The sequence below is a fragment of the Castanea sativa genome, chromosome 6, assembly GCF_040712315.1.
Source record: "Castanea sativa cultivar Marrone di Chiusa Pesio chromosome 6, ASM4071231v1".
Lineage (NCBI taxonomy): Eukaryota > Viridiplantae > Streptophyta > Magnoliopsida > Fagales > Fagaceae > Castanea > Castanea sativa.
In genome coordinates this window covers 53,510,656-53,582,311 of record NC_134018.1, presented here as the reverse complement: position 1 = coordinate 53,582,311, position 71,656 = coordinate 53,510,656, and the positions used below count along the sequence as shown (strand labels likewise).

The following is a 71,656-nucleotide window of genomic DNA, read 5'->3' as shown; positions in this document are numbered from 1 at the left end:
CCACAAGCATCAGGTAGATGCTACAACTGTGGAAAGAAAGGTCATTTCAAGAGTGAGTGTAGAGCTAAGGCCAAATCCCTTATCAATACCCTCATTAGTGACCAACCCAGCAAAAATGAGATCTTCAAGTTACTAGAACTTGACCGCTCTGACAGCGAGTCATTTAGCAGTGCTAGTGACAGTGAGCTTAGGCAAATATACAGGTCATCCCCTGATTCCTCTAGTACCAGTACCTCTAGTGGCCCGGATGAACCTACACCATGCAAAGATGGTTGCTGCAGGAGCAAAACCATCAATGTGTTGAACAGACAAGAAGAACTTCTTTTAGACCTCATAGAGGCTATAGAAGACCCTATTATCAAAGCCCAGAAGCTTACCCTTTTCCACCAAGCCTTAGTAAAGGAGACCAGCAAGCCTGCTCTTAAAATCCAGCAACCTAAGATAGACTTAGAACAAATCTACAATAGGTTTACCCAGTCCAAGAAGGAAGTTACTATCAACGACCTTCTGAAAGAAATTAAGGAAACCAAATCGGAAGTCAGAACCCTAAAGCAAGAATTAACCATTCTTAGGGTCGATTATGATCTCCTTAATAGAAGAATCCAACTTTTAGAAAGCACTTCTCATCACAGCAATGAGGAAAGTCCCTCAGATGATGAAGTTGATCAAACAGTTAACCCTACAGCTGATCTCATCCAAGAACCCAGCAAAGATTTGTTCTTAGAAACCATCAGTAGGATTAACTTCCATAAATGGCATTCCAAAGTCAGGATTGTCATCGGCAAAGAATTTAAATTTGAGGTCATAGCCTTAATAGATTCAGGTGCTGATCTTAATTGCATTCAAGAAGGAATTATTCCCTCCAAATACTTTAAAAGGTCTAAGGAGAGATTAACTTCCGCAAGTGGCGGGAGAATGCAAATTGATTTCAATATCCCACAAGCTGAGGTTTGCCAAGACGGCATATCCTTTATGACAAAATTTGTCCTTGTCAAAAACATGACAGATAGAGTCATTCTAGGAAATCCTTTCTTGTGTTTGTTGTATCCTTTCATCACGGATACTGAAGGAATCACAGCCCATCCTTTTGGTCAGACTGTCAAATTTGAGTTTATGAGAAGCCCAGCACCTTGGGAAGTTTGTTCCCTCCAGAAAGCTTCTATATCAAAAACTCTCGGTACTATCACCATTATTCCATCCAGTAATCAAGCCCAGCAACTTGATTCAGCCAAAACAATTGATCATCCCTTTGACTCAAATCAATTGTCATCATGCATTCATAATGAATATATTTGCATCTCTGCATCCATCAGTTTTAAAAGCAAAAAGGGTTTTAGCAATTATTTGAAAGTTTCAAATAACCCAAACCTTTTACCACAGGATACAGAAAGAGCAATATTCAGTACCACTAGTAAGTGGAAGATGACTTCTTCAGCAAAGAAGAAGGGCAAGGGGAAAGAACCCGCAAGGGACTATCCTCAAGACAAAAGACTACCAGCGGGACAGTCTTTTGTAAAGCATGAAGGCGCTTCCTCTACCAGTCATAGAGGAGCAACATCCCTTCAGGAATTTGTCCTCTCAACGATGACATATTCCAGTAGTAAAATGGCTATCACACTACAGGAAAACCTAACCAGTCAACTCTTTGGCAAAGAGGATATCCATTCAATGGATAAAATGACTATCATGAGCACTGATTATGCTAAACTCAGTCTTAAGACTAGAGCAACTCTAAGAAGTGCCGTTGCCAACTTGCCATCAGATTTACAAACTCGTATTCTGAGAAGCAAGGCCATGAACGAAAGCCAGAATCTCTGGTATGAGCATTTCAAAATACTAGTTACAACTACTATTCCTAATCCAGATGATTCGGATGATATGGATAACATTCTAGTACAAGCTGCATGGGAAGAATACTTTGGAAGCAGCTCCAGGGTATATGAAAATAAGCATCCCTTCCCAGGACTTTTGGTCAATTATGAAGACGGGTCAGATGAAGAAGAAAGAGATCCAGAATGGCTCTCCCAGATGTTTGAATCCGGTTTTATTAGACTTATCAAACTCACAAGTCATGACCAAATTAGCCAGCTTCCTGAGATCATCCAAAAAGCCGTTAGGCAAGTCAACAGCCCCTTTGTTTCTATCAGATGTTGGAGTACTCTACCAGAATGGGACAAAAACAGTTGGATGGAAGTCCATCCCTCAAAGCACCTTGTCCTCGTTAATGGTTTCTCTTATCAGGGCCCATGGTATGAAGGAGACACCTATATCTCATACAAATACCCTAATGCTCTAGCAGAGCGCTGGAGGAATTACTTCAACAACCAAATCATCGATGTCAGCCAAGAGCTTTGGAAGGACTATCATTTTATAAGCTCCACAGACAGGATCTATGTTTTTGGGAGAAGACCATATGACTCCGCCATTAGAAATTTGAAGAAACTTGGTCCTGATAGTCCCAGAGAATTTCTTACAGGGAAAAAGCCTGTCCATGAACCACTTCTCTACTGTGGACTCTGCAACACCTATGCCAGATATCACGAGCACGATTGTGATAACGATTCCCCATGGGATCCTTATGATGGATATCCATCAGATGCTCCTGATACTGACTGAAACATCCTGTCAAAGCAACTCAGGATGAAAATCCCAGTCCGGTTACTATTCAAAATCAGCACCAGCCACTGATATGAACAGTACCCGCATCATGAACAGTACCCGCACCCAGCAGATTCCCCGACAGGTTACTATTTCAACAGTGACCGAATCTGAAAAGCAAGGGGACAAATCACTGTAGCATGAACAGTGAAAGTTTTACTGTTCACAGACACAATCATCAAAAGATACTGTTGCTTTCGGTGGAATTAACTTTCACCTCAGTAAAAGCAATTTACCTTCCGGATTTTCAGCAATCATCCAGCAGCATCCAAGGCCTCCTCCAGCCTATTTAAGGAAGCCATTCCTCCATTCTGAGGCAGGTCCAATTTTAGGAGAAACTTCAGCAACTCCAAAATTCCCTCCTCTTCCAGCCAAGAGTTTAATTTTCAGTTGTAAGCCAGTGACTCAGTCAGTCATTGTAATCAAGTAGCCTCAGTCGGCTTTCATTTTTATTTAAGCTTCCGCACACTAGCCTGTAACTTACCCCCTTATGGTATCAGAGCCAAGTTTGGCCTGGTCGGATTGTAAGTTACTGTTTATCATATAATCAAGTTGGTCGGCACTGCCGCCATAGTTATCCAGATTATTTTGGCATTATAATTATTTTGAATTATTTTGGATATATCTCCCATACTTTGTTTACATTCATTTCATGATAACTCTGTCGTTCCAATTAATTTCTTTCTTCGTTTGCTATTACTCCATTGTGTTCTATTACATTTGCAATTGGTAGGCTGAGCCTCCTTCTAACCACTTTATTCGTTATTCTGTGATTATTTGCTCAAATTAACCTTTGCTTCCCTGTTATCCCTATTCTTCCTATTGCTGTGTTTAGCCCTAAAGATTGTTGCAGATTTATATACCTGTGAGATTTGTTACCAAAGTCTGTGATGTTCTCTGTTCTTTAAAGAGGCCGAAAATCTTCCTAGGTTTGGTTTGGTCAGCCCGTTGAAGCCGAGAGAAGGCGTGTTAGGGTGGTCCCCATTATTGGAGGAGAGTCCGGCGGAAAGGAGTTCACAGATCAGGTGTCTATCCCATAGTTGTATACTTGTGCTTCAGATCTAAAGGTTAGATCCAGAAGTTGGAGGATAAAGGTGACTAGGTTGTAATCGTTGATTTAAACTTATAACCCCAGAATCATGAATAGGTTGTTTAGAAGTTACTCATCCACTAGTAGTAGATGTTCTCAACCCACATCTATACCAGACATCCCAGCAGACGTAGGAGCAATTAATTCGGAGACTTATGAGCTATCTGACTTAGATCTAGACATAGGAGATTGGAATATCCCTAAAGTTTCCACTAGCCAATTCTATAAGTCTTCATGGTCTTTTAAAACAGCTTTTAGAACAGACTACCATGTTAAGACCATAGAACAAGTCTTTGGAATCAACAAGGAGTACGAAACGTGCTACTTGTTATCACCCTCAGCTATCCAAAGACATAAAGATAATGGACATAACTTCCTACACATAGGATTAGTCCAAGTAGGAGTGAAACCACTCACCAGACGAGGTTTGAACAGCTCAATCCTCATGGCCCTTAGAGATGCTCGACATATTAGGTTCGATGACAGCCTCTTAGGAACCATAGAAACCAGTCTTAGTAACGGACCCATTCATTTTAACTGTTTCCCAGATTTTAGCATCTTTCTCCATGACAGTACAGTTATCAAAGCCCTCACACTCAATATCAAGACCCATGGAACCCTTATGACACGGGGAACTAGTCGAGATCGCCTTGATATACGAGTTTACTACAAGTGCATGAGAACGAACATGAATGTTGGAGCACTTGATAGGAGACGAAGGGTGAAACAACCCTCATCCGGACTGCGACCCCAGAGCTAAAATTAGGGTACCTAGAACCCTCAAATGGTCGAGATGTCACCTTCCCAGCCAATTGGATGTTAGAGAATGAGAATCATGCTCTACGGATCCAAAACCCGGCTCAATCCGGATCTAGAGTTTGTCCAACAACTAGCCGACGGCATGGTTAGGTTAAGTTTCGACGGATCTAGGCTTAGCACTCCTCTAGACTATGAGTGTAGGCAACCTCTGGACTTATCCCGGTATAGATCTCCATTAGATCTACGGCAGCCCCATAAACAGTCACTGTCTACATTAGAGACGGACCGGCATCCCGGTGTAGCTCAGCCAGACCCTTAGGATCACCATTTCCTAGGTCTAGAAGAGACATAGGTGTTCAGCTTCAGGGAGTTAGAACCAATTCCCAACTCACCACACCTTGCTACACAGCCAAACAGGATTCGATTGTCAATGAGGAAGACGATCAATCACCCCCATCCCCATCCGGAACTGATATGGAACAGCCTCCAGATCAGCAAGAAGAATCTCTGAATATCTTAGTGTTAAACAGAGAATTCGCCCCTGACCTAGAAGAATTAGGTAAGGAGTTTAGTTCTGAGGAAAACAGGACTAAAAGAGAAGCCTACAAAGCCAATTATACCAGAGATCAAAAAGAAAAAGTATTTGATTCATGGACGGCATTCATGAGGGAAATATCCCGTAATGTCCCCTTTTTCATATACTTCGAAAGGTATTTTGGCCAGCACAGGCAGTTTTGTGTCCTCACCAGAGCCTGGACCATAGAAGGACCCAATGCAACCAAAGAAATTATAAGGTCTAGTCATCCACCCCTAGAAGCCATAACCTTCAACCATCGAAGGACTGAGATAATAGCCTCTCCCTTCAAGGCCACCATAGATAGACATCAGCCTGTTGACAAGGTTATTGAGCAAAACAACTATACCAACCAGTGTCTAAATGTCATAGGAAAACAGCTTGACAGAATTGAAGATAGGATCGAAAACAAAGTTATCCTCCAACCAGGAAGCTCTAGTAAGCCGATCCAAACCTTAGAAAAGCCTTTAGTCAAGTTACCCACAACCAGACACACCAGCCTTAGTTATCCTAAGGATAAGACAGCCTTAGAGATAGTGGCCCAGAAGCTAGAAGAACTAGCAAAGAAAGAACCAGCCACCCCTTCATCAATGAATGTTCTGGACATCCAATCAGCCTCTAGCAGTTCTAGCCAAGCCTCTGATCAGGAGTTTGATCAATTAGAAAACCAGTTTCAGGATTTAGAGGTAAAACGGCTTTACCATCCTGATCCAACCAGCTCAACCAAGAATTGGTACCCTAGACCATCACCCCCTGACCTCCGGTATGAGGAAAGGAATGTTAGTGGCCAATTCTCTGTATCATCTGGTAGACTCTATGAATGGAACATAGATGGTTTATCAGAACAGGAAATCCTAAACAAAATCCAGCATATGACTATGGTAGCCAACAACTACCTGGACGAAGGCCGTCCCCATAAAGAAGTCATTGAATTAATGGCATTAGGATTTACAGGCAAACTCCAACAATGGTGGAACAATTGCCTTACTGAAGTGTCTAAAGAGGACATCAAGTACGCCATCCAGAAAGATGAGGAAGGAAACCCCATCATCAATGAAATAGAACAAGGAATTCCTGATGGTGTCAATACCCTGATTTATACAATCATGAAACACTTCATAGGAAAACCCAGCAATATCACAGCTAGGATTTATGAGCTTGGTGAGTAACCTTAGGTGTAAAACCCTAGGAGACTACAAGTGGTATAAAGATGTCTTTACCACTAGGGTCATGCACAGAAGAGATTGTAACTCTCCATTTTGGAAGGAGAAGTTTATCAATGGTTTACCAACCCTCTTCAGCCAGAAGGTCAAGGAAACCCTTTGCAGCCCCTTAGGTGTCATAGATTATGATAACCTAACCTATGGAGACATCTCTAGCACCATTCGAAGTGAAGGAATGAAGATGTGCAGAAGTCTCAAAATTCAAAGCCATATCAACAAGAACAAAGCCAAGTACGAAATAGGACATTTACGTACGCAGGATGGCTTACCTTCGGTCAAACCTTCCAAGAGGAAATCCAAGCACAAAGGAAAGGAATCCTTTGAGAAATCCTATAGGAAGAAAGCTACCAAGTATTATAGAAAACGAAGTACAAGACCGATGATTTCTATAAGAAAGGAAAATCCAAGGAACCCATTCCACAAGCATCCGGCAGATGCTACAACTGTGGAAAGAAAGGTCATTTCAGGAGTGAGTGTAGAGCTAAGGCCAAATCCCTTATCAATACCCTCATTAGTGACCAACCCAGCAAAAATGAGATCTTCAAGTTACTAGAACTTGACCGCTCGACGGCGAGTCATTTAGCAAGTGCTAGTGACAGTGAGCTTAGGCAAATATACAGGTCATCCCCTGATTCCTCTAGTACCAGTACCTCTAGTGGCCCGGATGAACCTACACCATGCAAAGATGGTTGCTGCAGGAGCAAAACCATCAATGTGTTGAACAGACAAGAAGAACTTCTTTTAGACCTCATAGAGGCTATAGAAGACCCTATTATCAAAGCCCAGAAGCTTACCCTTTTCCACCAAGCCTTAGTAAAGGAGACCAGCAAGCCTGCTCTTAAAATCCAGCAACCTAAGATAGACTTAGAACAAATCTACAATAGGTTTACCCAGTCCAAGAAGGAAGTTACTATCAACGACCTTCTGAAAGAAATTAAGGAAACCAAATCGGAAGTCAGAACCCTAAAGCAAGAATTAACCATTCTTAGGGTCGATTATGATCTCCTTAATAGAAGAATCCAACTTTTAGAAAGCACTTCTCATCACAGCAATGAGGAAAGTCCCTCAGATGATGAAGTTGATCAAACAGTTAACCCTACAGCTGATCTCATCCAAGAACCCAGCAAAGATTTGTTCTTAGAAACCATCAGTAGGATTAACTTCCATAAATGGCATTCCAAAGTCAGGATTGTCATCGGCAAAGAATTTAAATTTGAGGTCATAGCCTTAATAGATTCAGGTGCTGATCTTAATTGCATTCAAGAAGGAATTATTCCCTCCAAATACTTTAAAAGGTCTAAGGAGAGATTAACTTCCGCAAGTGGCGGAAGAATGCACATTGATTTCTATATCCCACAAGCTGAGGTTTGCCAAGGCGGCATATCCTTTATGACAAAATTTGTCCTTGTCAAAAACATGACAGATAGAGTCATTCTAGGAAATCCTTTCTTGTGTTTGTTGTATCCTTTTATCACAGATACTGAAGGAATCACAGCCCATCCTTTTGGTCAGTCTGTCAAATTTGAGTTTATGAGAAGCCCTGAACCTTGGGAAGTTTGCTCCCTCCAGAAAGCTTCCATATCAAAAACTCTCAGTACTATCACCATCCTTCCATCCAGTCATCAAGCCCAGCAACTTGATTCAGCTAAAACAATTGATCATCCCTTTGACCCAAATCAATTGCCATCATGCATTCATAATGAATATACTTGCATCTCTGCATCCATCAGTTTTGAAAGCAAAAAGGTTTTTAACAATTATTTGAAAGTTTCAAATAACCCAAACCTTTTACCACAGGATACAGAAAGAGCAATATTCAGTACCACTAGTAAGTGGAAGATGACTTCTTCAGCAAAGAAGAAGGGCAAGGGGAAAGAACCCGCAAGGGACTATCCTCAAGACAAAAGACTACCAGCGGGACAGTCTTTTGTAAAGCATGAAGGCGCTTCCTCTACCAGTCATAGAGGAGCAACATCCCTTCAGGAATTTGTCCTCTCAACGATGACATATTCCAGTAGTAAAATGGCTATCACACTACAGGAAAACCTAACCAGTCAACTCTTTGGCAAAGAGGATATCCATTCAATGGATAAAGTGACTATTATGGGTACTGATTATGCTAAGTTCAGTCTTAGGACTAGAACGACTCTAAAAAGTGCCACTGCCAACTTACCTTCAGATTTACAAAGTCATATTCTGACAAGCAAGATTATGAGTGAAAGCAGAGATCTTTGGTACGAACATTTCAAAATACTAGTCACATCCACTATTCCTAATCCAGATGATTCGGATGACATGGATAACATTCTAGTACAAGCCGAATGGGAAGAATACTTTGGAAGCAGCTCCAGAGTATATGAAAACAAGCATCCCTTTCCAGGACTTTCTGTCAATTATGATGATGGAATGAATGAAGATGAAGGAGACCCTGCATGGCTATCTCAAATGTTTGAATCAGGTTTCATCAGACTAATGAAGGTAACAAGTCATGATCAAATCAGCCAGCTACCCCAGATCATCCAAGATGCAGTCAAGAAAGACAAAGGCCCGGTAAATGATCCAGTTACTTCTATCAGGTGTTGGAGTACATTACCAAAATGGGGCAAAGAGAATTGCATGGAAGTACATCCCTCAAAGCATCTTGTTCTCGTTAATGGTTTTACTTACCAGGACCCTTGGTTTGAAGGGTACACGCATATATCATACAAATATCCTGATGCCCTAGCAGAACGATGGGGGAACTACTTCCACAGTCAAATTCTGGATATCAGCCAAGATCTATTAAAAGATTACCATTTTGTAGGTTCTACAGATAGGATCTATGTTTTTGGAAAAAGGCCATATGATCTTGCCATCAGAAATCTCGAGAAAATTGGTCCAGCCAAAGAAAGTGGACCCCTCCTCTACTGTAGTCTCTGCAATCATTATGACATCTGTCACGAGCACAATTGTGATGATTCCCCATGGGATCCTTATGATGAATATCCATCAGTTGCTCCTGATATTGACTAAAGCATCCTGACTCAGCAACTCAGGATAAGATAGCAATCCGGTTACTATTCGAATTCAGCACCAGCCACTGATTTGAACAGTACCCGCATTATCAACAGTACCAGCACCCAGCAGATTCCCCGACAGGTTACTATTTCAACAGTGACCGAATCAGGAAAAACAAGGGGACAAATCACTGTAGCAATCACCAGAGTTACTATTGCTTTCGGTGGAAACAGCTTTCACCCTAGTAAAAGCAATTTACTCTCCGGATTTTCAGCAATCATCCAGCAGCATCCAAGGCTCCCTCCAGTCTATATAAGGCAGCCTCATCTCCATTCATCAGCAGGTCCAATTTTAGGAGAAACTTCAGCAACTCCAAAATTCCCTCCTCTTCCAGCCAAGAGTTTAATTTTCAGTTGTAAGCCAGTGACTCAGTCAGTCATTGTAATCAAGTAGCCTCAGTCGGCTTTCATTTTTATTTAAGCTTCCGCACACTAGCCTGTAACTTACCCCATGCCATTGTGTACATCGACGATGTACTCATTTTCTCAGAATCTTTGGATAAACATTGGAAGCATTTAAGAGCATTCCTCAACACCATCAAGCTCAATGGTCTTGTTGTTTCAGCCCCCAAGACCAAACTTTTCCAAACTAGAGTTCGTTTCTTAGGTTTTGATATTCATCATGGTGTTATCAAACCCATAGACAGAGCTATACAGTTTGCAGATGAGTTTCCAGATGAAATCCTAGATAAAACCCAACTTCAGAGATTTCTAGGTTCTCTCAACTACATCTCAGATTTCTATCAAAATCTCAGGCAACAATGCAAACTCCTTTTTGATAGACTTCGAACCAATCCATCCCCATGGACTCCAGCCCATACCACAGTTGTCCAGCATATCAAATTTGAGTTTATGAGAAGCCCAGCACCTTGGGAAGTTTGTTCCCTCCAGAAAGCTTCTATATCAAAAACTCTCAGTACTATCACCATTATTCCATCCAGTAATCAAGCCCAGCAACTTGATTCAGCCAAAACAATTGATCATCCCTTTGACTCAAATCAATTGTCATCATGCATTCATAATGAATATATTTGCATCTCTGCATCCATCAGTTTTGAAAGCAAAAAGGGTTTTAGCAATTATTTGAAAGTTTCAAATAACCCAAACCTTTTACCACAGGATACAGAAAGAGCAATATTCAGTACCACTAGTAAGTGGAAGATGACTTCTTCAGCAGAGAAGAAGGGCAAGGGGAAAGCACCCGCAAGGGACTATCCTCAAGACAAAAGACTACCAGCGGGACAGTCTTTTGTAAAGCATGAAGGCGCATCCTCTACCAGCCATGGAGGATCGATATCCCTTCAGGAATTTATCGCTGCAAAGGTGACATATTCCAGTGGTAATATGGCTATTGTTTTACAGGAAGTCTTATCCAGGAAATACCATTTCAAAAATGGAGCCTATGCAAATTTGCCAGCCTCTATTAAATTCATCCTTGATAACCTTCAAATGGCCTTTACCCAAAACAGCAATAGACTTTTCCAAAAAACCCTCAAAGCAATGGAAATCCACCTAGTAAACCTTGAGGCGGAAAATCTATCCTTCCCTAGTCAACTCTTTGGCAAAGAGGATATCCATTCCATGGATAAAAAGACTATTATGGGCACCGATTATGCTAGACTCAGTCTTAAGACTCAGTCTATATTAAGAAGTGCTGTTGCCAACTTGCTTCCTGAGATACAAACCAGTATCCTAGGATCCAAGGCAATGTTCGAATCTTCTGATGATTGGTTTGAGCATTTCAAAGTGTTGATCACCACTCCCTATCCATATGCAAATTTAGGAGATACAGGTGATAACCCAATACAGAATGAGTGGGAGAAGCATTTCGGGAACAGTCTCAGAGTCTATGAGCAACATTCTCCTTTTCCAGGACTCCTCATAAACTTTGAAGTAGAACCTGACAAGGATCCCAGCTGGTTATCAAAAATGTTCGAATATGGCTTCATAAAAATGATCAAACTATCAAGCCATGACCAGATCAGCCAGTTTCCCCAAATCATCCAAAAGGTTGTAAAGAAAATCAAAAGTCCTTTTGTTTCTATCAGATGCTGGAGCACAATCCCACAATGGGAAAGAAACAACTGGATGACAGTCCAACCATCCACTCATCTAGTCCTCGTTAATGGCCATACCCATCAAGGGCCCTGGTATGAAGGAGATTCCCACTTATCTTATAGTTATCCCTACACTCTTGTAGAATGTTGGAAAGGACATTCCACCAATGAAATCCTTGATAGGGTGCAAGATTTATGGGAAGACTACCATCATGTTGGTAACACAGGAAGAATTTCTGTTTTCACCAACAAACCCTACTCTACTGCTATTCCAAAACTCCAGAGGGTTAATTACATGAATCTCAACCGGATCATCACAAAGGAACCAGTTTATGAGCCATTGATGTATTGTGGACTTTGCAACCATTATGCCAGTTATCACGAGCACAATTTTGATGACGATTCCCCATGGGATCCTTATGATGGATATCCATCAGATGCTCCTGATACTGACTAAAGCATCCTGACTCAACAACTCAGGATAAGATAGCAATCCGGTTACTATTCGAATTCAGCACCAGCCACTGATTTGAACAGTACCCGCATTATCAACAGTACCAGCACCCAGCAGATTCCCCAGCAGGTTACTATTTCAACAGTGACCGAATCAGGAAAAGCAAGGGGACAAATCACTGTAGCAATTATCAGAGTTACTATTGCTTTCGGTGGAAACAGCTTTCACCTCAGTAAAAGCAATTTACTCTCCGTAATTTCAGCAATCATGCAGCAGCATCCAAGGCTCCCTCCAGTCTATATAAGGCAGCCTCATCTCCATTCATCAGCAGGTCCAATTTTAGGAGAAACTTCAGCAACTCCAAAATTCCCTCCTCTTCCAGCCAAGAGTTTAATTTTCAGTTGTAAGCCAGTGACTCAGTCAGTCATTGTAATCAAGTAGCCTCAGTCGGCTTTCATTTTTATTTAAGCTTCCGCACACTAGCCTGTAACTTACCCCCTTATGGTATCAGAGCAACATTCTCCTTTTCCAGGACTCCTCATAAACTTTGAAGTAGAACCTGACAAGGATCCCAGCTGGTTATCAAAAATGTTCGAATATGGCTTCATAAAAATGATCAAACTATCAAGCCATGACCAGATCAGCCAGTTTCCCCAAATCATCCAACAGGTTGTGAAGCAAATCAAAAGTCCTTTTGTTTCTATCAGATGCTGGAGCACAATCCCACAATGGGAAAGAAACAACTGGATGACAGTCCAACCATCCACTCATCTAGTCCTCGTTAATGGCCATACCCATCAAGGGCCCTGGTATGAAGGAGATTCCCACTTATCTTATAGTTATCCCTACACTCTTGTAGAATGTTGGAAAGGACATTCCACCAATGAAATCCTTGATAGGGTGCAAGATTTATGGGAAGACTACCATCATGTTGGTAACACAGGAAGAATTTCTGTTTTCACCAACAAACCCTACTCTACTGCTATTCCAAAACTCCAGAGGGTTAATTACATGAATCTCAACCGGTTCATCACAATGGAACCAGTTTATGAGCCATTGATGTATTGTGGACTTTGCAACCATTATGCCAGTTATCACGAGCACAATTTTGATGACGATTCCCCATGGGATCCTTATGATGGATATCCATCAGATGCTCCTGATACTGACTAAAGCATCCTGACTCAACAACTCAGGATAAGATAGCACTCTGGACTTATCCCAGTATAGATCTCCATTAGATCTACAGCAGCCCCATAAACAGTCACCTGTCTACATTAGAGACAGACCAGCATCCCGGTGTAGCTCAACCAGACCCTTAGGATCACCATTTCCTAGGTCTAGAAGAGACATAGGTGTTCAGCTTCAGGGAGTTAGAACCAATTCCCAACTCACCACACCTTGCTACACAGCCAAACAGGATTCGATTGTCAATGAACCCAGCAACTAGTTAACCCTACGGCAGATCCTATCTATGAACCCAGCAAAAAATTGTTCTTAGATGCTATCACTAGGATTAACTATGTGACCAACTTCATCATCTGAGGGGCTTTCCTTATTGCTGTGATGAGAAGTGCTTTCCAAGGGTTGAGTTTCCTGGAGGGTTCTAAGATTATGCTTCAAGACCCTAATTTCTCGTCCTGTTTCCTTGGATTCTTTCTGAAGGTCGTTGATCATAACTTCCTTCTTGGTCAGGACATACCTATTGAGGGATTGGTCCAAATCTACCTTGGGTTGATGGTTACTGGGTTCAGGTCTACTTGGTTCCTGTACCAAAGGCTGTTGGGTTTGGCTAGGTTCCTGAGGCTTGATAATGGGGTCACCTAATTTTAGGTGAGAGGATCTGGAGCTACAATCTCTTTTGAAATGGTCACGCTTGCCACAAGCATGACATCTTCCAGGCTTATTCTTCTTTGTTTCCTTATAAGCTTTGGAAATGGGCCGATGAGCTTGTCTAGCCTTCCTTTCAGGTCTTTTAAGCCTTAGGCGTCTCCATTTGGCTTCTAGGGTTTCATCTTCTGATTCAGAGGAGGAACTACTAGAGGTTGTTTGGATTTTTAACATTTTAAGCTGACTTGTACCTTTAGGTGAAGGAACGACTGGTTTCTTTGCTAGCTCTTCAAGTTTCTGGGTAACTATTTCTAAGGCTGATCTGTCCTTAGCATGACTGGGGTTGGTTACAGGTAACTTGACTAAAGGCTGGTTAAGGGTTGGTCTGCTAAGCATATCCTTAACTGGGTTAGGTTCAACTGGGATCCATGTTCTGGTAAGAACACTGAACTGCTTTTGCTGGCCATAATACCGTTCGAAGTATATGAAAAAGGGGACATTACGGGATATTTCCCTCATGAATGCCGTCCATGAATCAAATACTTTTTCTTTTTGATCTCTGGTATAATTGGCTTTGTAAGCTTCTCTTTTAGTCCTGTTTTCCTCAGAACTAAACTCCTTACCTAATTCTTCTAGGTCAGGGGCGAATTCTCTGTTTAACACTAAGATATTCAGAGATTCTTCTTGCTGATCTGGAGGCTGTTCCATATCAAACTTGCTGAAGACAACTGCTTTACTAAGCCTGTTAACTAGGTCCTTTTTGTTGGGAATTGGGTACCTTACCCACTCTAAGACTTTGTTAAGGGGCTTGTAGTTGATGACTAATCTAGGAACACCTCTTTCTATCTCAGCATTTTTCTGGACATAAAAGGCTGGACAAGACCATGGTGATCTAGATTTCCTGATGATTCCTTTCTCAAGGAGGTCCTCTGTTTCAGCTTTGCAAGTATCCATAAGTTCCTGGTTCATTTGGATAGGCCGAGCTTTGGTAGGGATATCCTTTTCACTGAAATCTTTGACATATGAGAGAGCTACCTCGTGTCTCTTTCTATGCCAAAAAGCTGTGGGTAGATCAGAGCAGACTTCCTGCTTAAGTTTTTCCTCAAACTTTCTGATCTCTTCTTGGAGGGTTTTACAAGCTAGTTGGTCCTCAACTTTCTTGTATCTAATTTCCTCCTGAAGGTACATAAGATGCATGGATTTGGCACTAATCATGTTCAAGGTTTTAGAGACTGTATCAGCTTGGATAGTGCTAATATTTCTGGGCACTGGTTCACTGACAAACCTAAACTTGATAGTTTGGCCAAAGGGTTGGGTGGTGATTCCTTTACTATCCACTGTGAAAGGGTAAAGGATGCAAAGGAAAGGGTTTCCTAAAATGACCTCGTCTGTCATATTTTTGACAAGAACAAATGTGGTTTTGAAACACATATTATCTTGGCAAACATGGGCTTTAGGAAGTTTGAATTCAATCTGCATTTTTCCGCCACTTGCGGATGTCAATCGTTCCCTAGACTTTTTAAAGTACTTGGAGGGAATGATACCTTCTTGGATGCAGTTAAGATCAGCACCTGAATCGATTAAGGCTATGACCTCGAATTCAAAATCTTTGCTAATGACAATCCTGACTTTGGAATGCCATTTATGGAAGTTAATCCTAGTGATAGCATCGAAGAACAATTTTTTGCTGGGTTCATAGATGGGATCTGCCGTAGGGTTAACTATGTGACCAACTTCATCATCTGAGGGGCTTTCCTTATTGCTGTGATGAGAAGTGCTTTCCAAGGGTTGAGTTTCCTGGAGGGTTCTAAGATTATGCTTCAAGACCCTAATTTCTCGTCCTGTTTCCTTGGATTCTTTCTGAAGGTCGTTGATCATAACTTCCTTCTTGGTCAGGACATACCTATTGAGGGATTGGTCCAAATCTACCTTGGGTTGATGGTTACTGGGTTCAGGTTTGCTTGTTTCCTGTACCAAAGGCTGTTGGGTTTGGCTAGGTTCCTGAGGCTTGATAATGGGGTCACCCATTTTTAGGTAAGAGGTTCTAAGGCTACAATCTTTTTTGAAATGGTCGCGCTTGCCACAAACATGACATTTTCCAGGCCTATTCTTCTTTGTTTCCCTATAAGCTTTGGAAATGGGTCGATGAGCTTGTCTAGCCTTCCTTTCAGGTCTTTTTAGCCTTAGGCGTCTCCATTTGGCTTCTAGGGTTTCTTCTTCTGATTCAGAGGAGGAACTACTAGAGGCTGTTTGGATTTTTAACATCTTAAGCTGACTTGTACCTTTAGGTGAAGGAACGACTGGTTTCTTTGCTAGCTCTTCAAGTTTCTGGGTAACTATTTCTAAGGCTGATCTGTCCTTAGCATGACTGGGGTTGGTTACAGGTAACTTGACTAGAGGCTGCTTAAGACTTGGATTGCCAACCATATTCATAGCTGGGTTAGGTTCAATCGGGATCCATGTTCGGTAAGAACACCGAATGCTTTTCTTGGCCAAAATACTTTTCGAAGTAATTGAAAAAGGGGACATTACGGGATATTTCCCTCATGAATGCCGTCCATGAATCAAATACTTTTTCTTTTTGATCTCCGGTATAATTGGCTTTGTAAGCTTCTCTTTTAGTCCTGTTTTCCTCGAACTAAACTCCTTACCTAATTCTTCTAGGTCGGGCGAATTCTCTGTTTAACACTAAGATATTCGAGAGATTCTTCTTGCTGATCCGGAGGTCGTTCCATATCAGTTCCAGATGGGGATGGGGGAGATTGATTGTCTTCTTCATCGACAATCGAATCCTGTTTGGCTGTGTAGCAAGGTGTGGTGAGTTGGGAATTGGTTCTAACTCCCTGAAGCTGAACACCTATGTCTCTTCTAGACCTTGGGAATGGTGATCCTAGAGGTCTGGTTGAACTACACTGGGATACTGGTCTGTCTCTAAGGTAGACAGGTGACTGTTTACTGGGGTGCTGTAGATCCAATGGGGATCTATACTGGGATATGTCCAGAGGTTGCCTACACTCATAGTCTAGAGGAGTGCTAAGCCTAGATCTGTCGAAACTTAACCTAACCGTGCCGTCGGCTAGTTGTTGGACAAATTCTAGATCTGGATTCTGGGCTGGGTTTTGGATCTGTAGAGTATGGTTCTCATTCTCTAACATCCAATTGGCTGGGAATGTGACATCTGACCATTTGAGGGTTCTAGGTACCCTAACTTTAGCTCTGAGGTCAGTAGTCTGGATGAGGGTTGTTTCACCCTTCTGTCTCCTATCAAGTGCTCCAACATTCATGTTCGTTCTCATGCACTTGTAGTAAACTCTGTATATCAAGGCGATCTGACTGGTTCCCTGTGTCATGAGGGTTCCATGTGTCTTGATATTTAGGGTGAGGGCTTTGATAACTGTTTTGTCATGGAGGTAGATACTAAAATCTGGAAAACAGTTAAAATGGATGGGACCGTCACTAAGACTGGTTTCTATGGTTCCTAAGAGGCTGTCATCGAACCTAATATGTCGAGCATCTCTAAGGGCCATGAGGATTGAGCTGTTCAAACCTCGTCTGGTGAGTGGTTTCACTCCAACTTGGACTAATCCTATGTGTAGGAAGTTATGTCCATTATCTTTATGTCTTTGGATAGCTGAGGGTGATAACAAGTAGCACGTTTCGTACTCCTTGTTGATTCCATAGACTTGTTCTATGGTCTTGACATGGTATTCTGTTTTGAAAGCTGTTTTCAAAGACCATGAAGACTTATAGAATTGGCTAGTGGAAACTTTAGGGATATTCCAATCTCCTATGTCTAGATCTAAGTCAGATAGCTCATAAGTCTCCGAATTAATTGCTCCTACGTCTGCTGGGATATCAGGAATGGATGTGGGTTGAGAACATCTACTACTAGTGGATGAGTAACTTCTAAACAACCTATTCATGATTCTGGGGTTAAAAGTTTAAATCAACGATTACAACCTAGTCACCTTTATCCTCCAACTTCTGGATCTAACCTTTAGATCTGAAGCACAAGTATACAACTATGGGATAGACACCTGATCTGTGAACTCCTTTCCGCCGGACTCTCCTCCAATAATGGGGACCACCCTAACACGCCTTCTCTCGGCTTCAACGGGCTGACCAAACCAAACCTAGGAAGATTTTCGGCCTCTTTAAAGAACAGAGAACATCACAGACTTTGGTAACAAATCTCACAGGTATATAAATCTGCAACAATCTTTAGGGCTAAACACAGCAATAGGAAGAATAGGGATAACAGGGAAGCAAAGGTTAATTTGAGCAAATAATCACAGAATAACGAATAAAGTGGTTAGAAGGAGGCTCAGCCTACCAATTGCAAATGTAATAGAACACAATGGAGTAATAGCAAACGAAGAAAGAAATTAATTGGAACGACAGAGTTATCATGAAATGAATGTAAACAAAGTATGGGAGATATATCCAAAATAATTCAAAATAATTATAATGCCAAAATAATCTGGATAACTATGGCGGCAGTGCCGACCAACTTGATTATATGATAAACAGTAACTTACAATCCGACCGGGCCAAACTTGGCTCTGATACCATAAGGGGGTAAGTTACAGGCTAGTGTGCGGAAGCTTAAATAAAAATGAAAGCCGACTGAGGCTACTTGATTACAATGACTGACTGAGTCACTGGCTTACAACTGAAAATTAAACTCTTGGCTGGAAGAGGAGGGAATTTTGGAGTTGCTGAAGTTTCTCCTAAAATTGGACCTGCTGATGAATGGAGATGAGGCTGCCTTATATAGACTGGAGGGAGCCTTGGATGCTGCTGGATGATTGCTGAAAATCCGGAAGGTAAATTGCTTTTACTTGGGTGAAAGCTGTTTCCACCGAAAGCAATAGTATCTTCACTGTTTTGCTACAGTGCTTTGTCCCCTTGCTTTTCCTGATTCGGTCACTGCTGGAATAGTAACCTGTCGAGGAATCAGCTGGGTGCTGGTACTGTTGATAAAGCGGGTACTGTTCAAATCAGTGGCTGGTGCTGATTCTGAATAGTAACCGTACTGGAACCTTATCCTGAGTTGCTGGGTCAGGATGCCTTAGTCAGTACCAGGAGCATCTGATGGATATCCATCATAAGGATCTCATGGGGAATTGTCATCAAAATTGTGCTCGTGATAACTGGCATAATGGTTGCAAAGTCCACAATACATTAATGGCTCATAAACTGGTTCTTTTGTTTATATATATATATATATATATATATATAGTAACAAATCTTACTAGGAATTTATTGTTACTCACAAAGCTTACTTTCCTAGTATTCTCGTATGCTGTTGGCTAGCTTCTGTCAGTTTTTTCCATAATATATATATATATATATATATATATATATATATATATATATATATATATATATATATATATATATATTGTGGGGAGTAAAAGGACCCAAGCAGGCATTTGGGCCTTTGGGCTCTAGCAAGGAGGTCCGACCTGTCTTCAAATTAAGAAATTGTCAGTACTGCCAATCGGCCCATACGCCGAGGGTCCGAGCACATGTCTGAGGGTGAATTCCTCCTCGAATAGACCCAAGAGAATTCGGAGATTCACTATGAAGGTTAAGGCAGAAAGCCGGAAAGACTGTTGGTTAAGAGGGGGAACCCCTGAACCTTTTAGATACACCAGTGTTAGAAAAATATCATAAGCAAAGGCTGCCACCTCCACATTAAAGACTCTGCACCTACCTCCCTGGCCGCATTAATGGGGAAGTGACCCCTGAACAGTAGGACCGAAACTTCTGGTTGCTATTCAAAGTACTAAGAGAAGAAATATCTATGGGGGAGGAGATGGGAGCAACACGTGGATAAAGCACTAAGGCAAGGAGTATTTAAAGGGGGTGAAGGCCAAAGAATGAGAAGGACCAGGCAGTAACCAAGAAAGAAATTAAGAATTGTAAACCTTTAAGAAAAAAAAAAGAAATAATACAGAAGTGGTCCTCGGCTTACGTCCGAGGAGGCCAATTTGCCATTATCATCTTCTATTTACAAGTATCTTTACACCGTAGCCTGTTATCAAGTTCTCAGTACTTCTAACTTAGATTTCAAACCCACGCTCTACATTTCATTATTTAAGGCTCGTTGGGCCTGAGCCCATAATTGTCTTTGAGTTCAGGTGCAATTGTGCACTTACATATATAGTAACAAATCTTATTAGGAATTTATTGTTACTCACAAAGCTTGCTTTCCTAGTGTTCTCGTATGCTGTTGGCTTGCTTCTGTCAGTATTTTCCATAATATACATAGATTCTCAAAACTATATATATATATATATATATATATATATATATATATATATATAATATTATGTATTTTCCATAATATACATAGATTCTCAAAACTATATATATACACATACATACATGCATGTATGAATCTATCTACACAAGTCAGTAGATATTAACTTCCTGAAATAGCAAATTGACATATATGGACTTGTCAACTAAATCTATCTACCAGTTATGTAAGCCTCTAAATAAACACAAATATCCTCAGTCAATGCGATCACATTTTAGCTGAAACAATGTTTCCTCCATAATCTACTCTAATCCTTAACCATGCTTTATTAATTACAAAATTGAGACATTGAGCATCAGTTTTGTTGCCTCAGCTATACAAAATTAATTTTAGCAATCTTACCTGGGAAACATGCTTGTTACAACTTTCTTGTTAGTCTATAGTTCACCAAAAAAACTCAAGCGATGCAATAAAGGTTCCATCCTAATAATTATTTGGATTCTAGTTATTTGCTCTTGAACAAATCCATGCACAGAGAAAGGCCATCCCCAACATGCAAACAAAACAAACATTAACAATATGGAAATTCGGCCTGGAAGACATCAAATCATTCGTGTCTTGGTAAGATACATGCAAACAAAGTTTCCAAGATAAGTAATTCTAAGTTTCCACGATAAGTAAGATCATCATTTCTATTTAACTGTTGCATGTATCACTTGGAAAAGCACAATGGGCGACCTCCATAACTTTTGTTACTTCATGCCATGTATCAATGTAAAACTTAATACAACAATAAAAAGAATGCCTGCAATGCATAGAAGAAGTGGAGCATCAATGGCACTACCAACAATACAAGTTGCCAAACTCCGGCCAAATTTACAGACTTCCTGAAAATTATCCCTGAAAACCTGTATCTAACTTCCCCCCCATCCCCCCCCCCCCCCCTTTTTTCCTTTTTCTTTTTGGCAAGTGTAATCCATCGAAAGTACCTGGCATTCACCAGAAAGAATAAATCAGACTCATCCAAGAAAAGAGGCAATGCATGAATTTGAGATTACATGAATCAAGGGGAAGCTTTGAATGTAACATGGACCAATTTTGATTTAAAAAGAAAGTAGAGATTTTTTTTTTTTTTTGATACGTTATAAAAGAAAGGAGAGAATTGTGAGGAACATGTAATTGACAACTATCATTTATCAGATATTTATTAATTTCTCAAATTATAAGGATAAAATAAAGTTCGGAAGGAAGAGTTCATCCATACTGCAATACAAGTATCAGACACAATACACGATATAACATGATCATGATGTAATAATCCTTTGACAGCCAATGAGCTCTAGCTAAAATGGCACTTCCCCAATGAAAATGGGTGAAGGGAGATTGGGAATCAAAACCCATTGGGAGCAGGTGTCACTTAAAATCCTTTTTTTTTTTTTTTAAGTTCCCTTTTCCTAGTGACTCCTCAGGAAAAATTGAATTGCTTTAACATGCTAACAAAAAAAAAAAAATTATCTTATAACTTTATGTTGCTTACATATGACCTTTGCTAAACGGTAATCTAGAAGTACTATAAACTTACAGCAGCATGCTTGTCAGATGCAATAATTCCAGATTATTCAGGTTCATCTGCAATACTCCAAATCAACCTAAAAGAGATTGTACATGAAAGGGAACACATCATTTCACCAAAGTTGCTCTAAAAGTGTAAACAGCAATTTATCAAGGGTATAAGAATGCCTATTATCAGAATACCAGAACAGAGAAATGAAGAATAGGAATAGAAGGTAGGCAAGCTTTAAAAAGCGCAGCTTTTTCTCCCATCTCAGCTGATTATAGATCTCAGTTACGTCAACCAAGTGCTGTTGCTTCACGTACCTGGTCAGAGGGAAAAAAGAAGGGGGGGGGGGGGGGTTATAAATCATCTCAGATGCATTGTTTGAACTGGGGCCTGATTATGAGTTTGCAAATACTTGCTATTTTCTATTTGAGGTCAAATTGAAAATGCATGCATGTGTGCAGGCGCTTGCCCACGTTAACTCAACTATAAATGATAGAAAGTGTTCTGGAGAGGACAATAATAGAGCTAGTGTGAGATTCAAAATGTCATGTGTTGATTGATATGTGACCTCCACTGAAGAGGCAGGGGAGAAGGCATTTGAGTCCTAATCTTGGTCACCCAAATTTATGAGCATGATTAAATCTACAATAAACTTTCTGGGGAATTCATAACAACTTTCCTCTTAATCCAGGACACACAACCTCCTTGGTCATAGTGGAAGGAAGGATAGACAATGCTTATAGGTAATGTTATTTTCTGATAACACCACATTTTATAAGAACTATACCTTCTTAAAGAAAGATTTTAAAATCCAAAGTTAAAACTGACAATTTCTTCTCATTCCATTTCACTTGACAAAAAGCAATATTTGTCCTTCCAGAGTCTAGCTAAATAGAACAAGGGCATACTTGGGGTATGAAAAAGGTCATTTTTAGCATGAAATCAGCAAATGAGTTAGTGTCAGGGGAAATCACTTAAAAGCATGGGAAATCTTCATTGTTTATCAAACCCAGGGCCAAGTCTTGTAGACTTTTAAACCTCAAGGGAGATCACTGTAATATTTTTCACTTAATTAACCATTGACAATGAAGGATCATACCTCTATCATTTCAAAATAAGATACATACCTAGTTGTTTAAAAGATAATGCATTAAAATGATGTCCCCTTAAAAATTTGGATTTCCTAAATAGAACCAACAAAAAGGAATGCGGGTAGTACCAATCTCCATGGAAATGTCAAAGGCCGATAACTCTTGTGGATAAATGAGCAAAAATTGTACCCTTTTTCTTATCCAAGTTTGCTCATCTCAAAGTAAAAGGGTTCACAAAGACATGACAAACCAAAAGGCCATATTCATCTGACTGCAATAATTAGCGGTAGTTAAGTACGAGAACTATTGCCTATCTCCACTTCCCCACCCCAAATCAAGTATTACTTGCATCACAACTTAAATGACATGAAAGTAAGTTTCAAAATGCACAACACGATCATGCAGTATCGCTCAAATAGGAGACAAGACTATATGAACTACACTGACAATATGTCAAGGTCAGGAGAAGAAAACTTACAATCTCACATTATAACATAGGTATGGGAGAGAAGACAAAAACATAACCCAATTTCCTGTTAGGAGAAAGAAGAGGCATAAGAGTCCTTGAGCAATAAACTCCGGCAAAACAGAGCTGTTTATCCGAGATGCTGAATCATATGGGTTGATATAGTCAGACTCTAGGTCCACCAAGCAAATAAGCTGCAATAAACATTTCCAAAGCTCAGTCTTCTTAAAGCTTTAAAAAAATTAGTAAAGAAAGCGCCATATGATATCTCAGCCTATTCTTCATTTAAAGCAAAACATGGTTCTACTACTTGAACTATGCCTTTGTAATTTAATTATTGGGTCATGCTAACGAGTGTCATTAGAGCATTAATTAACAATTCATTTTAGAAAAGTTGAGATAAATGAAAAAAACTGTTAAAACATTAATTTTTTTCTTTTCTTTTCCCCTAAAAACTTTCTTTAAATGGATTATTAACCGGGCATTCGTTAGCATTTCCCTTAATTAATTACTGCTTCACTCAAATTTTATTTTCCTTAGAAAATATCACCAATCCTCTCTATCCCTCTCCCTCTTAATATAATGCCATTGAATTATGCTTTAACTGCATAAAATTTTCAAGTCGTATTCTCTAATTTCTAAGCCAAACTTTATATGAATTGAACGAGACAAAATAGTGAAATTACCCAATTTTTCAATAGAAATATGAATTATGAAAGCATCGAAAAGTTCCCCCTTTTTTTTTCTGCGTTTCCTTCGAGTTTATGAAAGAAAACTTTTTTTAATTTCATTCTTCACAACAGGTGTTCGTTGTGGTTAAGAAACATCGAAACTGGCAATCATACGAGAAAAACAGGAAAAAAAAAAACAATAACAAGAATAATAAATGACACATTCGGACATGTCCTAAATTATGAATCCAACATTATTAGTGATAAATATAGGGACATAAATATGTAGTTATTGCGAATAAATAAACAGATTAAAATTTTTTGAGTTAAAAATTAAAAAAATAAATAAATAAGAAAAGAAAGAAAAATAGGGTGAGGAATGAAAAACCTGGAAACCGATGGTGCAAAGAAGACCAAGAATGAAGAAGAAGGAGAAGAGCCATAACCAGAGGGTCCCCATGCCCTCTCTATTTTTGGTTCTCTATGTGCTTTCGTTTTCTCCTGTTATGGTACTTTGGTTTTAAGGATTTCGCCTGGCTTTTGTTTTCGGTCGGGTTTTGACCTTTTATTCAGTTCCTAACCTAAACTACACTCTTCGGAAATGAGATTGTACTTTCCGTTCCTATCTCCATTCTCCACGCAAGCATGCTTTATTGTTTGTTCACACGGTATACTAGTGTTATTGAAGTCCAGGTGTCATGAATCATAAATTATCACTTCCCGGGGTACTATAATTGATGATAAGTATGGCTAATCGTCTCTTCAGGTCGGTTCATTTGGATTACATCCGTTTTAACCGTGTGAAAAATGGGTGAGGCCAATCTAGTCGTGAATCGGGTTAACTCGTATTTTTTATATTAAAAAAAAAAAAAAAAGCCAATTTAGAGAGTATGATTTGAATCAAATCAAATAGTTAGACTATTTGTTACTAATTTACTATTACACATGTAAAGGGGAAAAAAACAAACCTAAAAATATAAAAAATTTCATACCCTTGCAATTTAAACCGTTTTGACTTTTGGACATAACTAAAATTATTTACATACTTTAAATTCAAAGTTCACTAATGATGTCATTTCTGTAAAAGAACCAACAAAAAAAAAAAAAATACAAAACTAAATGTCATGGACCATATCAAGTTATCGGCCTTCTTAAGTGCACAAATTTCTGTTGCATTTAAAATAATAATAAAGTTAGATTATATAGACATAAACTAAATTAAAATAATAAAATAAAAAACCTTTAAAAATAAACATAAAAATTTAAGTAATGAAGAACAAGTAAATATTTTATAAGAATTATATCTCAATCTACTCAACGTTGGTAGTAGATTCAACACTACAAATATTCATACTTGTGAATTGTAGCTCAAGTTGACCAATTTCATCTGTATCTTCATTTACAATACAATATTTTAATATAACTTATGTGTATAGGAGCATTCATAGTAAAGAACCTAAAAATTATAGCTTCTAAGAGCATTCTCGTTAAGAATACTAATTGCTATAAATGCTAAATTTTAACATACAAAATACTATAAAGGTTAAAAAACACACTCCATCAATGCTCTTAAATCTTATTATTTTTGCAATTTAGCTACAGTGGACTGCAATTCAGCTACAGTGGGCTGCTACAAGATGTAGCAGCTCACTGTAGCAAGATTGTAAAAAATATATATATTTGTTTAATAAAACACGCGCCTATCTCCTCTTTTCCCCTCGTTCTTTTCACGCCTATCTCTGTTTTCCCTCATTCTTTTCGAGCCTCCTGTTTTCCCTCTTTTTTTTTCCTGGCTCTCTCATTCTCCCACGCCTACGCCTTTGCCTCATCTCTCCTTTTTATTTTGTTTTATTTTCTTCTTTCTCCCTCAACCCAGCCGCTCTTCCCTTCCTTCAACCCACCCACGCCGCCAATTCATCTCCTCTTCACTACTCCCTCTGACCGAATCACTATCACAAACACAGCCTCCGCTCTTCTTCCTTTGAGTGAACCCATACCGAACCCACTCTTCCCTGCCTAACCGAACCCACTCTTCTCTCCCTAACCAAACCCAAAAACCCAGTTTTGAAACCCATATTCTCATCTCAAAACTGAAGATTCAAGGAGGGAATTAGGCTTCCATTTAGGTCAGACTGAAGCTCCATGGGCCAGGCTTTCATTTAGGTTTTGTTTTGGGTTAGAAATTACCCAAATTTCGCACTCCAAAATCACCGTTGACCAGCGCACGGCGCCATTTTGAGCTTTGGTGGACAGGTCCTCAGCTTATCTCTAATTCTCTCTTGTCAGGTACACCTTACTTTTTTCTTTTTTGGTTTCTAATTTTGTTCCTATAATTTTATCAAATCAATTGCAAACGTTATGAACTTTTTTTTTTATTTGTCACAAGTTCATCATTGATTGGGTCTTGTATTGCTGTCAAAAGTTTGTCAGAAGTTCATCACTGGTTGGGGCAAAACTTCTAGCCGATTCAACTCCAAACAGGTTAGTTACTATCAGTGGTAATCGAGGCCAATTTTTCGTTGTTGTTGTCTCTTGATGCAAGTTGTTATTGGGTTAGGCTCAAATATGTAAACTCATGCTTGTCTAACATATGTTTTTAATTATTAGTATTCAATTCTTTTTTTGCAGTATAACCAAAACACTAGAGCAATACCAGCAATCTTGCTTCAATCCTCAGGATAACAAAGTGAAGGACAGGTTTGTGTTTGCTGAAACCCTTCCTTAAAATTCTAGTATCATCTTTAGAGTTTTATATGTTGAAGAGATTTTAGACAGGTTTGCATTTTGAGGTATATGGAGCTTATGGTAGACTGAAGTTGAAAGAGTGTGTATTTAACAATTAAGATTTTATATTGGACAAGTGTATTGACTGCTTGACCTTATGTGAAAGTTATTCAGTGTATTCACATTATATATCGTATCATGATGCCCATATATGATTACTATAAAAATTGTTTACCTGTGCTGCCTATAGTTTTGTCTCTTAAATGATGTTTTAGTACTTTTGCCTCATGCCTCAAGTTCAGATATATTTGTTTGAACAATTAAGACTTACTATTTTCCTTTGCTATTGTGCACACCTAAATGGTTCCCATCAATGCTCCATAACTTTCTCCTTTGATAGCTTTTGAGAATTCAATTAAATGGTTCAGCAAGAGCTATACCTTGAATTCATACATCATGCTAGTATGGAATTTATTTATTTATTTATAAAATTTACTACCCTTTATTCATTTATATATATATATATTATGGGTTCAACATCCACATATGAACATTATACTAGTATGAAATTTCATACATCATGCTTGAATCAGTGGCATATATACTTATTGGTTCTAATTTTATATTGAACTTCAGTTGACTATACATTATCTACTTATGGACTCACAACAATACATGCCGCTTTACACTGGTATCATAGAAGGGCAAATTGATGTTAACTCTCCTTTGTTGGGTGTATTCCAAAATAGCCCAATTTCTTCCCTTGAAGTTGAGATCACCACCTCTAATAAACTACCGAGACGGGGTACCAACTTTAGTGTAGAGGAGGATAATATCCTTGTTTCGGCATGGCTCAATACTATTATTAATGTTGTGCATGGTAATGAGCTGAAACAAGAAAGATTCTGGGCAAAAATTTGGCAATGCTTATGCCAATATAACCCATCCGACACCACACGTACTGTTGGCTACATACAAAGTCGATGGGGAATGATTGATAGGAAGACAAATAGATTTTGTGGGTTCATAATTGCTTTGAAGCAACCCCTCATGGTGGTACAATCGAATAGGACAATGTATAATCATATTGCAATAGTTTCTAAATAGATATTCACCAATAGTTTGAAGATACTAATTATTTGCATTTTCTTTTAATTTTTTTAGATTGAAAATGCAAAGGCTATGTATAAAGAAAAAGCCAAAAAAAGACTTTCCATTTGAACATTGTTGGCATGTGTTGAAGCACCAACCAAAATGGAGCATGCCTAAGGAATACTCGAGAGTAGTGCTACCTCCAACTCAAGATTCAATATCTATTGCCGATGGGGATGACATGTCCTTAGTTGATGACACTACTAACTTTGAGAGACCAATAGGTAGGAAGGCCGAAAAGGCCAATCAAAAGAATAAGGCTAGTGGGAAAGATGTTGGAGAATACTTGGCAAAGAAAATGAAAATTATTGAGGACTTACAAGAACAAGAAAAAGAGCGTCTCCGCATCAAAGTGGAAAGGGTTCGATTGGAAGAGTTGAGGGATAAGGAAAGAATTCGATTGGAAGAGTTGAGGGATAGGGATAGAGTTCGATTTGAGGAGAAAAGAATTCAAATGGAGGAGGAAAGACTTGGAATTGAAAGAGAAAAGCTTCGTATCAAAAGTATAATAAAGGATGAGAGAATTATGAGCTTGTGGCATGTCTGGAGCACTAAAACTTTTTTATGAACAACTCCAAGAGGGAATCCTTGCAAGACAAGTGTCAAGTAAATAGTTTGGTAGTTGAAAGTTGAAACAAGTAAATGATGTTTTGGATTGATGTATTTTGGTAGTAGTTAGATTAACCTTGTTATGTTAGAAAAATGGTTGATGTATTTTGCAGTAGTTAGATCAACCTTGTTATTTTAGAAAAATGGTTCATGTATTTTGTTGAAGCCTAGATCAACTTTGTTACATTAGAAAATGGTTGATGTATTTTGTTATTTTATATTATATATAAAATATGAATGTATCAGATCATTGTGTTCTTTGAAGTTTTGTATTGACATTCATGGATACTGTTTTAAACTTACTTATCATTCATTGCTGTGAAAATGAATTTAGCATTTTCATATTGTTGGACCTCTCTTATATGTGATAGCATATTGTATTTTGATTACTGTGGTGACACTTTTAGTTGAAGGGGGGAAAATGCAAGTTTGAAATATGAGATTGAAAATCAAAAGTTTGCTTCTCACAGTAAATGACCAAAAATGTAGGTTTTATTTTTATTGCAGTTTGAGGTATTGAGCAAAAGGTAGCTCTCTGATGATCAGGCCTTGCATAGGCAAGTAAAACCTTTTTATAAATATATATGATGGGGTACTGGTTTTTCCCATCTTGAAGCCGTCCATAGAGGTCGTCCGTGACCCAACAGTATTGCCAGCAGCCCTGAAAACCTTACCTATAACCATCTCGTCCAAAGAAGAAGAGACTAGGACAAGGTCCTCGTGACCAGGGAATGAGACGCTCGTCTAGGGTGTCGGCGACCTCGTCCTTAGTAACTTCGTCCGTAGACAGAACGAGCCCTATTCATGAGCTAAGCACACTCGATAAGGGGATACTAGGACGAGGGTATCATACTTAGGAAAATCTCCGAGGATAATGTGACAATTCCTTATTTTACGCGTAACTTCCAGGTATCCGTTGTAGTACATAACTCCTAAACGGTTATGGAAGTTATTTTTAAATACTTACGCCTCCTTGAATCCAGGGGAGGTTATAATTGCGATAACCATCTATTAGAACACTATATAAACGCTTATTCAGACAAAACAAAGGGACGTTTTTTATTACTTCCAAAAAGTTGGAACTCCAAAAAAATAGAGAGAAAACTAACTTTGCCATCGGAGGGTTCTTGGCCGGCAGCCCCGGTCACCTTTGATCGCTTTTCTTTCTTTTTTTCAGGCCGTTGAGAGAGCAAGTGGTCCTTTCAAGTCCGAAGCATCCAGCCTACTGATTTTCTTTGCATAATCAATATATATATATATATATATCCAAGGTGGGTTCTACTTTGCTTGAATAAAAGCTGAGTAGAATGAGTATTTCATAATGAATATGCAATGTGGCCTTTTGTATTGTTCTACATAGTTTTTGAGGGAACCTTATACTGTAATAATTGGTATACTCTAATTAAGTTAACATGCCATATTATCTATGTGTGTTATATTTATATGTCTAAAAATCAGCCTCACTGTTATTTTGACCCTTCGTAAAGGTCAGGATGAAAATTTTTGTTAGTGGGCCTTTGGTTTACTTGGCATATATAAAAGAGTTCTTGGGACAGTTTACTATCACAAATAATGCCCTATGTGATGTTTTTTGTATTCTTAATCAAATATAAATTTGAATATTATTAATGATATTTGGATAAAGGTCCAATTTACTTGGCTTTATTTTTGTTCCTATTTTTTAATATGTTGTTTTGGTCATTTACAGATGTGTAGTGGCATATACTTCTGATTTGATATTTCTTCAAGTAAGTATGAATCCCCACCTTATTGTGTTAGTACATTTGTGCAAGGATTCTCATTCATGCATTGTGAGTTGTGAGTTGTGACTTAGTTTTATGCTAGCTATTAGTTTCATCCTATTTAAGGCATTCTCCATTGGAGAAAAATCCTGCTAAAGACCTTATTGTGTTAGTACACCAGCTGTTTATGAGAAGATTCTTTTAGTAAATCATGTTTATGAAACATGACTCTCTTTCACTTCTAGTTAGGTGACCACTTCACACACCACTGTTATAGTGAAGACTTTGGGAATGCCGAACAGTATAGTTTTGCATTGGCAGCACTACATCAAAACACATTTGTTATCTTATCAATGATTTGCTCTTCATTTGTTGTTTTGAAGGTAGTATTCATGGGTAGCTCTTTGTTTTGCAAATTGCTTCTTGATGACTTTGATAAGGATGAAATAATCGAAGAAGTTGTCATGGATTCAAAGTCACGAAAACGTCGTTCCTATATTAGACGTAACCATTTGGCAGGCCATGAAAGGCTTTACCTTGACTACTTTGTCAACTCGCTAGTTTATCCAGAGAAAGTATTTTGAAGGAGATTTCGGATGAGCTGTTCTCTTTTCTCAATATTATTTCTAAGGTAGAAGCTCATGATCCGTACTTTGTCCAAAAAAAGAAATGGTGGCAAAAAGCTTGGGTTATCTTCCTTTCAAAAGATCACTGCTGCACTCAGGATGCTTGCGTATAGAGTAACAGGTGATTTTATGGATGAGTATGTGCGGATTGAAGAAACCATTGCCTTACAGAGTTTGGAAAAATTTGTTATTGTTGTGGTTGATATTTTCTCTGAGGAATATTTGAGGAAGCCAAATAATGAAGATATTGCTAGATTGTTAGCTCATGGCAAAAGGCGTGGATTTACAGGTATGTTTGGTTCAATTGATTGCATGCATTGGAAATGAAAAAATTGTCCATGTGCATGGAAAGGTCAATATTGTGGTCATATTCGTGAACTGACTATTATTTTGGAAGCAGTGGCATCATATGATCTTTGGATATGGCATGCATTTTTTGGGTTACCTAGATCAAATAATGATATTAATGTGTTAGAGCGGTCACCTATATTTTTTGAGCTAGCACAAGGACGTGCTCCTCCAGTTAATTACTCAATCAATGGTAATAACTACAGCATGATATATTACCTTGCTGATGGAATATATCCAAAGTGGGCAACATTTGTAAAGACAGTTCCAGCTCCACAAGAAGAAGAAAAAATTATTTGCAAAAGCCCAAGAGGCATATAAGAAAGATGTTGAGCGTGCATTTGGAGTACTACAGGCACGATTTGCAATTGTTCGTGGACCTGCATGATTTTTTTTATCTTGAAGTGTACCAAAAAATCATGAAAGCGTGCATAATTCTCCATAACATGATTATTGAAGTTGAGCGAGATGAAAATGAAGTGGTAGACTTCGATTATAAACAAAATGATGAAATGAATAATCCTCATATACAAATGTCACGTGAGCATGCAAATAGATTTATGACATCCATCTAAAGTCATCAACGCACTAGAGACCAAGAAATCCATTATCAACTCCAATCGGACCTTATCAATCATTTATGGCAATTACATGGCGAGTTATAGGAACTTCAAGTGAGTTTTTATTGTATTTTCATATGAGACTTGTGCTTGTTTCTTTATATCTATGAACAACTCTAGAAAAACGTTTATTTGTTTACTCTAGTTTTATCTTTAATTGTAAATAATTTTTTGCAGATAACTTGGTGAAACATTTGCTGCTAAAGACACCTTAAAAGTACTATTCAAATCTGAAGGCAAGGGCATGTTCAAGACAGCTAGCTTCAAGTTCAAAGCACTGTCTGAATTAGACCGTTGATGAGGCCAACTTCTACTTATACTAGTTATCTAAACTGTTTGAATTTTGTTTTATGGTACTATAATATTCTATTGTCACTTGGTATCAGAATATAAAGCTATGTGATTTCTATTCAAAGAAAAATGTAATGGGAAGATCTTGTGTATGTGATCCATGTAGTAATGCAGACTTGGCAAATGAAAAATTTTGAGTGACATGCATATGTACAGGATTTATTTTGAGGGTTGTTGTTGGGTACAAAACATGGTAGTTAATGGTAGTTAAAGGTAGTTATTTGAAAACATAAAGAAAGAATAAAGAAAACATAAAGAAAGAATATTTAAATGAAGTTGTAAAAAAAATAGAATGTTTGATATTTGGTGGATTGTAAAGTGGTATGTTAAAATTGATAAAGTAGGATTTTGAAATGATAAATGCTAAAATATTTAGTATCTATATTATATTTAACAACTTACTTTATAATATACCAAACATCAAAAGATCTATATTTTTTACCACTTCATTTAAATATTATATTTTTATTCTTTCTTTATATTTATTTCTCTCTCTCAATCTCCTTCTCTCTCTTCTTTGAAGCAAACCAATTGATAAACTCAACTCTCTTTCTTCTCTACCCAATACCTAGCAAACTCACACCGCTAGCCACCGCCTTTGGAAAAAAAAAAAAACTAACTAGCTACCCACCAACCATAACCCACAAACCAGTGACCCACTCAACAACTGCAACTCCAACCACCAAAATCACAATCAAATCACAAATCCAAACTCACAATTACATCACCACCACCAGTCGGGAAAAGAAAAAGAAAAGCGCCATTCACCGTTGAAATTAAAAACCCACTGCAAACCCATTAAAATCTACACATCCATCGTAACCCACGATGCACAACCAGCACCACAACTTCGACAAACCCAGTAATGGAGAACCAAAGGAGAAGAAATGGAGGGGCTGGGTATTAGCTTGGTTGCGTGAGAGATAGATGTTAAGATAGGAGGCAGAGGGAGGGAGGGAGGTTGTGTTTGTTTCTGCCAATTCTGCGTGAGAGAGAATGAGATGAGATAGGGTAGAAGAAACTTGGAAAGTCACGCACTCGCTTGTGGGAGAGGTTGAGCATATGTGAACTAATAAAATATTATTTGTAGGAAATAACTATCAGCTACAGTGGGCAAGCAGTCAAAATATTTTAGTAATATCTTAAAATAACTTCATTGCTATGAGTGTGTTTTTAGTGATTGGGTCTCTAAAAGAGAAAACATTGGGTCAGGAGCTGGCGTAAAAGGTGTGTTTTACGCCAGCCAATCCTGACCTACCACATCATTTTTTTTCTAGCAAAAAAGATTAACTTAAGCCTCTCCTCTTCTCTCCTCCCCTGATCTCTCCCCACGACCTCCATGGCCGGAGCTTCAAAGCTCAACACAAGTGACCGACACCACTGCCATGCCCAAAACTCCATGATTCAACCAATAGCTGCCGCTGCAAGCCACCACTAAACTCAACTTCCTTTCTTCTCTACCCAGCAAACCCACACCGCCTCTGAAAAAAAAAAAAAAAAAAACCAACTACCCACCAACCACAACCCACTAGCTAGTAACCCACTCAACAACCGCAACTCCAATCACCAAAATCACAACCAAATCATAAACTCAAACCCACAATTGCATCAGCCAAGAAAAGAAAAAGAAAAACACCAGCCACCGTTGAAATCAAAAATCCACCGCAAACCCATTGAAATCCCCACAACCACCGCGACCCACAATGCACAACCAGTGCCACAACTTCGACAAATTCATAACCACACAACCCAACAAACCTAGAGATCTCAACCACACAAACCCATACTGGCGGCGGCGGCGGCGGCGATGACAAACCCAATCTAGCCACCACTGGGGTGGCCCCATTTTCCCTTGACTTCTCTCTCTATCTCTATTTCTCTTTATCTTTATATTTTTCTGCTGTTATTCTTTGATTTATAGCCAAAATTTTCTCTTTTTATTGCCTGCTTGTTTATGGGTTTGGGGATTTGGTTTCTTTTTAGGGTTTAATGATTTGGAAAAAGAAGGGATTTTGATTTAGGTTTAGGGGTGTAAGAAAGAAAAGATTTTTGTTTCAAGTTTTGGGTGTTCAAAAGGTTGGATTTTTGGCTTGGATGTGGCTATGCTTTTGCGTTGGGATGTTGGTGGCTATGCTTTTTTTTTTTTTTTTTTTTTTTTTCATCTGTGTATTGCATTTGCATTCGCAGAAAATGGTAACGGGAATGGTGGCTCGCGGCGGCAGCTATTGGTTGAACCATAGAGTTTTGGCCATGGCAGTGGTGTTGGTGGCTTGTGTTGAGCTTTGAAGCTTCGGCCATGGAGGTCGTGGGTTTGATTCAGTGATGGAGAGATCCCCGGAGAGAAGAGAAGAGGCTTAAGTTAATCTTTTCTGTTGGAAAAAAAAAAAAAAAGAAGTTGGTGACGTGGCAGGTCAGGATTGGCTAGCGTAAAACACACCTTTTACGCTAGCTCCTGACCTAATGTTTTCTCTTGCTAAAATGACTATTTAGGGCATGTTTGGTGAGTGAGTTCTAACTCACATTTTCACATTTTAAACAACATTAAACACATTTTAACACACTTTTTTACTCACACGTATATCAAAAACATCTAAACAACATTACTCAAACTCCTCTACCAAACACCCCCTTAGTTATTTTAGCAACCTTACTGTGAATGCTCTAATAAAAGCAAATCAAAACTTATCAATAAAGAGTTAAAAATGTATAATTTCTATGACTCTATTAATAAATTAAAATACTTTCAAATCCATATAACCAACTTTTAATGCACAAGTTTTAGTAGTCTTGAAGTAGAACTTAGTTACTTAATAGTTGTAGTTTTAGTTAATGAATGTTGCAACTAGAAGTAGAGCTTAGTAGTTAGTGCTGCTTACTTAGTAGTTTGTAGCCTTTGTAGACACTGGATAGTAAACGCTTTAGGCTTTAGCTTTCCTTTTGTATTTTTTTTCCCTTTCATTTAACTCTTTATTTTTTTAATAAATAAGGAGTATAACACTCAAGTTCTTTGTACCTTTTATGATAATGTTATGTACCTAGGAGCAATCTAGCACACCTTGCCATGTAGTTTTTAAATATTTTTTAGGGAAAATAAAGTTAAAAAACGAGTGGACCGCAGGTCGGGTTGGCCCACAAAAAAACAAGTAGGCCACTAGTTGGCCCATATTTAATTTGGGCCAAAAAATCAGGTTTGAGCCGGGCCAAAATGGACAAATACGAGTTAGGTAAGCAAATTTCGGTTTGTTTTGCCATGTCTAATGATAAGGGTACTATGATTGATGATACATTAAGTTTATAAATTGATGTGTCACAAAATGGACATTCCATCCAAATCAATTACTATAGCTCCATATAAATTACCACACACCCAACTCATCATTTTGAACATTATTTCTACAACTCAAAATTATGTTTTTCTTTTCTAAGAAGAAAAGAAAAATAAAAAATCAACAATTTTAAATCGTGGAGAGGGATGAGATATGAGTCTGGCTTATTGCCTCTAACAAGATAGTAGTCGTTCCTATGACCAAGGAGTTGACTATAAATAAATCTAGAGAGCATGAGTGATAATAGGACTCATAAATCCAAATACCTAGGTGGATACTACATGAATTATTTGCATATAATGAGAGGATCCAACTTATTTTACTATTTAGCTTATTTTTGCTATTATTCATGGGTCTTGTTGCACTTTTTGATACTATACATAGATCTCACCGTACTATTTTAGCTATTTTTTACCTTTATCTACAACATTTTTAGCAAAAAGTTTTCAGTTTCAGCAAAATAAGCAGATCCTAAATAAACCCGTTGATCTATGGTTGCTACTCTATACGACTGAGATAATCGTCTCGTTTATTCAAGATATACTTAGAACTAAGGGAGATAGAAAGAGCTGAAATATGCTTCTTCTCTTTAGGTCTGTTTGAGATTCACTTATTTTGCTGAAACTAAAAACTTTTTATTAAAAGTACTGTAGATAAAGATAAAAGTTAGCTGAAATAGTACCGTAAGACTCATAAATAGTACCAAAAGTGCAGTGGAGTCATGAATAATAGCAAAAATAAGCTGAATAGTAAAATAAGTTGGTAAAAATAATTTTTGTTAAACACACACTTTGCTTGTTATTTTATTTTTTTAATTTTTTTTGGTGTGTCATTTGAGCCCTTGCCATGGGCCCTCCCAAAAATGCTAAATACCACCATTTCACACACAATTTTTGTTACAACTTGTACATATAACAAAATAAAAATAGCGAGTTCATATAAGCCAATAACTCCATTCCTCATCACTCGCTACATGAAAAACTGTGTGTTTAGTCGTTGTCCTAAGATTATTGCCAGCCTTTCACTTCCCCTATCCTATTTTTGTAACCATTGAATTTAAAAATTAAAAAAAGAAAAAGAAAAAAAGATGCACCAACTTCAATGAGGCTAGGCCCAGTAATGCTCTTACTAGCCCACAATAAAAGAAATAATGTTATTGGGCCCCTTATTTTCTTTCATCGACCCACTTACATTACACGACGTCGTTGAAGCGTCACTCTATATGTTTTCTTGAAGGCAAAGACACCTGACGATCTGAAGATTAAAAAAAAGCTCGATTCGAGCAATTAGCCTTTAGTTCTTCGCCCTAAGTTGAGTTCCTCATCTCTCTCACTCTTCTCTGCTTCTTCAAATCAGCAATCAACCATGACCAAACAACAAGCTAACTGGTCTCCATACGACAACAATGGCGGGTACAAACACTTCCTCTCTCTCTCTCTCTCTCATCTGTTGTTGATTTTTCTTTTTTAATTGAAGTGTTAAAATCTTTGTTTGTATATCGTAAATGTGTTTGGATTGGTGTATGCAGATCCTGCGTTGCGATCGCTGGAGCCGATTACTGTGTTATCGCCGCCGATACTCGCATGTCCTCCGGCTACAATATTCTCACCCGCGAGTACTCCAAAATCTGCAAATTGTAAGCCCCTCCCCCTTTTTCTTTTTTGCTCTCAATTTACTTCTTTGGAGTGTGTTGTTGGGTTTTTTCGTTTGATTAGAGAGTTTTAGGATTGGTGGTTTTTGTTTCCGGCTATTATAGTATTCTGGGTTTTGAGCATCAAATCAAACTTTAGGGCTTTTGCTTAAAAGAAAGAAAGAAAAAATTGAAACTTGTTTGGTGCTTGTTTTGGCTCAGAATGTTACTTTTTGTATCACATTGGAAGTGTAAGTTTTGGATTTGGGGTGGACAACTTAAGTGAATTGCTGTTTAAGGTGGAAAAAATGTATTCAAAATTGAGAATTTTGGCCAAAATTTTGTGTCTTTATTTTTCATTGTCTATGTTTATTAAGTTGGTAAAATTTTTGGAGAAATAGTTGGAAGTTTGAGATTGTTTTGGTTTTTAAAGGTGGTGGAAGTTAAGAAATTTTAATGAAGTTAGGTTGGGCGAGAAGAAAAAGAATAAAGGAAGGCTATCACTTGAAAGCTACTTGGAAACCGTTCATATGGGTTGCCTTTTTGGCATAAAGAGCAAATCAGCAACCGGGTTTACCTTAAATTGTTTGGCCTTCTTGTTTAGCTAGACTCCTAGACATAATTATGACTCGAACATGTGTTTGCTTTAAAGAAACAATTATTTCAGTATCATATTGCTCAATCGCAGATTTTGGTGTGGATTAGTACTATCTAGGAGTTCATTTGTTTAGTATTGGAAGAAATTTGGTTGGTACTACTTTTAAATAATTGATGTCTTGTACCAGTTCAGCATAGAAGGTAATTGATGAGCCCTTAAGTTGATGGAAGAAACTAAAAACTAAAAAAAATTTATCTCCATAGTTGTGCCTATCTGTTCATTTCTACTTGTAGCTACTCAATGCTCCTTTGGAACAATGGCAGTTAATACGTTGGTTTGATTTCTTTCACTAGGATGTTTGCATTGTTGAATGATTCTTTGTTGAGATATAGAATTTCCAGGACATGTTTTTCTTCTGTTTGTTGCTTAATGAGTCAAATCGCTGTCAGAGTGTTTATTGTGTGGAGTCTTTGCTCCTGGTAGCAAGGTTCTAGTGCTTATGGAGAGTTTTAGATCATTTGTCAGAGTTACTGTGTAATGAGGTTATGTCTTACATTTTCCCTTCCATTGAACTTCCAGAGCAGACAAAGCTGTAATGGCCTCTTCTGGTTTTCAAGCTGATGTGAATGCTTTACAGAAGCAGTTGGCAGCCAAGCACTTGGTGAGATTTCTAAATATCTAGTTGTATACTGGCTTTACTGGAATATATTTCCTGCTTATATCGAGTTGGTTTAATCTGATTTCTTATTACTTTGATGATCTACATTTGCCATAGAGATTAGTCTACGTAAGTCAATTTCAAAGAATGGACATTTTGTAATTATCTCTTAAATTTCATTTAATTTGTGGTAGTTATTTTTGGCTTCCTGCTTGTTTTGGATTTTGTAGGATGGTTTTTTTTTGGGTGCCTTTTCTAGATGAGAATTAATTGAATGCCATGCAGAAAGCGGGCGTAAAGTTTCTCCACATGTTAGATAGAAGAGAATTGCTTCTCACATGAGAAGCACGGAGCACCAAAAAATAATTTAGTTTGTTGTAAACATTTAGTTATACAAAATGAGGAGCTTTTCATAGTAGATCATGACGAAGTCCTCTTGAGACTGCTTTTTTCGAACAGGAAAGCAGAAAGACATTGTTTGTGCAAACTCTATGAATAAGTTTAAACTTTTGATGTTGCTTTTGGAATATTTTTGAGTGCTCTTTATAATGAGGAAAAGCGGAGTTTCGGTTGTGGTGGTCACTCATCTAATATTGGATGGAGGCTCTGATTAGTGATTATCTACAATTGAATTAGAAAGTAAAAACCTTTGATAAGCATCCCTAGTCTTATTGCTGAAAACTTTCTCTTTTTAGGCTGTTACTCTTATGTGTAATAATTTGGCAAAGAGGTGTGGGCACTAATAAACATGATCAGTTGTTGAGGTTGTTTTTATTATTATTTACAGATGAGCTTGTATATATACCTATCCTTGTCGTTTGAGTTACTTAAGTTTAATTACGTTATTGTTTGATGTGGTGCATTTGGCAAGAGAGAAACAACTGATGTTTTGAAGATTCTGAAAGGACAATAGCCAACTTAAACTTTTCTTCTTTAAAATGCTATTGGATTGTGGATGTCTATCATAAGAATTCATTCTATTTTTTTCGGTTTATGATTTGATGGATGCTTGTAACTTGTGTATTTGATGGTTTTGGTCCCCTGCTATATACTTCTTGTATACTTGGGTGACTCATTTTTATGACTTTGAATAAATTTTTCTTTACTTATCAAAAAAAAAAAAAAAAAACAAAATAACGCTATTATCATTACTTATCAGACAAAATAATGATGATGATGATGATGATTTCATTATCGTTATCTAGGCTATCTGCTTTTTACTGTCATATGTAAGTTACCTACTGGGCTACTACACCTTCCTGTAGATTTTGTTGAAATGATTATCAGACATGTAAGGTCTTATATGGTTGGCATGTGTGATTCTGGTTTCTGTTGACATTTGTTGGATATGAAATTGGGAATATGTACTTGAACTGATGCCTAACCTGTAATCATATTGTTGTTCTTTCTTGAATACAGACCTATCAGCACCAACACAACAAGCAGATGAGCTGCCCTGCAATGGCTCAGCTACTCTCCAACACCCTCTACTATAAACGTTTTTTTCCTTATTATGCCTTCAATGTTTTAGGTGGCCTTGACAGTGAAGGTAAATTACTACAAGATTTGAATGTAATTTTCATGTACTCTCTTTGTGCTAACAAGCCTAACATACCTTTTGTTCTCCTCCTTTTTTGGTTTTATTTCAAATTACAGGCAAGGGTTGTGTCTTCACCTATGATGCTGTTGGTTCCTATGAGAGAGTTGGATATTCTTCCCAGGGTTCTGGTTCCACGCTCATCATGCCCTTTCTGGATAACCAGCTGAAGTCTCCCAGCCCTCTGTTATTGCCAGCTCAGGTGTGTTGATGAATTCAGTTATGGGTTACAAATGTTCTTCAACATTGATATGTTATCTATATGTCTAATTCTTTAATCTGTGACCTTCAGGATGCTGTTACTCCACTTTCTGAATCAGAAGCAGTTGATTTGGTTAAAACTGTTTTTGCATCTGCAACTGAGAGGGATATATACACTGTGAGTTACTGTTCCCCCTCGACCCACTCTTCTGTACGAAGTTCTCCTATGTTTATTTTCTAACAAGTCATGGATGTTACTACAGGGAGACAAGCTTGAAATTGTTGTTCTAAATGCTGGAGGTATTCATCGTGAATACATGGAACTCAGGAAAGACTGATTTCTGTACTGAACTGTCCTGCTGGTCTTTCCAAAGAAGAATGCTGAAACTGTATGAACTGGCCTTTGAGTAGAGAGTTCTCGTGACTGATCAATTAAGTTTTAGCTTTTCAATGATTACAACTTGATTAATTGCACTTCCTAGCGGAATGGTTGCAGCTGTGATGCCTCTTTTGGACACAAGTCTCCTGTACTAGACTATGTTAATATTTATGTTCAGGTTACTTTATCCCAAGTTTACACATGGGAAAAAAGATGTGGTAATGATTTATGAATGATGAATCTCCTTTACTTTTCTGTTTTGAGGGAATATTAATTTCATTTATCTGCTTACATGATGTCTCGAAGAGAACCTGATTGGCATTCACCCCTATTATCATCGCACAAAAACATGTGTTACTGACATTCATTCTTCAAGTGTTGGGTGCCTGTTGTTATAGTTGCATGTCATGCACATGGTTCTTATGATAACTAACTTATCTGTCTTGGAGCTTCATAAAATTTAATTTCTTCTGTTCCTTATTTCAGAAGAGATCAAGTCTCTTACTTTTGAAGCTCTGCAGCCTTGGCTGAAAGAGTTTTGCTGGTTGTACAAATACAACAAAGAATCATAAAAATTCTTTTGATCTAGTCTATTAAAGATCATCACTACATGATTATAGGCTTTTTTTTAGAAGTGAAGGTACAATGTTGTTATGATTTGTTCTTCTGTTATGAGTAAAAATCCGTCAAAAACTGTCTTCAGAAGCCCATCCTTTCTTCTCTAACTCTAGTCGCAATGCCTGTTATAAAAACTAGAGATCAGTACTGAGCGGTTGCTCATTGCATGACTGTGAATGTAAAAGCACAAACAATGTGAGACTGTCTAGATTGTCACCTTGATTCTCTTTTTATTGTAATCAAAATCATAGTTTCCTAGCCGTGATGCAGCTCGATACTCCACTATTGAGTTCCTGCCCGGTGGAAACCAAAATTCAACATCATCCACCAACTGTATGAACAGGAGAAACAAAAGAAAATCAGCAAACTTTATGTTGCTTTTTTGAAAAACAAATTCATGAATTACATATTAGATCCTGGATATGAGCTACACGTACCCCCAGTATGGGGCTCTCATATTCGACTCGCACATAATCATCTTTCTTCTCCGCTATCCGCGGTGTAAACTTGTCGGGTTTTGTTGATTTTATCTGCAAGATCATGTGTTATCAGTTTAGTTCAAAGTTTAGAAATGTTAAACATTCAAATTTCAACACCTTTGCTATTATGAGGGTCGACTACTTGGAATTCAATAAAAGTGTTGAGTGCATTGGAATAACTCTTCAAAAAAGTCAAGTTGTTACCACTTGGATAAGCTCCTCCATTGCCTCTTCTCTGCTCACAGGCTTTTTCTTTCCGCGGTTGTAGTTCCTAATAAAAAAGTAAACACACTTCCATTGACCGCTCATGATCAACGCGTAGTACTAGAGGAAATAGACGCGTATTTTTCACGTGTTTGACAAAGAATAAAAAGTTTCAGTAGAATTTGGTGATGGTAATGGACCAAGTCCAACCATACACTTTTTATAGCAGAACAGTACTGCACGAGTACCACATGGTCGGTTCCAACTTCCAATCAACTTTTAGACCATTGTTGTGATTCATGCAATTTGAGTTTCCGGGTCCAAACTCTTCACTGTTTTATTTAATTGGGATTGTTATCACTCCCCAAATTTTGCAATTTCATTTTTTAAAAAAGGAAGGTAAAAGTATGTAATTTTATACAATAAACAAAATAAGCCAAAGATATAAAGCTCATCCTAAACGTACACTAGAATGAATATACAAGCAAAATATTTTAAATAAAAAATCTACATCAAATAAGGAAAAATGAGATTATATTTGATTACCAGGGTGGGGCATAATGGGCGAGATCACCGACATTCTCAGACGTTGAGATACAGTTTTTAGTAGCCGGACATAGTGCTAGTGCAGGTGGGTTTTTCTGAACTCCCAAGTACTCAGGCTTTTTCCCACTGCATATCCCAAAATACACAAATTGTAAATTTGTAATAATAAACTAATAGCTGAGCCTGAGCTTAATCTAATTAAACCCAAATGACAGGTCTAGTTCTTAAATTCTAAGACTAGAAATGTACCCGAAGTTGAAGACGGCTCCAACAACTGCTAATTCGCTGCTCCTTAGTACGATTTCCCTTCAAAATGTAAAATGCAAAATTGCTTCATACAAGAAATTTTATTTCTTTGTCTATGTTTGTGTTCGTGTGGGTGAGAGTAAAAATAGACATAGAGACAGAGAGAAGAGAGTGTGTACCTTCGGCCAACTTGGTCAGTACTGGGTTTATGGGGCTGTTCTTCATGAGATTGAGAGACAATGATAGTACGCGAAGGGATAGAAACCTTGCAAGATTTCTTGTGATTCTTAAAGAAATAATGGGTACTTGGTGTTGATGCCATTGAAGCCATTTGTTAAAACCTCAAAACTCTGAAACTTTTCTCTCTTTCGCTCTCGCTCTCTCCTTTTTTGAAGTGCGTTTCTCTTCTCTGCAATGGAATTTATTATTATCTACTAGACTACTACTACTAGTATAGACTTTTGTATTGTTCATAAAAAAAAAAAAAAGTATTAGACTTTTGTATTGGGCCTACCGTTAAAAAGGCCCATTGTTTCATTTAAAAATGGGCTCTGCGGTCTTCCTATTTTGGGTTCGCTTGTCAAAAATTTGAGCTTTTGGGACCAATTTGTGATTTTATAAACTCCTTGACCTAGGGCGGGAAAGAGGAAAGAGCCAAATTGCAATTCTCAGATAATTTTAAAATAAAATATTTTAACAAAAATAAAAGGTTAAATTGCAAATTTCAGTCCTAAAATTTGGAAGTATTTTAAAATTTTCAACCTAAAATTTCAGAATTTGAATTTCATCTCATAAATTTTGAGATGTTTAAATTTTACATCTTAAAATTTCAAAATTTATATTTTAATTTCTAAAATTTAGAAATATTTAAATTTTACATTCAAAATTTTATAATGTAAAATCTACTTTTTAAACTTTAGTAGATAAAATTTAAATTCTGATACATCAAATATAAAATATAAACACCTTAAACTTTATGGGTAATTTTTAAATTTAATGGGCCGTTTAGTAAATTTTTTATATTTTATAAAAATATATGTGAGTAAAAAAATGTATGAAAATATATATAATATTGTTTAAAAATTAAAATCATGTGTTTAAACATTTATACTAAACTGTTCCTAAATAATTTCAAACTTGAAGGTGTATTTTGCGATTTAGTCAAAATAAAAAATAAAAAGGGTAAATTTCACAAAATAGAAAGTAAACTTTAAAAACTCCCTTTGCTTCACTAATCTCATTTCCAAACCCAGCTTCTTCACCAAGCTTTCACTCTCTCTCTCTCTCTCTCTCGTCAATGGCTCGAAACAAGGTAAATTATCAGTCCCTATTTAGCTCTGCAATTTCTTCATTTTTTTCACTTCTCATTAAAAATTTCTGCTTTTAATTCTTCTTCCATTTGTTACAAATTTCAAATTTTTACGTTTACCACTTTCTGCTTCAAATAATTATACATCATTTTCTCTTTTTTCCCTTAAATTTTGTGTCTGAAGCTATTAATTTTTTTTTTTATATATAAATTTTATGCGTGTCCAAGGTGGTTTTACTTTCTTCATTCCACTGGAACTTTGTTCATTGCGACCTTTCGCTCTCATTTGTTGCTTTGATTACTTTATTTTTCTATATTTAATAATCTAATTTCACTTATTTAGTTGTTTATCATTTCCATTAACACTCTCTTTAGGGTTTAGGGTTTTAAGTTTTACTCACCAATATATGAAAATTCGTTCAAATTTTGATGCTTCTCAAATTTTATACATTTGTGTGTGTGTGTGTGTGTACATGTGTTTTGGATTATAGGAGACATTGCTATTGTTGCTCGATGTGGGACCGTTGATGCACAGTGTTCTTCCCGAAGTTGAAAAGGTCTGCTCCTTGCTAGTAGGGAAAAAGGTATTGCTTTTTATGACTCTGCAATTTTTTTACCTTTCTGATGTACTGTGGGTGCTTTGCTCTAATACTCTTCCTTTTATTTGTGCAGCTTATATACAGTAAATATGACGAAGTGGGTGTTATTTTGTTTGGAACTGAAGGTATGTTTTGGATTTCTAATGGATCTTTTGGGGCAGTTGATGTAAATTGAAATTAATTCACTTCATGATTCGTTGCTTGAAACACGGGGAAACTTCTATTTCAATTTGTTAATTATTTGAAGTAAGGAAAAGTAGCTGTGGAATTTCCTATATTATGTTCTACATGTGTCTAGGCTCGTAAGTCGTAACAGAGAGTAAATTTAGATGAGGAAGAATTGACAACTTCCTTGAGTTTCAGTTGGTTTTTATTGCCGATTTATTGGGGTTTTCTGAATTTTAGTAGTTTTCAGATGTTTAGGAACTTTTTTTTTTTTTTTGGGTGGGGAATATAACTTGTTAAGAAACGTTACTTAGTGATAGTACCATTGGGATTCTCAGACACAAAAAATGAGTTAACGGAAGAAGTCGGTGGATATCAACATGTAGTGGTGTTGCGAGATACCAAAGTTGTTGATGGAGATCTTGTTGAAGCTTTACAACAGCTCCCTCGGGGAACTCGTGATGGTGATTGTATCCTTTAATTTTTCTAGAGTTTATGTTTTGAAAGTTTATGCTTTGCTAGCGTGTCAAGATACTATCATCAAAGCTTTCATTTTACCATGTCTGCTATAAATATTTTCATTCCTTGCATTGAGTTAAAAAAATTGTCTCTTTCCTTCTTCTACCAGTTGCAATTCCTTTGCTTCTAGGAGAGTAAAACTTTAATCACACATATTTCTGGCGAGATTTTTGTGTGACATATACTTGCATGTAATTATATCCTCTTTTGTTTATATATACCCATGTATGAATATACGTGAACAAAGTTCATGAATTCTGTCAAATACTGTGCCTGCCATTTTAATAAATAACTGTGCTTTAACTTTAAAATCAGTTAAAGGTTGTATGTTTTATGATTACTATATATATATATATATATATATATATATATATATATTATAGTGTATCTCTTTTGACTAAGCTTATATATAATAGTACATATTCATTTTGATGGATTGTGGTGAACTTCATCTGAAGCTGAGGGGGATGCTTCTTTTGTGTAATTGTGATACAAAATTGTTTTAGGAAGTTAATCTAAGTCAAAAAAATTCATGCCATCAACCTTTGGACAAAGTGGCATCTCCGGCCCCCATAACTATAGGTTGGTGGGTGTGATCATGGGCGCAAATATTGCTAGGTGTATGAGTTAATTGTTAAGTAAAAGGGCAATTCATATCTGCTGGATTATGTGCTCAATAATATGTTCTTGGCACCTTGACTTTGTTGGTAGTTCTTGATGCTATTATTGTTGGGATGGATATACTGATAAAGAAGTTTGGAGAAACAGATAAAAAAAAGAAACGTATTTGCCTCATAACAAATGCACTGTGTCCTATTAAAGACTCATTTGAGGGAACAAAAGAAGATCAAGTCATTACCATAGCTGAACAAATGGCTAAACATGGTATGGGAATGGAAAGTATAGTTGTGAGGGGAAGGCTTGCTGGGGATGCAAATAAGAGAATAATGGAAGAAAATGATGTTCTATTGAATATATTTTCACAGAAAACATGTGCAAAGTTGGTGTATGTCGAGAGTCCAACATCATTGTTTGGTGCGCTAAGAACTCGAAATATATCACCAGTTACAATATTCAGGGGTGATCTTGAACTCAGCTCCAAAATGAAGATTAAGGTGAGATATTTGGTGTGTTATATAAGGAATTGTCTAGCATATAATATTCCTATTTTCATTTTTGATAATCATTGAATGCTACTATTTCCTATCTAAAATTACTTTTGCACATCATATTGAACTTGATAAGTTGATATTTCACACCTCTCAATAATTATCTGTGAGCTCCACTTGTCATCAAATCTGCCATTGGAGTATCAATCCTCCTTGGATGTCATGCTTATCAGATATCAGAATGGTTAGATCTTAACTGTTGTCCAACCCATATCTCACATTTATTTTCTATATAAGATTAGTGATGTAGACCTAAATTTCGAGTTGTACATGGATGGGATTGGAAAGCTGTTGATCTAAGCATCATGAGCATGGGAAGCACATGGTTTGACATTGTACCCTGAAAACTGAATTCCAAATTTCAAGTTGCACATGAATGGGACAGCTGTTGTTCTCTTATCAACCCAGTAACTATCAAGCATGGGAAGCTCATGTAATTGAACATTGGACTTGCTGAGAAATGAATTCTGCAAAATGCTGTTGTGGGTGTAAAAGTACTATAATCTGTCCAACAGTAGGTGTAGTCTGGTCTACATGCATGAAATTTGGGATGGTAATTATTTTTGTTGTTTTTGCTAACAATGAAATCCCCCTGCGCCTGGAAAAAAAGAAAAGAAAAAGAACAGCCCCTTTTTTTGTATTTACTTTATTCCCCTTTTCATCTCCATCTATAGGCATTTGGCATTTGCTATCATGACTTGGTTCTACATTATTGGAAATTATAGGCTACTCCTATATGACTGCGTCCATCTAGCTATGTAATCTCAAATTGTTGTGTATACATGTTCTTCTTTAAAAAATAGTAATAATTAGCATAACTGTTCCTTATGTATACTGGAATTGCATGATAGAATCTGTCACTATCTTTAGATATTCTTTTACAAATTAGACACTTTCGGTACTTTTAGCATATTGTGGCCCTGTGCTATGTTTTCGATATGGTTCCCTTGAGTTTATATATGTTTTATTTAATCTTTTTAAGTGATATCATCAAAATATGTTACTGTGAATTTGATTGCTACTTACTAAGGCCCAATGGAGCTGTCCTCCTTTTCAGGTAGTTTCTGCAATTTTTTTTTAAAGATTATTAAGCATATTGTCACTTAAGTGCATTATTTTGATTTGATGCCTGTAATTTTGTTACAAAGTGAAGTTGGGAGTGCATTATGTTACTCTTTGAACTGATAGAGGGTTAATGTGAAGTGCACTATTTGTGGCCATATATTGCAGTTAATTTTAGCTATTAGCATATTGTTTTGAGTTTCTGTTTGGTAATGGAGGTGCAGTGGACAGAATTAAAAAAAAAAGTGTGGTTGGGTATTAAAACAGATTTATAATGAGAATGAGTTGATAAGAAAACATCTGGAGATTGTGTCTGAAAGAGATCTTTGGAAGATCTGAAACATTAGACAATGAAGCTCTTGTGGTGATTTAGCATGTGTCAGAGCATAAAAGCTAGATATATGTAATTATCATTCATTTTTACCTATACAAAAATAAATAAATAAAAAGAAAAAAGAAGCTAGATCTATGTGCTATCTTTCATCTCAATACCAGGTGCTGTGTTAGCAAATTGAACAAGGGTAGAATAGCAAGAACCAGCTGAGGTTATGTTGTATATTAGGCAGTAGTTCTACGTAGAGAAGTATTCTCCTTCCCTCGTAGGTTAAAGTGGTAGTTGCTTACCATATTTGGCCAACGAGAATATATTAAGCCATCACATGGGTTGGTGGCAGTCTTGTTACTGACCATCTATAACACAAGTGTCGAACTTATTTAAAGCTGGATGGATCTTGATTTTCTACTAAGCACCTAGCATCTGGTGCAACAACCCAAAAGTTTCCAGAGTTAATCACCTTGCTGTGACTCTTGCTTTTGGTCTCCAATCACAGGCTTGATGCTTTTAAATTGTAAGGAACCCTGTCTTTCCCCCTCCCTCCCCCCCCCCTCCCCCCAAACCAAAAAAAAAGAGGACAGCATCAGATGTCCCTTCACTGGATTTTCTCGCATGCTGCATTGTGGTATTACGGGGCCTTGTCAAGTTTTCTACCGTTATGCATAACATGGTTAATAGAATTTCTGAGGTTTCGATGGCAAGTTGTAGCAGTTGCATTAATATTCAAATGTGATTATTGTAAGTCTATGCCTTGTGTTTATAGTCTCTTGCCCAAAATTTGCTGTTTCATGTTCTTAATGTCTGGCCTTTTTCAACTGTCCTATGCTCTTTGCACGTGTGTATAAAAGCATACCAAAGTTATCAGTTGTTAATTGATATACAGGTATGGGTGTACAAGAAAACGTCAGAAGAAAAATTTCCCACTTTGAAGAAATATTCTGACAAAGCACCTCCAACTGATAAATTTGCCACCCATGAGGTCAAAGTAGATTATGAGTACCGAAGTGTTGAAGATACTAGTAAAGTTGTACCTCCAGAAGGAAGGATTAAAGGATATCGTTATGGACCTCAAGTAGTTCCTATAGCACCTTCTGAATGGGATGCTGTCAAGTTCAAACCAGAAAAGAGTGTAAAACTTCTAGGATTTACTGATGCAAAAAACATATTGCGGTACAACTTTAACTGCTTTGACTTGCATACGTATAATCCTTTTGATTAATATTAATTGGAGTAATAACTTTTGATTTGCCTTTTCTTTTGTCTTGACCGCCGTGAATATCAAGACATTTTTACATGAAAGATGTCAATGTTTTCATTGCTGATCCGGGCAATACAAGGGCAATTCTTGCAGTTTCTGCCCTAGCAAGAGCGATGAAAGAGAAAAATAAGGTGGCAATTGTGCGTTGTGTTTGGAGAAATGGGCAGGGGAGTGTTGTTGTGGGGGTTCTGACACCCAACGTTTCTGACAAAGATAATACTGTAGGTTTTAATACGCATTCATACTGGATCTTGTTATATTTGTTAATTTGTACATCTCTGCTTCTCATTTATTGATGGTTTTCTTTCTTGGTTAATTTTGCATGCTTGGTTGTAATTGCTGGGCAGCCTGATTCCTTTTACTTTAACGTGCTTCCCTTCGCTGAGGATGTTCGAGAATTTCAATTTCCCTCCTTCAACAATTTCCCGTCGTCATGGCAGCCTAATGAACAACAGCAAGAGGCTGCAGATAATTTGGTCAAGATGCTTGACCTGGCACCATCTGGCAAAGAGGAAGCTCTGCAGCCTAACTTTACACCAAATCCTGTTCTGGAGGTACTCATTCATGCAAATCTTCTGTCTTTATATATTAGTTTGACATAGAGTGCAAATGAGCATGGCCTATGACCAATGAGTATTTACAATTCGTTGTCTACCCCATTCAATATGCTTTGCTGGTTTTCTACTTGTAACTAATACAGGTGTTATATATTGTCAGCGGTTTTATCGTTATCTTGAATTGAAATCAAAGCACCCAGATGCAGCTGTACCTCCGCTTGATGAAACTCTCAAGAAGATGACCGAACCTGATCCAGAAGTACTTTCTCAAAACAAGTCTGTTATTGACGCATTTCGCAGGAATTTTGAACTTAAGGAGAATCCAAAGGTCATTTTTGCTGAAGCACTTTCAAACAAAGAAAATATGTTATGCTGTGAAATTAATAGTCGCTAAATCTAATTTTATTTGGCTTGGCGGCTTGCAGCTGAAGAAATCAACTCGGCGATTTTTGCAAGAAAAACCATCTGGACCGAAAGAGGGAGAGGGTTGTGGCGACATTGCTGCTCAATCTGTTGATTCCATTAAAGATACATCTGTAGTTAAGGTTGAGAATATTGGGAATTTGACGCCTGTACAAGATTTTGAAAACATGATGTCACGTAGAGATGGTCCAGAATGGATTGGTAAGGCAATCAAGGATATGAAGAAGAGAATATTTGACTTGGTGGAGGACTCCTTTGAAGGGGACAATTATCCTAAAGCGCTTGAATGTCTAGTTGCCCTTCGCAAGGGTTGCATCCTTGAGCAGGTACCTCCCTTCCAACTATATTTCTTCTGAACCCCAATTGATTTCAACTATGGTTTGATGATTTTATATACATACATACATACATACATACATACATACATACATACATACATATATATATATATATATATAACTTTTACTTTTTACATATTTTTGGCCAAACAATTTTGTTTTACTTTGATAATGGTTAAAAGGCTATCTTTCAGTGTTCCTGCACAGCCATATTAAATTTAAAGCTACAGTTACAGCTCCATTATTTTGAGTTGTCTTGTGCTTGCTACCCTAGTGAACAAATTTTGGCAGGTGGGCTACTAAAAATATATTTGCGAAAGTTAGCATGAGGTTAACAAAAGGGCAGTGATCTTCTTCAGTTTGATAACTTTTTTCTTTTCACAAAAAATTGTCTATAATCCCTCCCATGTGTTATTTAAGGAGAGAATTCTCTCAATAGATGTATGTATACCTTAATTGTGTATGCTTAATAGCCTGGGCAACTTGGTGATCTCTTGGTCGTATTTTGCATGTGTTTTGATGACTATGAACTATGGTTACACTTATACCAACTACTTACGAATTTCCATAAGTTTTTCCTTTGCAGGAACCAAAACATTTCAATGATTTTCTACGCCATCTTTGTAAATTCTGCCAAAAGAATAACCTTAATTGTTTCTGTGAATTTCTTGCATCCAAAGAACTCACCCTGATCTCCAAGACAGAAGCCATTGACAGGTTTCGTACTACCTTTGTCCCTGTTGTATTCAATTTTTGATTGCATACTTCCATTTCTATTCTTGTCCTTCTGTATTATTCTCGTTTCATGTGGCCGCTAATTTATTCTGTATTTATTTTTTCCTAAGCAGTGAAGTTACAGATGATGAAGCTAGAAGTTTTCTGGTTAAATCAGAGCCAAAAACTTAGTGAGGACTCAAGTGGATCTCCGTTCTTATAGTTTTCTCCTATGTTGATGCTATAATCACAATTGTGTATAGACACCCAAGTTTTGTTAAGAAAATGGGGATTAAATTGTAAATGTCCCTCAAACCTTCAATTTTGGAATCTGCTTCAACCATGGAAGCTTTTTATGGAAACATATAATGAAGATGAATGTTTACAACTATTTCCTTTTTCTGTCTTTTTTGGGTCCACAAGATTCATCTGTCTTGTTGATGACATGACGGGAGTCTCCTCCCATCCCCAAAACAACCATTGACCATTCCTTGTCTAGTGCCATGTCCATAACTTGCTTTGGTAACTTTCTTAGAACTGTGCAGGCTCATTTGTTTGTGGCTTTCAAGTTACAACCTTTCTGAGCTTTGGTTTTTAACATTGAGGGAATGATTCCAATTTCGTCCCATCACTTTTGTTTTTGCCCAATGGTTTCTTTCCCTCTTTTGTAATCTGGTGCTGCCTGCTTTGTTTGTTTAATAGAACAAGTAAACGAAACAGAATCCAGTGGTGGTGGAGGGAGGTAATTACCAGGAGCAATAAGAAGATGAGTTTCATCAACCCCTTCCCACCAAGCCATGGAAATTAAAGCATATAACAAAAGCGTTTTCAACCCTAGCAGAGCAATCACAAAACAATAGTTATTGTTAGAGCTAAATCAATCAGTTGAATAATAGAGCAGCTTCATGTGGTTTGAACTAAAAATTGAATGGAGAAGAGAGATATAGCTACTCTTTTTGGGTTTGAGGGAAACAAAAACAGTTGAGTTGTTGGAAAATGAGAGTGTGAGAGAGGGAGGGACACTTACTGGAAATATTATTGTATGGAATTCGACATCCATGTAACTTTTTTTTATTAAAAAAATATACTACATAATTCATATTACAATTTCTGATAACAACATAAATTTAATGATTACAATGAATTCTTACAAATAGTTTGAGTAATCTACAATCATTCACTCAACCTTTGCGGAAGAATTATGAAGAAACTTCAATGGTTTGATAAACCAACGGAAAGAATCACACCACAACCAGATTAGCACAAAGAGATTACCCAAAAGATTTTGTTTTTGTTTTTCCTTTTTTTTTTTTGTTGAGAAAGTGTTTTTGTTTTTCCTTGATTTAAGAAAGCTTGGATGAAATTGACAAAAACTGAAAAATAAACGTGTATATATATATATATATATACTTTTCTTTTTATCTTAAAAAAAAATCTTGAGAGAGTAAATCAGCATCGAGAGAGAGAGAGAGAATATACCTAATTGGTATTGGTAGGAAAAATAAAATGCGATGGTAACAATGATTAAGGGAAGAGCAAGAGTAACAGTGGAAGCCTAGAAAAACATGTGAAGAAGGGGGTGGGGGGGGGGGGGGGGAGTCAAATTGAAAACAATTTTAGTTTGACTAGCATTTTCAACCAAGTCAAACACCTAAATATTTAAGAAAACATTTTAGATTGAAACAAACTAGGATGATGAACAGCTTTGGTCATAATTGAATATCACATAATGTTCAAGACAGAAATCTCACGACTTATAAAAGTGGCAAATTATAATTGGCGCAACACAATTTTCACTTAAACCCACCACTCATGACACTTTTATTATATACCATTCATAGCATGCTATTGCTATCTCTTATTTTTTTCTGAATAAAAAGTATTGTTGCACAAGTAAGAAATTACAAGTTGGAGGCCAGGCACCTCCATAAGAGAAGAGATTGCAGAGCAATCAAATAGTTGCCCAGCAAAAGCATTTTGGAGAGACCATTATCCTAGCACACAGCCGCCCTTGGGGGGTGGAGGAACTTAAAAGGTATGGAAGTTAAATATATAACTGGTGTACTATTAGCTATTGCCACTTTCTTCTAGAAAATTGTTGTCTTGCCTTCCAAATGATTCAGAGTTAGAATCGAGAAAAGAACGAATTTGATTATCATCATATCAAGTTACCAACATATATATTATCATCCTATCAAAAAAAAAAAAAAAACAGATAGATTCTCAATTTTAGGGACCCACTTGCTGCCAAACCAAATCATCTTGTCTATAATACAAAATTTGATTTAGTGTAGGGTTGTTTCTTCCTACCCTTTGCACAGGGGGCAGTTTAATTCTGAAAAATGGACTTGAATAGCAACTTTAGCCCTTGTGGGGATTGTGTTTATGGCAACTCTCCACAACATGCTATCTCTATTGAATTTTTTTGTCACTATCATGTATATGGACCATATGGCCCAATAATTTAAAAAGGTACTGACCGAGGCACAAAGAAGCTACAATTTTTTTATTTATTTATGGTATTCCAAGCAAGCCATGAATTATATTAACCACACATACAACACATTCTATGATATGCTCTTCCACCTTTGTTCATTTCATATGCAAAGGTAGAATAGAAATGTTATGATATGCTTTTTGTTACATGACATGTGCTATCAAAGCATTGTCTTATGAGATAGACCCCTTCTTTATTGTAACAATTTTTTGCATACTCTAGAACACATTAACCAATCTAGTTAAATTTGCAACACTACAAGAACGTTGAAATGTTGTAATTTTTTTGGATTTGGTTGCACCAATATCTAGCCTTTGTTTCTTTTGCAAACCATCAAATTATCATGAGCATGGGAAAAGAAACAACGTGCTGGACCAATGCAACTTGAGAGTGGAGCATGTGGCCTGCACCTGAGAGTTCAAAAATCTATTTAGAGTGCAACTTGTGAGATGGTTTGCAAGACATACTGTCTAACTAGAGTGACAGAGGCCAAGAAAAGTAGGCCACGTGAATGGGTGTGGGTGCGATGAGGTGAGGGCTTGCAATTTATGGAATCTCACATCACCTGGGCGTGGAAGAGGGGAAGACCTTATGTATCGGTTGAATATCCATCTTTGTTCTTGGAAAAAAAATAAAGCCATGAGGGGCATGGGCCCTAAAACTGACAATATTGTTGACATGAGGATTGGGGCATTACAATTGGTATCAAAAGGCCAAGAGACGTAGGCCATGTAGACAGATGTGGGTGTGAGGTGCGATAATGTAAGAGTTTGCAATTCACAGAATCCCACATCACCTAGGTGTTGTAAAGGAGAAGACCTTATATGTGGGTTGAATATCCAAAATATTAACAACGCTTTTTCCCTTACTTTGTTCTTGGGAAATTTAGTATTGTAGGACTAAAAGTTCATGCAAATAGAAGTCATGAGATTTATTATTCATTTGACAGTCATTAGGAGAATAATAAATCTTACAGCGGTCCAGTTCAATATGTCTTAACTCTTAAAACATATCAACTATAAATTTCCACTTCCATGATCAAGACAAATCGTCTTAGTTGATATGTTATATTCTTCGCAAGTAAAATGCCCAATTTCATCAACGACTACAAACTAAAATTTTGAGTTTACAAAGAACTTGTGATCTATATCTTCTATGACTAAATCACATAAATCATATACTATGCATTTCATGGACTATATGATAATGTCCAAATATTCATGTTACCATTATTCAGTTATTTGAATCACCTGCAATACCTTTCCCATTCCCGCAATATATACATCTTATTCCCACATATTCTACCATTGGGAGCTCAAATACACCCACCTCGAGAGTGTGAGAGTTGGGCATTCCCTTATGAGAGCCAAACACCTTAGTTTCCATTCACTCTTCCCTTTCACCATTGCCAAATCTTTGAGAGGAGATTAGTTCCTTCACACCCATCTTCATCTTAGTGTTTTGAGTGTTGTTTGTACTTTTGGGAACCATTTGGACTTAACTATCTGCGGGTTCTTATTTTGGACAGTACCCAAGCCCAAGTGAAATCAAGGATTTTGGGCTCCCATAGAGTTTTATACTTGTTGTTTGGTGGACTAGGCTTAATTCACTGCAACTATATTGGGTTCATTACAAATCAAGTTGTGCACAAAACATGGATCCTACAACATATACATATTCATACATACAAATATATATATATATATATATATATATATATATATATTTATATATATATATATATATATATATATATATATATATTGTAAAATAAATGGTTGAAGAACTGTAAAGAAATAAAGAAAAAAAAAGTAAAGACATCAGGGATCCTCTGAAAATAAAGTGATATGTCATTGTATTGAGTTTTAGTACATTGGACCCTTCTCTTCACTGGGATATGTCACGAGGTTCAAATAAGTTCAAAAGTTACAGACTTAGATAGCTCTTTGTCAGCTTCCAAGACTTATGAGGTTTAAATTCCTTTGAATCCAAGTACAACGTCCCAGTTAGTCATACAAAAAAAAGGGTAGAGATCAGATTTTTTCAAGTTCCCACGTGGCCCACCTAAAACCCTTCCCCACCACTCATTTTCACCCATCTCTTTATCTCTTTGGCCGGCTCACTCTTTTCCTTTCTTTTTTTTTTTTTTTTTTATTTTCATTTTCTCATACACTCATCTCTATCACTCTCATCCTCTCCACCGGTACTTCCATACCACCACCACCACCATTTCCACCATCATTTTTCCGGCAAGATCACCGGAAAATTCTTAAGAACCCATAAGCACCTTCACATCCTTTTTTTGAGGTAAAAATTTATAATCTTTTTGGTCGGTTTTACACTTTTGCTTGAGGTTATTTTTATCTAAACTTGAATAATGATACCCATGTGATTTATGAGTACTGGAAGTGATATTTATGTGTTTTTATGTATAGGTTTTGTATTGGTGGAATTATTTGATGAGTGGGTATATAATTTGTGCTAATGATGACTACTTAAGGTTTATGTATGGTGAAAATTTTAGGGGTTTTGAGTTATAACATATGATGGTTGGTAAATCTAATTTTTCCATTACCATTGGGTTTATTTGGAATTAGTTGAAGTTCTAAATTTCTTGTCTTGGAGGATATTTTGATTTTGCTTTCATGGGTCTCTTAATGATATAGTGTTAATCTTATGGAAGCTAATCATAATGTTGGTGATAATATTGAGTGAGTTAACTTTATAAATTGGAGTTTATGCCTTGTGAATCAATTTGTTGAGAAACTTTGGAAGTGGAATATATTATTATTGATGAGGTTAATTACTAGGTTTGCCTAATTAAGTACTTATTTGACAATTCCTAAATTATAGCTAGATACAATTTCAAGCTCTATGCTTATTGTGATAGGTTTACTTGATATTATTTAGATTCTAGCTAATATCCTTTGAGCTTGGAGAATTAGATTTTTGCGGTTTCGAAGTAAGTAGCTTTTTAATGGGATTTTTGAAAAGTAACCATGTTGCATAAATGTACTTTTTGGGTTAGACACGCTTTTGGAAACTACCTATGGAAACTATATTTTCCTAGAACTATTGTGTCGTAACCTTAATATATACATATATATATATATATATATATATATATATATATATATATGAAAATGCATCATATTTGGTATTGCCTTTGGGAAAATGCATGAATTGTTGATATGGAAAAATGAGCATCTTTTATTTGATTTTTGATAAGGAAATCATGGATTTATGGTATAATAGAAAATTTAAAGATGCTTATCTTTTCTTGTTATGTGGGAAATTGATAGAAATCTTTTGACAAGAATGAAGTTGAAGACCTTACAAACTTCGTAGAAGTTAGACTATTTAAGGTTTTTTTGAAATTGTCTAGATACAAACTATGTATTTGAAAGTAATTGAACTTGTAAGTTTTATGTGGTTTTAACACCATGTCATATGTGATTTCTCGGTGATCACCCAATTTGATTTCCGTAGTCTTTGTGACAACTGAATCAAATCTAGGTCAGTGCCTTTTTACTTTGGATAACACGTTCTTCCCTGTTGCCCATTGGGGAAGAGGTTCCTTGATTGTGTTTGAGTGAGGTTGTTGCCCATGGGGCCAAGAGACCGCATACAAGAGAGATCCTATGGGGGGAGAGAAAAACCTTGAGGGTATGGGTGAAGCTGTCATCCATGGGGCCAAGAGTCCGCATACCAACGATGACAATATTATTACTAGTTATGAATGGGTGGATTCCCTAACTGGTCTATGTGGTAGTGCAGTATATTTGTGATAATTTACCTTGTGTTAAATATTACAGCTTTGGAAATTTTATTGTCGGTGCTCACAGATTCTAGTATATAGTTTCAAGGTATCTACTTTAAGAAAATTAATTATGCTACTTCATTGGTTCTGTCTCATCCCATTATTTTATAAACTTTTCAGAATAGACAACAATCTTTTGAGGCAGCTTTTTGGTGGCTAACAGTAGTTAGACTAACTACTGATAGAGACTGAACTTTTGTGATGGAGGTATTAAATGATGTACATCTTAGAATAGGCTTGACTCATTTTTTTGTACATTATAGTGGTTGTGACTTTATTCCCACTAATGGGACAAGCTGATGATATGTAATTATTTATTCAGATCTCTATTCTTTTGTGGCCAATGATCCTTGTAATTATTGCATAGAACTCTGACTTACTTTGGGAGTATATTTAATGAAATTATTATAATAATTCTTGATGTTGGTACTTGATATGATTTATTTGGATTGTATTGTCAAAAAGGAAAAATCTACAAGTACATATAAGATGTTTTTCTCATGCTTTGGACCCTTTGGGGTACGGGGCATGACACCAAGTGTACCCTCTAATACTTATCTTAGGATCCCTTATAGTGTTTCCCCCTTTTTCTATTTTTCTGAGGTTTAAAGAAGTCTTTCAAAGGCTCTTTTTCCTTTGATTAGCTATTGCTAAAATGTCTTTTGTTGATGGCTTGATCCCCCTTTTTATAATACCTTCCTAGGGTTTTTGGTGTACCCTTGATTTCCTCTATTTTTTGTCCTGGGTACCAAAACCAATGTTGTGTTAGCAACATTGATGGACCTCTTTAGACCTCTACTTTTGGTTGCTTCACCCTTTGTTCTTATTTCTAAATAGGCAGATTCCTTTCTGTCAAGCTGAAAGATCCTTAACCACCTTCCTTCATGGTTCACATTCCTGCATTTCTCGAGGTACCAGGCTTCTTTTTATCATTTGCTGATTCCTAAGTCATCAGCTCTTTTCCTGAGTCATAGGCGGCTGATGGGGCATGCCTATCTTTGTTCCTTGTGTCCATAAGTATGCTTCATTGAGCTGTCCAAATCCCAATTGATTCTTTTCGGCATTTCCTAAGGATTCCCTTGGTTCTAGCAGTTCCAGGGTATCCTAGTCCAGTCCCTTCGGGCTCCTTAGGAGTTCTCTCACAAAGGCTAGGCTGAGCTTCTTTTCTTTTTTCTTCCTTCATTGGCTTGGGCTTCCTTTTACTCATTTTAAGTGAGCCTTGGTTGGCGGATTGGGCATTCCTTATCTTTGAGGGCCCTTTAGTTTTAGATTTTAATACTTGTAATATTTTGGATCTCAACACCATCTCCAGCCATGGAGGCTTAGTGGTGCAATCAAGTGGTGTTGCAGGATCCGAAAAGCTAGTTGAAGATAAGAGTCCTGAGAAGTCCATTGGTATTTAGAGCTTGGAAGGCTCAAGTGCATTGGGTAGCTTAGCCTTGGAGCACATTTGTGAATTTGTGTACTACAACTGATTCACTATTGGATTGTTTCTAGCTAAGAAGATTGTGGAGAGGTTTTTACACTAAGTACTCCAGTTTTTCTGTTAGATAACACACCAAGTGTTATCTTGGTTTGCATACTCTTTACCATTTTCCTTTTACATCATTCAATTGAAGAAAATAAAGTCAATGCATGTTCGGCCATGCAGATGAATGTGGATAAATAGTATCTCTTTTGGTATTACTAATTTTTAGATCAATATGGTGATAAAAAGAAAATTTAATTAGGGTAGGTATTTGAAGATGAGGAGGCAATAAAAATAAGTAAGGAGTATAAACATGAGAGAAAGTGAGCATAGCTGGTGCATTTCTAAGATTTTACTAATTGTATGTGGGCTTTTTCAAAAGCTTTGATACTTTATGATCTACATCTATGAACTTAGAAAAATGGATGTCTATTATACACCTGGACAAAAAAAAAAAAAAAAAGATTAAAGAGAAATAAAACTCTTCCCCTCCTTTCAATGAGAATCATCATTTGATATTTACTTTTTTTAACTTAAACTAATGACATCTGGAGTCTAATGAACAATTATCTGTGTTTTATAATAATAATGAAATTTATGAGTGATAAATGAATTCAAAAGATTGGCCTTATTAGCTTCTAAATGCGTTTCTAATTAGCAAAAATTGTAATCAACAGTAGACATGAAATATTTGACGTGTATATAAAACTGAAATCTAGTGCATATACGCGGCCATTTATTTAAAAGTAACTCAAATTCTTAATGAATAAAATGGCACATGAAAATCTCTTTTATTACACATTCATAAAGCTATATTTTTTGCTTCTTACTTTTGCATGAGGTCGAAATCACTAGTAGATATAGTACCTCTTATCTCAGGGACCATGATTTGACTTTCTATGAGAGATGGACACCATTTAAAACCTTGTGTAGCAACCCTAATGAGTTCTACAACTATCATGTTAGTGAACCACAAGAAAGAAGTAAGATTCACTTGTTAAATCGTGTTTAGTCATTTTTATTAATTCCATATTGATGGGAGTTGTAACATTGATAGCTTTTTTTCCTTTGGTAGTCTTGGAATGGGCCTATAGTACATGATAGTTCTAAATCTCGGTACCATTTCCATTTCTAGCTTTCTAGTTTATATGTATCACTGGTTCTCCTTTTTTTTTTTTGAATAAATTTGAGAAAAATAATTTAAAAAGTAGGGTTATTTTTCTTAAGAGTAATTGAACAAAAAATTAAGGGTTATCTTTTTGCTTTCATTATAATTAGGTTATAATAATTAAAAATGTTAAGCTGGAGATATTTTTTATGTTGTGTTCTCAAGAATTGAACAGTTTTATTTTATTAATTTTTGACATAATTGTTTTCTAGAATACTATTCCTAACACAGCTGACAATATTTTATTCAAGATTAAGATGATTGGTAAAATCATAGTAATGCAAATATTTTTTGCCAAGTTTTCTCATTCAATATTAAATGTATATATTTGTTATTATTTATTTATATATTTATGTTCATATATGTTAAAGTTTGTAATAGTGTTTATGTTTACACATATATTTTACATGACTACATTTTCTACTCTTCACATAGTTTCAATCCTTACAACATCATTCAATTGTACAAAAGAAATGAATTCAATAGTTTCCCCTTTTTTTGAGGGAATATTCAAAAGTTTCCTAGGTTTCAAATTTTACTTTATTTCAAACCTATAGTCTTGTCTTACATAGGTTCATCAAATACAATTAAATCAATAAGGAGAATATTTGTATGCTAAATCAATTGGTGAAAAAAAAAAAAAACATAATGTTCACATTGTTTGTCTTGGGGGGGGGGGGGGGATCTTTTGGGCCTCTGAATCATTTTATATGATTTTAGGTAGAGAGTACAAAACTTGCTTCCATTGTCTAATGTGAAAGGACGAAATGCCATGAACTAGATGGGTTTTACGGCCTTAGATGTCAAAGATCACCGTTCAAAAGACTTGAAAATTTTCACCATTGTGAACTAACAATACCAAAGAAGTGAAGATACCATTGTTTGTCTTTTTCTCCTAAAGACCTTTTCCAACCGGAGAGTTGCTTCAAAAATGATCATACTTGAGGAGGATTTTTTGCTTTAAAATACACAATAGACGCAATACAAGCAATTCACGTCAGCGTCCGAATAAGCCTGCGTCTTGTAAATATATCTGACCACCACCACCTGTGATATGAAGACAATAATGAAAGGTACCGGAATTCGTTTTGACGGCAGAAAAATGGAAAATATGCATTGTACAGTATTGGTAGTGGTTACGGTGATCCTAACAATCACTTATCAGCCTGTCTTCTTAGGAAAGTTAAAACTAGGACAGGACTTATTTAGACTCTAGAAATTGATTAATTTCTTAGAGCTAAAATGAGGCATATGAAGATAGCAACAATTAGGAATAGGCTGCTAAACACATAAAAGAATCTTGAAAGGTTAAAGTTCATTTGCATAACTAATAAAAGAAGTGAAAGAAGTTCCACATTCGCACTTCTCCTAAGGATCTAAGCTAAAATAGATTTCTCAATATCCTCGTAGTTTTGAGGATCTACTTTGTGAATGAATAACACAAATGCACAAATTGTGCATGTAGGCAATATTGTAACACATACATATTTACAATAATTAAAAACATTATAATTTGCAACACCATCTCTTTCACTTCATCTTTATGTCTTTTTTTTCTTTTCTTTTTTATAAATGGTTTTCTCTTAGGAATTAGGTTTTCATGGTCCTCTTGACATTTACCATGTGTACCACTCTCAAACTCCTAGCCTTTGCCAATAAACCAACCATTTCAAATTAATTTTAAAATTCTAATCATGCAAATGTTAGATGATCCATGTACAAACAATTAATTGTGGATAATATCTATATTTAATATCAAATGTTCTTATATTTATTCATTGTTATAACTTAAGTTAAGTTATATAAATAATTATTTTCTAGTATACTATTCTCAATACAAGCTACAAAGAAAAAAAGAATATTTTATTTGACATTTAGATGATTGTTAAAGTCATTGTGATTGATCCTAGTTTTCTCATTAAGTGTTCTATTTAAGTATTTTATTAAAATATTTTTTTATGTTTATATTTATGTTTATTTTCATTTTAATCTTTTCCTTGTGTTTATAATAATGTTTATGTTTAAACATTTATTTTTCATAATTACACCTTTTTCTACTCTCCACATAATTGCATCATGTAGACACATGGTTCGACTGAAAATGGGTATGATTTTATCAACTGCCAATTTACTCAATTTTTACTGAAGCGGTTCCATTTCTGGTTCATGGTTGAACCGACCGGTACCTAGTTCAATTTTTAAAACAATGCGTAGACATCCCATTTTGCAACTCACATCTAACCTTATCTAAGGGTATAATGATCATTTTCACATCCTAAGGGTAAAACTATAATTTTGAATGTTTGATTTCCTAAGGTTTCACATAAAATAAATTTTGAAGTCATAACGATCAAAACAATGTGTCATGATCTCTAATTGGGCTATCGAATTATAGAATTCATGAAATCAAATTTTAATGGTCATGATGCATCCACATAATTGATTTTGATCACATGCGCTTATGAAAAATTGATTTTGATTAGTCCTAATGATGTGTCATGAGCCTATTGGTTAAGACTAAAAGCATTGGTAGGATTGCATGTACTTAATTAATTTGGTTGTCAAAAGCATAAAATATGTTTATATTTTTGGTGAAATTACACTTTTTTAGGGATGATTTAATGATATTTTGAGTTAGGTGCATTTTGAAATTGAGTTAATTGGGGCTTATTAAAGCTAAAAGAGAGTTAATTTGAGGATTATTTAAGATAAGTGGACTCAATAAGAATCATGAGCATGGGAAGCACATGGTTTGATATTGTTATGGTAAAAACTGAATTCCAAATTTCAAGTTGTACGTGAATGGGACAGTTGTTGGTCTCTTATCAACCCAGTAATTGTCAAGCATAGGAAGCTCATGTAATTGAACATTGGACTTGTTGAGAAATAAATTTTGCAAAATGTTGTTCTGGATGTAAAAGTACTATAATCTATCCCACAGTAGGTGTAGTCTAGTCTGCACAGATGAAATTTGGGATGGTGGTTATTTTTGCTGTTTTTGCTAACAATGAGATCAACCTCCCCCACCCCCACAAAAGAAAAGAAAAAAGAACAGCCCCTGTTTGGATTCCTCATTTTCATGGTTCTAAAATGTCCATATATCTCTATGTTTAAGTAGAGACAAAACTAAAGGATAATCCGGTAAAAATACAATTCTAACTCCTACTAAAACATTGCCTAAAAATAGGGTCACTCTCCTGTTGATTTTCAAATTGATTTATCCAATTAGAAATTAAATTTTCAAAATAAAAATTACAAATATAAAATAGAAACACATTTTTTTTGCTACAATAGGACCACTAAAAAAAATAAAAATACAATCTGGTAGAGACAAAATTAAAGGACAATCTAGTAAAAATTCAACTCTAATTCCTACTAAAACATTGCCTAAAAGATAGGGATATTCTCCTGTTGATTTTCAAATTAATTTATTCACTTATAAATTAAAATTTCAAAATAAAAATTATATATATAAAATAAAAACACTTTTTTTTTTTGCTACAAAATAAGACCACTAAAAAAAAGGCTCACTTATAAATTAAAATTTCAAAATAAAAATTGTACTTATAAAATAAAAACGTGTTTTTTTTTTTGGCTTCAAAATAAGACCACTAAAAAAAAAAGCCTCATCGCACGCGCAAAGCGCGTGTGATGAGGCTAGTTTACTTTATTTCCCTTTTCATCTCCATATATAGAGTCCAAATCCCCTGTCTTAGAAAATATGCTCCACTCTATTTACCACTTATTAAAAAATGACATGTGGCTACTTTTTTTCTTTCTCAAACTAACGGAAAAGCTCATTGTTAATGAAAGTTAATGCCTCAAGCTCAAGTCACTAACACCTCCCACCTCCCTTACTTTCCTCTCTCTCTTTTTCTCAAAGATTGCACCACCGCCTAAGAAACAATCTTAAAAGAAGAAAAAAAAATCAATACTGAGATGAATTCAGAAATTTAGAAACAATAATATCTCTAACAAAATAACAGGAAACATCATTTTACAGACCAAAAAATCCAAACAGATATAGATACAAAGAAACAAGTATCAGAAACCCATTAGAAATCCATAAAAAGAAATAGACAAAACCCAGAAAATACTTGAAAGTTTAAACTGAAATTCCACATTCAAAAATAAATTAAAAAACCCAATATCCAAATGGAATTTAGCTATGGATTAATAACACTACAACATTATCACGTCTTTTACTAGTGCCATGCCATCCACACCACCCACCAAGTTGCGAAAGGGTCATCATTTGTTAATTTTGTTAGAATATTTACGAAATCAATGTTTGCTTCGAAGATGAAGTGCAACCACAGCTTGAAGGCACTCTCCAATCCTGGCCTCATCCTTTGTTGTCAGACTACAGTTAATAGATCTTATACATGCTATGACATCAAGATGGGTAAATCTATCAATTTCAAATTGGTTTGGGGAATTTAGGGTTTGCTGTGAAAAATAAAATTAAAAATCCCTAAAGAGAAGAAATTAAGAGATTATCCACAGCAAACCTCAAATCCCTATAGCCACGTTTAAAAGAAACGCGGCTATAGACCTAACCTATAGCTGTGTTTTTTGAAACGTGGCCATAGGTTAGGTCTAAAGCCGCATTTATAAGTGCCTTGAGCTGTGTTTTACGTCTGGCCTATAGCCGCGTTTTCAAAAATGCGGCTATAAGTCCAACCAAAAAATATTTTTTAAAAGGATGGCATGTACAACAGAACAAATATTTTTTTCATAAAGGAGAGGCTATAGTCGCGTTTCCTACAAACGCGGCTTTAGACCTAACCTATGGCCGCATTTTTAAGTCATGGCTAAAGCCGTGTTTATAAGTGCCTTGAGCCACGTTTTTCGTTTGGCCTATAGCCGTGTTTTTCATTATAGCCGCGTTTTGAAAAATGCGGCTATAGGTCCAACCAAATAATATATATATTTTAAAAAGATGGCCTGTGCATCTGAATTAATTATTTTTTTTTTATACAAATGAGGGACTATAGCCGCGTGTTTGAAAACGCGGCTATAGGTAACACCAATAAAAAATAAAAAAGGAACCCCACTTTCCCACCTACCCCCACTTTTATCTTTTCTTTCTTTGGTGATTTCTTCAGCACGTTTGCTTTCCTGGGTTTCTTTCTTTCTTCTCTACAAATCACGCCCAACTCTTTTTTCTTTTTTCTTTTTCTTTCTTTCCTTCTTCTTTTTTCTTTCAACACAACGCACACACCACTATATACTTCATTTTGTAAGCAAGGGTTACCGGAAAACTTCATAAGAAAAGCTAAAGGCTCACTCATCTCTACTATTTGAGGTAAAAATTTTCTAATCTTTTTATGGGTATTAAACTTTTGCTAGAGGTTATTTTTGCTATTGTTTTGTTGATATTGTGCTTATGTGTAAATGGGTTTGTGTTCTTGAGCTTGTTCTTGTGTTTCTAAGCTTGTGCTTTTGTGTTCTTTGAATGGATTTAGTGTTAAATTTGGGTTGGTTTTGTTGAATGAGATGAGATTCATGGGTTTGTATTGTTATATTTTGGAGCACGTTGTATTTGTATTATCGGTATGTTGTGTTTGATTTTGAATTTGTTGGGTTTGTGTTTGTATTGTGAGTATGTTGTGTTTGATTTTAAACTTTTTGGGTTTGTGTTTGATTTTGAATTTTCTGGGTTTGTTTTTAATTTTGAATTTTTTTTTGTTTGAATTTTGAATTTTGAATTTTTTGGGGAAAAAAAAACCTAGTAAATTTTTTTTTTTTTTTAAACCTATAGCCGCGGTTATAAATGCAGCTCAAAGTGGGTATGTAGCCGCGTTTTTCAAAACGCGGCTATAGGTTTGACCTTTAGCCTATAGCTGCGTTTTTGGGGTCTATAGCTGCGTTTTTGAAACACGGTTATAGACTTTTTTTTTTTGTAGTGGCTTCAAAGGACCTGTGACTGCTTGGAAGGCCTGAAGAAAAAAACACACGATCAAAGGTGATCGGGGTAGACTGGCCAAGAACCCTCCGATGCTAAAGTTAGTTTCTTTCTTTTATTCTAGGGTTCTAACTTTTCAGGAGTTGCTTTGTACTTACCTTTATCTGGTCTGAATGAGTGTTTATATAATGCGCCCTCGAAACAATTATTAGATTTGTAACTTCCCCTGTATTTGAGGAGGTCAGAGGGTTTAAGGATAACTTCCACAACCGTTAAGTATTTAGTAAGGAGTGTAGTAATGAACCTGGATCTTGCTCATGCCTTGGAATAACAACATGTGGTTCAATCACCAACTCTTGTAGGCAAATTCACACTTGGAAATTTCCTAAGTGTTAGGGGGTCGTCCAAGAGCTTTCCTAATGGACGACCCTCACACCCATGGACGACCTTCTTATGTGGGATAGCCTTTCTGCTCTGGACGACTCTTATGGACGAATTGGAGTTGGTTTAATTTTTATTTCACCATCAAGTTCAGTTCTTTAAACGGTGGAGAACAAGTGGGAAAAGGCAATGTTGGTAGAGAAAGGTGACTTGAGGCATTAACTTTGGGCTTTTCCATTAGTTTGAGAAAGAAATAAGTAGCCACGTGACATCTTTTAATTAGTGGTACATAGAGGTGAGTATATTTTGTGGGATAGAGGATTTGGACTCCCATATATAGGCATTTGTCATTTACTATCATGACTTGTTACTACATTATTGGAAATTATAGGCTACTCCTATATGACTGTGTCCATCTAGCTGTGTAAACACAAATTGTTGTGTATACATGTCTTAGTTCTTCTATAATATATATATATATATATATATATATAATTGTTCCTCTTGTATATTGTAATTGCATGATAGAATCTGTCATTAATAAATTGTCTCTGTAGATATTCTTTTACAAAATAGGCACTTTCCATACTTTTAGCATTTTGGTTCCCTTGAGTTTATATATGTTTTATTTTATCTTTAAAAAAAGTAATATCATCAAAATATGTTACTGTAAATTTGATTGCTACTTATTAAGGCCCAATGGAGCTGTCCTTTTCAAGTAGTTTATGCTTTTTTTTTTTAGATTATTAAGCCTATCGTCACTAAAATGCTTTATTTTAATTTGATGTCTGTAATTTTGTTACAAAGTGAAGTTGGCAGTGGATTATGTTACCCTTGGAACTGATAGAGGGTTAATGTGAGGTGCACTATTTGACTATCAGCATTCTGTTTCGAGTTTCTGTTTGGTAATGGAGGTGCAGTGGACAGAATTAAAAGGAAAAAAATGTGTGGTTGGGTATTAGAACATATTTATAATGAGAATGAGGTGATAAGAAAGCAACTGGAGATTGTGTCTGAAAGAGGAGATCTCTGGAAGATCTGAAACATTAGACAATGAAGCCCTTGTGGAGATTCAGCATGTGTCAGAGCATATAAGCTAGATCCATGTAATTATCATTCATTTTTACCTAAAAGAAAAAAAGAAGCTAGATCTATGTGCTATCTTTCATATCAATACCAGGTGTTGTGTTAGAAAAGTGAACAGGGGTAGACTAGCAAGAACCAGCTGAGGTTATGTTGTATAGTAGGCGATAGTTCTACGTAAAGCAGTATTCTCCTTCCCTCGTAGGTTAAAGCGGCAATTGCTTCCCATGTTTGGCCGACAAGAGAATATATTAAGCCATCACATGGGTTGGTGGCAGTCTTGTTGCCGACCATCTATAACACACAAGTGTCAAACTTGTTTAAAGCAGGATGGATCTTGATTTTCTACCAAGCACCTAGCATCTGGTGCAACAACCTAAAGTTGCCAGAGTCAATCACCTTGCTATGACTCATGCTTTTGGTCTCCAATCACAGGCTTGATGCTTTTAAATTTTAATTTCAGTGCACTGACCTGCTGTAAGGAACCGTCTTTCCCCCCCCCCCCCCCCCCCAAAAAAGGATAGCATCTGATGTCCCTTCACTGGATTTTATCGCATGCTGCATTGTGGTATTATGGGGCCTTGTCAAGTTTTCTACCTTTATGCATAACATGGTTAATTGAATTTCTGAGGTTTTGATGGCAATTTGTAGCAATTGCATATATATATATATATATATGTGTGTGTGTGTGTGTGTGTGATTATTGGAGAGACCATTATATTAATACACAGTCGCCCGCTGGCACGCCCCGGGGGGGGGGGGGGAACTCAAAAGGTTTGGAAGTTAAATATATAATTGGTGTACTATTAGTCTATTACCACTTCCTTCTAGAAAATTTCTGTTTTTCCTTCCAAATGATTAAGAGTTAGAATCGAAAAAAGAATGAATTCTTGCCTTTGCTCAAACTCTATCAGAGGAAGATATTTTTCTTCTTTTAAGAACAGCACAAACTATCAATAGTACCAAGTTACCACATATATTATCATCCTATCAACAACCAAAAAAAAAAAAAAAAAAGATAGATTCTTAATTTTAGGGACCCATTTGCTACCAAACCAGATCATCTTAGTTATATTACAGAATTTGATTTAGTGTAGAGCTGTTTCTTCCTCCCCTCTACATAGGGGGCAGATTAATTCTAAAAAATGGCCCTGAATAGCAACTTTAGCCCTCGTAGGGATTGTGTTTGTGGCAACTCTCTACAACATGCTATCTCTAGTGAATTTTTTTGTCACTATCATGTATATGGGCCATATGGCCCAATAATTTAAAGAGTTACTGACCGAGGCACAAAGAAGCTACGATTTTTTTTTTTTTGGTATTCCAAGCAAGCCATGAATTATATTAACCACACGCTCAACACATTCTATGACATGCTCTTCCACATTTGTTCATTTCATATGCAAAGGTAGAATAGAAATGTTATGATATGCTTTTTGTTACATGACACATGCTATCAGAGCATAGTCTCATGAGATAGCCCCTTCTCTATTGCAACAAATTTCTGCATACTCTAGAACACATTAACCAATCTAGTTAAATTTGCAACATTGTAAGAACTTTTAAATGTTGTAATTTTTTTGGATTTTGTTGCACCAATATCTAGCCTTTGTTTATTTTGCAAGCCATCAAATTATCCTGAGCATGGGCAAAGAAACAACTTGTTGGACCAATGCAACTCAAGAGTGGAGCATGTGGCCTACACACGAGAGTTCAAAAATCTATTTAGAGAGCAACTCGTGAGATGTGCAAGACATACTGTCTAACTAGAGTGACAAAGGCCAAGAAAAGTAGGCCATGTGGATGGGCATCGGTGCGATGAGGTGAGAGCTTGTAATTTATGAAATCCCACATCATCTAAGTGTTGAAAAGGGGAAGACCTTGTGTATGGGTTGAATATCCATCTTTGTGCTTGAAAAAAAAAAAAAAAGCCATGAGGGGCATGGGCCCTAAAACAGACAATATTTTTGACATAAGGATTGGGGCATGGGTGTCAGGTGCAATTCATGGAATCCCACATCACCTAGGTGTTGAAGATACTAGTAAAGTCGTACCACCAAAAGGAAGGATTAAAGGATATCGTTATGGACTTCAAGTAGTTCCTATAGCACCTTTTGAATGGGATGCTGTCAAGTTCAAACCAGAAAAAGAGTGTACAATTTCTAGGATTTACTGATGCAAAAAACATATGCTGTACAACTTTAACTACTTTGACTTGCATACGTATAATCCTTTTGGTTAATATCAATTGGAGTAATAACTTTTGATTTGCCTTTTCTTGTCTTGACCGCCGTGAATATATCAAGACATTATTACATGAAAGATGTCAATGTTGTCATTGCTGACCCAGGAAATGCAAGGGCAATTCTTGCAGTTTCTACCCTAGCAAGAGCGATGAAAGAGAAAAATAAGGTGGCAATTGTGTGTTGTGTTTGGAGAAATGGGCAGGGGAGTGTTGTTGTCGGGGCTCTGACACCCAATGTTTCTGACAAAGATAGTACTGTAGGTTTTAATACACATTCTTACTGGATCTTGTTAAATTTGTTAATTTGTACATCTCAGCTTCTCATTTATTGATGGTTTTCTTTCTTGGTTAATTTTGCATCCTTGGTTGTAATTGCTGGGCAGCCTGATTCCTTTTACTTTAATGTGCTTCCCTTCGCTGAGGAAGTTCAAGAAATTCAATTTCCCTCCTTCAACAATTTCCTGGCATCATGGCAGCTTAATGAACAACAGCAAGAGGCTGCAGATAATTTGGTCAAGATGCTTGACCTGGCACCATCTGGGAAAGAGGATGCTCTACAGCCTAACTATACACCAAATCCTGTTCTGGAGGTACTCATAACTCATTCATGCAAATCTTCTGTCTTTATATATTAGTTTGACATAGAGTGCAAATGAGCATGGCCTATGACCTTTAAGTATTTACAATTCCTTATATACCCCATTCAATATGCTTTGCTGGTTTTTACTTGTAACTAATACAGGTGTTATATATTGTCAGCAGTTTTCTCGTTATCTTGAATTGAAATCAAAGCAACCAGATGTGGCTGTACCAAACCTGATCCAGAAGTACTTTCTCAAAACAAGTCTGTTATTGATGCATTTCGCAGGAATTTTGAACTTAAAGAGAATCAAAAAGTCATTTTTGCTGAAGCGCTTTCAAACAAAGAAAATATGTTATGCTGTGAAATTTAATAGTCACTAAATCTAATTTTATTTGGCTTGCAGCTGAAGAAATCAACTCAGCGATTTTTGCAAGAAAAACCATCAGGATCGAAAGAGGGAGAGGGTTATGGCAACATTGCTGCTTAATCTCTTGATTCGATTAAAGATACATCTGTAGTTAAGGTTGAGAATATTGGAAATTTGACACCTGTACAAGATTTTGAAAACATGATGTTAGGTAGAGATGGTCCAGAATGGATTGGTAAGGCAATTAAGGATATGAAGAAGAGAATATTTGACTTGGTGGAGGACTCCTTTGAAGGGGACAATTATCCTAAAGCACTTGAATGTCTAGTTGCCCTTCGCAAGGGTTGCATCCTTGTGCAGGTACCTCCCTTCCAACTACATTTCTTCTGAACCCCAATTGATTTCAACTATTGTTTGATGAACCTTTATATATAAAAAACTTTTAGATTTTTTTGGCCAAACAACAATTTTGTTTTACTTAAATAATGGTTAAAAGGCTATCTTTCAGTGTTCCTACACAGCCATATTAAAATTAAAGCTACAGTTACAGCTCCATTATTTTGAGTTGTCTTATGCTTGCTACCCTAGTGAACAAAATTTGGCAGGTGGGCTACAAAAATATATTTGCGGAAGTTCGCATGAGGTTAACAAAAGGGCAGTGATCTTTTTCAGTTTTTTAACTTTTTTCTTTTCACAAAAATTTGTCTCCATGTGTTCTTTAAGGAGAGAATTCTCTCAATAGATTTGTGTATACCTTAATTGTGTATGCTTAATAGCCTGGGCAACTTGGTGATCTCTTGGTCATATTTTGCATGTGTTTTGATGACTATGAACTATGGTTACGCTTATATCAACTACTTACTAATTTCCATAAGTTTTTCCTTTCAGGAACCAAAGCCAGAAGAAAAACCTTAATTGTTTCCGTGAATTTCTTGCATCCAAAGAACTCACCTTGATCTCCAAGACAGAAGCCATTGACAGGTTTTGTACTACCTTTTTTCCTGTTCTATTACAATTTTTGATTGCATACTTCCATTTCTATACTTGTCCTTCAGTATTATTCTCGTTTCATGTGGCCGCTAGTCTGTTTTGTATTTATTTTTTCCTGAGCAGTGAAGTTATAGATGATGAAGCTAGAAGTTTTCTGGTTAAATCAGAGCCAAAAACTGAGTGAGGACTCAAATGGATCTCCGTTCTGGTAGTTTTCTCCCATGTTGATACTAATCACATTTGTGTATAGACACAAGTTTTGTTAAGAAAATGGGGATTAAATTGGA

General features: G+C 36.5%; 4 protein-coding genes and 1 pseudogene across 6 annotated transcripts; 3 read left to right on the top strand and 2 right to left on the bottom strand.

The window, feature by feature from the left end:
• Nucleotides 1-20,634: 20,634 nt before the first annotated feature.
• On the bottom strand, nt 20,635-24,513 carry LOC142641582 (protein cornichon homolog 4-like). 2 transcript variants are annotated; one of them, XM_075816027.1, is made up of 5 exons: nt 24,147-24,513; nt 23,100-23,281; nt 21,725-21,847; nt 21,552-21,618; nt 20,635-20,958 (listed from the first exon to the last, which is right to left on the bottom strand). In XM_075816027.1, exons 1-4 carry the CDS (start codon nt 24,216-24,218, stop codon nt 21,585-21,587), a joined length of 411 nt encoding a protein of 136 aa, XP_075672142.1. In that variant the 5' UTR covers nt 24,219-24,513; the 3' UTR covers nt 20,635-20,958; nt 21,552-21,584. The 2 variants fall into 2 exon arrangements, with proteins under 2 accessions (XP_075672142.1, XP_075672141.1); XM_075816026.1 differs by lacking the exons at nt 20,635-20,958; nt 21,552-21,618 and having other exon boundaries at nt 21,644-21,847; nt 24,147-24,401.
• Nucleotides 24,514-36,478: 11,965 nt separating this feature from the next.
• LOC142639198 (proteasome subunit beta type-1) lies at nt 36,479-40,610 on the top strand. The gene is made up of 7 exons (XM_075813323.1): nt 36,479-36,668; nt 36,785-36,892; nt 38,064-38,145; nt 39,562-39,691; nt 39,799-39,941; nt 40,032-40,118; nt 40,204-40,610. Exons 1-7 carry the CDS (start codon nt 36,622-36,624, stop codon nt 40,276-40,278), a joined length of 672 nt encoding a protein of 223 aa, XP_075669438.1. The 5' UTR covers nt 36,479-36,621; the 3' UTR covers nt 40,279-40,610.
• Nucleotides 40,611-40,769: 159 nt separating this feature from the next.
• LOC142639199 (uncharacterized) lies at nt 40,770-42,845 on the bottom strand. Its single transcript, XM_075813324.1, has 7 exons — nt 42,592-42,845; nt 42,416-42,472; nt 42,167-42,292; nt 41,621-41,687; nt 41,375-41,467; nt 41,155-41,268; nt 40,770-41,059 (listed from the first exon to the last, which is right to left on the bottom strand). The coding sequence occupies exons 1-7, from the start codon at nt 42,741-42,743 to the stop codon at nt 41,006-41,008; spliced, it is 663 nt and encodes a 220-aa protein (XP_075669439.1). The 5' UTR covers nt 42,744-42,845; the 3' UTR covers nt 40,770-41,005.
• A 777-nt stretch (nt 42,846-43,622) lies between these two features.
• Nucleotides 43,623-51,267, top strand: LOC142641506 (ATP-dependent DNA helicase 2 subunit KU80). 2 transcript variants are annotated; one of them, XM_075815940.1, is made up of 12 exons: nt 43,623-43,724; nt 44,213-44,305; nt 44,394-44,445; nt 44,824-44,955; nt 45,716-46,119; nt 48,453-48,739; nt 48,853-49,048; nt 49,175-49,381; nt 49,545-49,712; nt 49,810-50,133; nt 50,718-50,862; nt 50,994-51,267. In XM_075815940.1, exons 1-11 carry the CDS (start codon nt 43,710-43,712, stop codon nt 50,835-50,837), a joined length of 1,998 nt encoding a protein of 665 aa, XP_075672055.1. In that variant the 5' UTR covers nt 43,623-43,709; the 3' UTR covers nt 50,838-50,862; nt 50,994-51,267. The 2 variants fall into 2 exon arrangements, with proteins under 2 accessions (XP_075672055.1, XP_075672056.1); XM_075815941.1 differs by having other exon boundaries at nt 43,694-43,724; nt 50,732-50,862.
• Nucleotides 51,268-69,500: 18,233 nt separating this feature from the next.
• The window catches only part of LOC142640181 (ATP-dependent DNA helicase 2 subunit KU80-like), a 2,912-nt pseudogene continuing 756 nt past the window's right edge, over nt 69,501-71,656 (top strand).

What these genes read in the sequence shown, in the direction of transcription:
- LOC142639199 (XM_075813324.1), bottom strand. Translation starts at nt 42,743, where the DNA reads ATGGCTTCAATGGCATCAACACCAAGTACCCATTATTTCTTTAAGAAT. An exon ending in ATGAGAGCCCCATACTGGGG is followed by an intron (nt 41,269 to 41,374) that starts GTACGTGTAGCT and finishes CTGTTCATACAG; the next exon opens with TTGGTGGATGATGTTGAATT. An exon ending in ACAATAAAAAGAGAATCAAG is followed by an intron (nt 41,060 to 41,154) that starts GTGACAATCTAG and finishes TTTTTATAACAG; the next exon opens with GCATTGCGACTAGAGTTAGA.
- LOC142639198 (XM_075813323.1), top strand. Translation starts at nt 36,622, where the DNA reads ATGACCAAACAACAAGCTAACTGGTCTCCATACGACAACAATGGCGG. An exon ending in AGGTGGCCTTGACAGTGAAG is followed by an intron (nt 39,692 to 39,798) that starts GTAAATTACTAC and finishes TTCAAATTACAG; the next exon opens with GCAAGGGTTGTGTCTTCACC. An exon ending in CTGAGAGGGATATATACACT is followed by an intron (nt 40,119 to 40,203) that starts GTGAGTTACTGT and finishes ATGTTACTACAG; the next exon opens with GGAGACAAGCTTGAAATTGT.
- LOC142641506 (XM_075815941.1), top strand. An exon ending in CCTTGCTAGTAGGGAAAAAG is followed by an intron (nt 44,306 to 44,393) that starts GTATTGCTTTTT and finishes TTATTTGTGCAG; the next exon opens with CTTATATACAGTAAATATGA. An exon ending in TTTCTGACAAAGATAATACT is followed by an intron (nt 49,049 to 49,174) that starts GTAGGTTTTAAT and finishes ATTGCTGGGCAG; the next exon opens with CCTGATTCCTTTTACTTTAA.
- LOC142641582 (XM_075816026.1), bottom strand. Translation starts at nt 24,218, where the DNA reads ATGGGGACCCTCTGGTTATGGCTCTTCTCCTTCTTCTTCATTCTTGGT. An exon ending in TTTGCACCATCGGTTTCCAG is followed by an intron (nt 23,282 to 24,146) that starts GTTTTTCATTCC and finishes TGTTTATTGCAG; the next exon opens with CTTATTTGCTTGGTGGACCT. An exon ending in CTATGTTATAATGTGAGATT is followed by an intron (nt 21,848 to 23,099) that starts GTAAGTTTTCTT and finishes CCCTCTGACCAG; the next exon opens with GTACGTGAAGCAACAGCACT.